We start from the raw sequence: 72,089 nt of genomic DNA, 5'->3' as shown, positions 1-72,089 counted from the left end.
GTGTAAAATAAAGAATTAAAATAAAAAATATTGCTATACTCACCTCTCCGACGCAGCCTGCACCTTACCGAGGGAAGCGGCAGCGTTCTTTGTTTAAAATTCGCGCTTTTCTTTCCTTTACGTGAAGTCCCGGCTTGTGATTGGTCGCGTGCCGCCCATGTGGCCGGGACGCAACCAATCACAGCAAGCCGTGACGTAATTTCAGGTCCTTCAGGATTTTAAAATTACATCACGGCTTGTGATTGGTTGCGTCGCGGTCAACCAATCACAAGCCGGGAGGCTGGACACGCGCGCATTTTAAAATGCGCGCTTGTCCAACCTCCCGTGACGTCATGGCTTGTGATTGGTTGCGTCGCCCATGTGACTGCGATGCAACCAATCACAAAGCCGGGAAGTAATTTTAAAATCCTTAAGGACCTGAAATTACGTCACGGCTTGCTGTGATTGGTTGCGTCGCCCATGTGACTGCGACACAACCAATCACAAAGCCGGGACTTCACGTAAGGAAACAAAAGCGCGAATTTTAAACAAAGAACGCTGCCGCTTCCCTCGGTAAGGTGCAGGCTGCGTCGGAGAGGTGAGTATAGCAATATTTTTTATTTTAATTCTCTCTTTTACACATTTTTACATTAATGTTGTTTCGATACCGATACCCGATACCACAAAAGTATCGGATCTCGGTATCGGAATTCCGATACAGCAAATATCGGCCGATACCCGATACTTGCGGTATCGGAATGCTCAACACTACTTACATCCTCTAAGTTTTGATTACATATATTTTCATGGTCAATCCATGGATATATATGGTAAATGTTGGTGCTGATTGGTGGGAATATATCCCACATAGAGAATTAACCTCGGCACTATTAGTACATTTACAATTTATTCATCAACAACAGGATAAGTCCACAATATATCAGAACACTCAAAATAAAGTTTCTGTCCTCATGAACCTTGTTCACATTATTATTATTCTGGAACAATAATACAGTAAATGTCACAAAAGATGAACATAAAACTAAAAATGATCAACACCATATACAGAGAGAGCCGGGATGTAACGATACAAAGAAAATCATTTCCTAACTGAAATGATACATCAGGAGGCAAATAGAGAAAACAACTATATAGAAACAATGAATCATTCACAGGAATGAAAAGAAGCTGTAATAAATGGTGAATGATCAATGATCATTATATATTATATATATATGTAAAAGCTCCAGGTACACATCGAAGTGCGGCAAGAGGTATTGATAGGAAGGTAAGACAAGAGTAAGATGTAACGGAGGAGCAAGGAAAGATCATGGGATTAAGAAATGAAATAATGTGTAATAGAGTATAATAATGATAAAAAAAATAAATAAAAAGGGAAATGAAGAAGTATAGATACAAAATTATAAATAATAGCAATGAAATAATAAATATAGCTGAAAATGACGGCAGTCTCAGGATAAAAAAGGAGAATTAACACGATTCATTAGATGAATAGAGGAAAAAAATGTGATCACATAATATATATAAAAACGATAATTTACCACTTAATTCTGCTTCTTTGGTTCCCGGGATGATTCATTTTTTATAGATCTTTGTTTTTGCTCTTTTCTCTGATGTATACATGTTAGATCGTATTGTTTCTTTGTATCACTAGATCCCGGCTCTCTGTATACAGCGAGGATCATTTTTAGTTTTATGTTCATCTTTTGTGACATTGACGTTATTATTGTTCCAGAATAGAAATGTGAACAAGGTCCGGAGGACAGAAACGTTGTTTCCAGTATTCTGATATATTTTGCACTTATCCTGTTGTGGATTTAGAAATTGTAGATGAAATAATAGCGGCGAGGTTCATTCCCTTTTACCCCCTGTGAGATCACGACTTGTGCAACTTCCTATTATAAACATTTCACAATTCAATGTTCAGTAAAATGAAGCAGAAAAGGAAGAGAGTGATTCTTATAAAACCTCAGAGCAACGGGAAAAACAGGAAAAACACAAGAAAGGAAGCTTCATCTGCAGCGTCACCAATATGTCCGGTCGGGGGGAACCAGTCAGTGAGCTCTGACACCGCGCTCATCTGATCATCATCAATGTGGTCCCTTTATAAATCATGGCGACCATCTTTGTGAAGAGATTATAGGACCCCAAAACACGAATGAGCCCCTTCCCAAAAAATAAGACGGACTCTAACAGCTCAAGCACCATGATGGCCGTTGGTGTGAATGAGCAGCGTGTGATGCTTCACTTTCCCTGCGGAGGCGCTGCAGATTAGCTGAACTCACTGGGGGGACATAATACAAGACGCACACATCAGATACATGGTGCATCCGATCTGCTGCATCCATCCTGCAGTAACACATCCCCCCGCTCTCCGCCTCGACTCGACTAACATGGTCTTGTTTGGGGATCCTATGTAGACTTGCACCGCCACATGCGTCCAATACAAAGTGGTTCCAGATACTTCTATGTAAACGTGGTTCATCCCTTCTTGCTCATGTAAAGGGTTTTTTTATCGTCTTAAGTAAATATTATCAGATAGTGCTCGACAATACCAGCAATTTTGCACTTTACTATTTATTAGAATTTTTAGCCGTTCTTAAAATGTTACCACTTTTCTTTAGATTGAAGCTCGTTGCCTTGGAGGCCGACCACTGCTGCTTGACAGCAGAATATGCGCACTGTGCTTATAACAGGCTGTTAAAAAACAAAAGTGTAAATATCTTAAGAACAGATGCAAGTGTTCTTGTTTTTCCTGAGCACTATTTGCTAATAACCCTTTAAGTATAAAGAGAAGAGCCCCATACTTGTAACTAGAACTCTAGTGCCACCTATTGGAAGGTAGCAATCCTACAAGTCAATGTCGACCCTTTAACGAGCCTTGTCACATGACTTAGGCTCGTTAAAGGGTCCACATTGACTTGTAGGATTGCTACCTTCCAATAGGTGGCCCTAGACTTCTAGTTCTCTTCCTCTCTGAAGAGACAATTTGCACAATTACCATATTTCCCAGAGGCTTTAAGTCTCCTCATCTTGACATGCTTAGCATGTCAAATCTCCGCAAGGAGAAATGATACTTTTTGGATACTTGTAACTATCACACTACAAGGCCGTGAACACATGGCTGCATAAAGCTGTCATCATCAGCAGATACTTAAGTCTAGACACACCACCACCCCACAAGATCGTCACCAATGGTAAAAATCCTGCAAGAAAGTCCAATGGTGGAGAAAAATCAGTGAACCCTTGGTAAGATGAAAAAACATATGAAAACGGTGAATGTATCACATAACTGTGGATGTAAGGAGACTTAGGAGAGGCGACCTTCACCAATCCTGATCCCCTCAGAGAGGACTAAGAAGGAATGGACCGAGGTTTGGGGTCTCCTCCTCCCAAAGCTTCTCACCCATCTGACAAGTAGTCAAAGATTTCCATGATACTAGAGGAGGAACGCGAAATAAACACAAAGGAGGAATTCTTCTCACCAGGAACCTCCTGGACACTTTCGTGTCTGAAAACGGCTCTTAGGGAACTGAAACACGAGATTCAATGTCTTAGAAAACCAAGAAAACAAGGACAGTGCAAGAACCTCAGATGTGCCAGGAATCTCCTGATATTGATCCCTTCTGAATCAGTCCCACGACCAGATATCTCTCATCTCACTGACACATTAACAAGAAGAGACTTGTGGGAAGAGTCCACCCTGCACTGCGGAATCATCTAACCCAACTGAACCACCAGAAGTCATCAGCGTCCACATGTTCCAGGGTCAAGGATGACGTCCTATGGGAAATCAGCAACTCTGGCCAGTGATATAAGGCTTCTACGTTCCATAAACCCTGACGCGGGTGATTGAGGGTGACACTGGATTATTAATGACGCGTTTGATGTTTCAAATTGAGTTCCTTTTTTCATGCAGGTTTTGTCATCCGGTGATCTTATGTTGCTACTTGTCTGATGACTCTTTCTTGGTCATGCTCCATTAAACTTTATTGATAAAAACTATGACAATGAAGAAGACATTGTCCAAGTCATAAACGGCCATATTGGCCATCACCTAATGACCCCTGGAAATATGCTCAAACTCCAGACTTAGATTTGATTAGAGATTTTGCAGAAGCTTTGAATGTTGAGATCATTCTCAGATCTTCTCTGACCACTACCAGATGGACATCCTTCATACCATCCCCTCTACTCTTAAAAAGAACATGTCTGAAAAACTAGATAATTGATATTGAAGATCATCCTCTGTTCCTTTCACACTTCTCTGCCCTCCTCCTCCAGACTCCTCTGTCTGCTCCAGACTCCTCTGTCACTTCCAGACTGCTCTGTCCCTTCCAGACTCCTCTGTCCCTTCCACACTTCTCAGTCCTCCTCCTCCAGACTCCTCTGTCCATTCCACACTTCTCTGTCCTCCTCCTCCAGACTCCTCTGTCCATTCCACATTTCTCCGTTCTCCTCCTCCAGACTCCTCTGTCTCTTCCACTCTTCTCTGCCTTCCTCCTCCAGACTCCCTTGTCTACTCCAGTCTCCACTGTCCCTTCTACACTTCTCTGTACTCCTCCTCCAGACTCCTCTGTCTCTTCCACACTTCTCCGTTCTCCTCCTCCAGACTCCTCTGTCTCTTCCACTCTTCTCTGTCTTCCTCCTCCAGACTCCTTAGTCTACTCCCATCTCTTCTGTCCCTTCCACACTTCTACATCCTCCTCCTCCAGACTCCTTCGTCTACTGCAGACTCTTCTGTCCCTTCCACACTTCTGTTTTCCTCCTCCAGACTCCTTTGTCTACTCCAGACTCCTCCATTCCTTCCACACTTCTCCATCCTCCTCCTCCAGACTCCTCTGTCCCCTCCACACGTCTCCATTTTCCTCCTCCAGACTTCCCTGTCCCCTCTGCAAGACACAATGGAGCTGGAGAGTATAGATGAGTCTAAAAGATTGAAAGATGAACACGAAAGAGAAGGTTCTAGGAAGACAGAGATGTCTGGAGGATGGCATCAGGGAAAGGGGTCTGAAAGGCGTACCCCGCCATCCCTGAGCTGGGTGGTCATGTATGGGGCAGCCAGATTTTGGCCCAATGAGCGTTTCACTGGCTATAAAGACTTACACCAGAAGTCAGCGACATAAATCGAGAAACAATCTTTATTGTCGCCGTTTCCCAGATGTAAAGAGCAGATAATGGGGATCAGACAGCCAAAAAAGGCTCCTGGCGCACAGTCTCTCCGCACGGTCTGTTCTCAGTCCTGGCGCACAGTCTCTCCGCACGGTCTGTTCCCAGCTGCTGGTGCACAGTCTCTCCGCACGGTCTGTTCTCAGCTCCTGGTGCACAGTCTCTCCGCACGGTCTGTTCTCAGCTCCTGGCGCACAGTCTCTCCGCACGGTCTGTTCCCAGCTCCTGGTGCACAGTCTCTCCGCACGGTCTGTTCTCAGCTCCTGGCGCACAGTCTCTCCGCACGGTCTGTTCCCAGCTCCTGGTGCACAGTCTCTCCGCACGGTCTGTTCTCAGCTCCTGGCGCACAGTCTCCCCGCACGGTCTGTTCTCAGCTCCTGGCGCACAGTCTCTCCGCACGGTCTGTTCTCAGCTCCTGGTGCACAGTCTCTCCGCACGGTCTGTTCCCAGCTCCTGGCACACAGTCTCCCCGCATGGTCTGTTCTCAGCTCCTGGCACACAGTCTCCCCGCACGGTTTGTTCTCTGTCATGATCTCAATGGCAAGAGAACATAGCATAAGCATATATAGGAACTAGCTCTTGGAAGATGGGAACTGAGCTGACCATGAACTAAACCTAACGCACAACTAGCAGTGGCCGGGTAGCATGCCTACGTTGATTCTAGATGCCCAGCACCAGCCGGAGGACTAAATAAAGCTAGCAGAGGAAAATATTAGTCCTAGCTCACCTCTAGAGAAATACCCCGAAAGGAGACAGAGGCCCCCCACATGTATTGGCGGTGAGTTGAGATGAAATAACAAACGTAGTATGAAAATAGGTTTAGCAAATTTGAGGTCCACTTACTACATAGCAGAAGACAGAAAGGACACTTTCATGGTCAGCTAAAAACCCTATCAAAAACACCATCCAGAAATTACTTTAAAACTCTGGCATTAACTCATAACACCAGAGTGGCAATTCCTGTTCACAAGAGCTTTCCAGACACAGTAACGAAACTACAGCTGTGAACTGGAACAAAAATGCAAAAACAAACATGGACAAGAGTCCAACTTATCTAGTAGTTGTCTAGGAGCAGGAACAAGCACAGAGAGGCTTCTGATAACATTGTTGACCGGCAAGCAACTAACAGAGCAGCAAGGTTATATAGCGACTCCCACATCTTGATGGGAACAGGTGAACAGAGAAGATGAAGACACAGTTCAATTCCACCAGTAGCCACCGGGGGAGCCCAGAATCCAAATTCACAACAGTACCCCCCCCCTCAAGGAGGGGGCACCGAACCCTCACCAGAACCACCAGGGCGATCAGGATGGGCCCTATGAAAGGCACGAACCAGATCAGAGGCATGAACATCAGATGCATTCACCCAAGAATTATCCTCCTGGCCGTATCCCTTCCACTTGACCAGATACTGGAGTCTCCGTCTGGAAACACGAGAGTCTAAGATTTTCTCCACAACGTACTCCAACTCACCCTCAACCAACACCGGAGCAGGAGGCCCAACGGAAGGCACAACCGGTACCTCATACCTGCGCAATAATGACCGATGAAAAACGTTATGAATAGAAAAGGATGCAGGGAGGTCCAAACGGAAGGAAACAGGGTTAAGAATCTCCAATATCTTATACGGGCCGATGAACCGAGGCTTAAACTTAGGAGAAGAGACCCTCATAGGGACAAAACGAGAAGACAACCACACCAAATCCCCAACACAAAGCCGAGGACCAACACGACGGTGGCGGTTGGCAAAAAGCTGAGTCTTCTCCTGGGACAACCCCAAATTGTCCACCACCTGCCCCCAGATCTGATGCAATCTCTCCACCACAGCATCCACTCCAGGACAATCCGAAGACTCCACCTGACCAGAGGAAAATCGAGGATGAAACCCCGAATTACAGAAAAACGGGGACACCAAAGTGGCAGAGCTGGCCCGATTATTGAGAGCGAACTCCGCCAATGGCAAAAAAGCAACCCAATCATCCTGGTCAGCAGACACAAAACACCTCAGATATGTCTCCAGGGTCTGATTAATCCGCTCGGTCTGGCCATTAGTCTGAGGATGGAAAGCGGACGAAAAAGATAAATCTATGCCCATCCTAGCACAGAATGCCCGCCAAAATCTAGACACGAATTGGGTCCCTCTGTCAGAAACGATATTCTCAGGAATACCATGCAAACGAACAACATTTTGAAAAAACAGAGGAACCAACTCGGAAGAAGAAGGCAACTTGGGCAGAGGAACCAAATGGACCATCTTAGAAAAACGGTCACACACCACCCAGATGACAGACATCTTCTGAGAAACAGGCAGATCTGAAATAAAATCCATCGAGATGTGCGTCCAAGGCCTCTTAGGAATAGGCAAGGGCAACAATAATCCACTAGCCCGAGAACAACAAGGCTTGGCCCGAGCACAAACGTCACAAGACTGCACAAAGCCTCGCACATCTCGTGACAGGGAAGGCCACCAGAAGGACCTTGCCACCAAATCCCTGGTACCAAAAATGCCAGGATGACCTGCCAACGCAGAAGAATGAACCTCAGAGATGACTCTACTGGTCCAATCATCAGGAACAAACAGTTTATCAGGTGGGCAACGATCAGGTCTATCCGCCTGAAACTCCTGCAAGGCCCGCCGCAGGTCTGGAGAAACGGCTGACAATACCACTCCATCCTTAAGGATACCTGTGGGCTCAGAGTTACCAGGCGAGTCAGGCTCAAAACTCCTAGAAAGGGCATCCGCCTTAACATTCTTAGAACCCGGTAGGTATGACACTACAAAATTAAACCGAGAGAAAAATAATGACCAGCGCGCCTGTCTAGGATTCAGGCGCCTGGCGGTCTCAAGATAAATCAAATTTTTGTGGTCAGTCAATACCACCACCTGATGTCTGGCCCCCTCAAGCCAATGGCGCCACTCCTCAAAAGCCCACTTCATGGCCAAAAGCTCCCGATTCCCAACATCATAATTCCGCTCAGCGGGCGAAAATTTACGGGAAAAGAAGGCACAAGGCCTCATCACGGAGCAGTCAGAACTTTTCTGCGACAACACTGCCCCAGCTCCGATCTCAGAAGCGTCGACCTCAACCTGAAAAGGTAGAGCAACATCAGGCTGACGCAACACAGGGGCAGAGGAAAAACGGCGCTTAAGCTCCCAAAAGGCCTCCACAGCATCAGGGGACCAATCAGCAACATCAGCACCCTTCTTAGTCAAATCGGTCAATGGCTTAGCAATATCCGAAAAACCAGCAATAAATCGACGATAAAAGTTAGCAAAGCCCAAAAATTTCTGAAGACTCTTAAGAGAAGAGGGCTGCGTCCAATCACAAATAGCTTGAACCTTGACAGGATCCATTTCAATGGAAGAGGGGGAAAAAATATATCCCAAAAAGGAAATCCTCTGTACCCCAAAAACACACTTAGAACCCTTCACACACAAAGAATTAGACCGCAAAACCTGAAAAACCCTCCTGACTTGCTGGACATGAGAGTCCCAGTCATCCGAAAAAATCAGAATATCATCCAGATACACAATCATAAATTTATCCAAATAATCGCGAAAAATATCATGCATAAAGGACTGGAAAACTGACGGAGCATTTGAAAGACCAAAAGGCATCACTAAATACTCAAAGTGGCCCTCGGGCGTATTAAATGCGGTTTTCCACTCATCCCCCTGCCTGATTCGCACCAAATTATACGCCCCACGAAGGTCAATCTTAGAGAACCACTTGGCCCCCTTTATGCGAGCAAACAAATCAGTCAGCAACGGCAATGGGTATTGATATTTAACAGTGATCTTATTCAAAAGCCGATAATCAATACATGGTCTCAAAGAGCCGTCTTTTTTTGACACAAAGAAAAAAACGGCTCCTAAGGGAGATGACGATGGACGAATATGTCCCTTTTCCAAGGACTCCTTTATATATTCTCGCATAGCAGCATGTTCAGGCACAGACAGATTAAATAAACGACCCTTTGGGTATTTACTACCCGGGATTAAATCTATGGCACAATCGCACTCTCGGTGCGGAGGTAATGAACCAAGCTTGGATTCTTCAAAGACGTCACGATAGTCAGACAGGAACTCAGGAATTTCAGAGGGAATAGATGATGAAATGGAAACCACAGGTACATCCCCATGAGCCCCCTTACATCCCCAGCTCAACACAGACATAGCTCTCCAGTCGAGGACTGGGTTGTGAGATTGCAGCCAAGGCAATCCTAGCACCAAATCATCATGTAGATTATACAACACCAGAAAGCGAATAATCTCCTGGTGATCCGGATTAATACGCATAGTTACTTGTGTCCAGTATTGTGGTTTATTATTAGCCAATGGGGTGGAGTCAATCCCCTTCAGAGGAATAGAAGTCTCCAAAGGCTCCAAATCATACCCACAGCGTTTGGCAAAGGACCAATCCATAAGACTCAAAGCGGCGCCAGAGTCGACATAGGCGTCCGTGGTAATAGATGACAAAGAGCAAATCAGGGTCACAGATAGAATAAACTTAGACGGTAAGGTGCAAATGGAAACAGATTTATCAAGCTTTTTAGTGCGCTTAGAGCATGCTGATATAACATGAGTAGAATCACCACAATAGAAACACAACCCATTTTTCCGTCTAAAATTCTGCCGCTCGCTTCGGGACAGAATTCTATCACACTGCATACTCTCTGGCGACTTCTCAGTGGCCACCGCCAGATGGTGCACTGGTTTGCGCTCCCGCAAACGCCTATCGATCTGAATAGCCATTGTCATGGACTCATTCAGACCCGCAGGCACAGGGAACCCCACCATAACATCCTTAATGGCATCAGAGAGACCCTCTCTGAAAGTCGCCGCCAGGGCGCACTCATTCCACTGAGTAAGCACAGACCATTTACGGAATCTTTGGCAGTAAATTTCCGCTTCATCTTGCCCCTGAGATAGGGACATCAAAGTTTTTTCTGCCTGAAGCTCCAAATGAGGTTCGTCATAAAGCAACCCCAAGGCCAGAAAAAACGCATCCACATTGAGCAACGCAGGATCCCCTGGTGTCAATGAAAAAGCCCAGTCTTGAGGGTCGCCCCGGAGCAAGGAAATCACAATCCTGACCTGCTGTGCAGGATCTCCGGCAGAGCGAAATTTCAAGGACAAAAATAATTTGCAATTATTTCGAAAATTCTGAAACCCAGATCTATTCCCCGAGAAAAATTCCGGCAAAGGAATTCTCGGCTCAGATACAGGTGCATGACAAACAAAATCTTGCAAATTTTGTACCTTCGTGGCGAGATTATTCAAACCTGCAGTTACACTCTGAAGATCCATTACAAACAGGTGGACACAGAGCCATTCAAGGGTTAAGAGGAGGTAAGAAGCAGCTAGACAGCAATTAAGGGCTAGGCAGCAAAACTCTGAGGGGAAAAAAAAAAAAAAATTTCCCTTCAACACTTCTTTTTCTCCTGCTTCAGCCCAAACAATTAACACTTTGAGGGCCGGTCAAACTGTCATGATCTCAATGGCAAGAGAACATAGCATAAGCATATATAGGAACTAGCTCTTGGAAGATGGGAACTGAGCTGACCATGAACTAAACCTAACGCACAACTAGCAGTGGCCGGGTAGCATGCCTACGTTGATTCTAGATGCCCAGCACCAGCCGGAGGACTAAATAAAGCTAGCAGAGGAAAATATTAGTCCTAGCTCACCTCTAGAGAAATACCCCGAAAGGAGACAGAGGCCCCCCACATGTATTGGCGGTGAGTTGAGATGAAATAACAAACGTAGTATGAAAATAGGTTTAGCAAATTTGAGGTCCACTTACTACATAGCAGAAGACAGAAAGGACACTTTCATGGTCAGCTGAAAACCCTATCAAAAAACACCATCCAGAAATTACTTTAAAACTCTGGCATTAACTCATAACACCAGAGTGGCAATTCCTGTTCACAAGAGCTTTCCAGACACAGTAACGAAACTACAGCTGTGAACTGGAACAAAAATGCAAAAACAAACATGGACAAGAGTCCAACTTATCTAGTAGTTGTCTAGGAGCAGGAACAAGCACAGAGAGGCTTCTGATAACATTGTTGACCGGCAAGCAACTAACAGAGCAGCAAGGTTATATAGCGACTCCCACATCTTGATGGGAACAGGTGAATAGAGAAGATGAAGACACAGTTCAATTCCACCAGTAGCCACCGGGGGAGCCCAGAATCCAAATTCACAACAGTTCTCAGTTCCTGGCGCAGTCTCCCCGCACGGTCTGTTCTCAGCTCCTGGCGCACAGTCTCCCCGCACGGTCTGTTCTCAGCTCCTGGCCCACAGTCTCCCCGCAGTTTGTTCTCAGTTCCTGGCGCACAGTCTCCCTGCACGGTCTGTTCTCAGCTCCTGGCGCACAGTCTCCCCGCACGGTTTATTCTCAGTTCCTGGCGCACAGTCTCCCCGCACGGTCTGTTCTCAGCTCCTGGCACACAGTCTCCCCGCACGGTTTATTCTCAGTTCCTGGCGCAGTCTCCCCGCACGGTCTGTTCTCAGCTCCTGGCACACAGTCTCCCCGCACGGTTTATTCTCAGTTCCTGGCGCAGTCTCCCCGCACGGTCTGTTCTCAGCTCCTGGCGCATAGTCTCCCCGCATGGTTTATTCTCAGTTCCTGGCGCAGTCTCCCCGCACGGTCTGTTCTCAGCTCCTGGCGCACAGTCTCCCCGCACAGTCTCTTCTCAGCTCCTGGTGCACAGTCTCCCTGCACAATCTCTTCTCAGCTCCACTCTCTCTTTGTTGTCCCTACACAGTTGATAGGACAATTACAGGACCGGAGATACATTACATCGGGGCATCACAACCTGCTGATTCTCAGATGTCGTCATTTTTCTTGATAACTGCACTCAAAAAAGTTTTTGTTATTTTAAGCGTCTGGCAGAAATGATGATTGTTGCAACTAAATGTCCAGTCAGTTATTATTGTTGTAGAAAAATAGATGATGGTGGCGAGGAAAATATCTGATGGTGGTGAGAGAGAACGTGCGCAGTCAGCAGGAGAGCGGCAGCAGCGGTTCTTACCAGTGCAGGATGCTCAGCGGGATAAGTCAGATACAGAAGATCTAAGTGGGAGAGAAGGAGAATGCTGCAGCGCTGACAGCATGAAAAGAAAGTCACAACATACCAAGTGACGAGAGAAAGGCTTGGGGGAAGATTGATGCCACATTTGTGCTTAGTTTCTACAGAAGTTTTTATTGCTGATTTTTTTCTCCATTCCATGCGAAAAAACTAATTAAAAATATATCTATGGTAAAAAACATTTTGCTGAAATTCATCAATGCTAATGTGTTTCGTTTTCAAAACACCAATAAAAAGATTTGCAAAACAAGGTGCTATCTCCGTACCCATGGCGGTACCTGTGTGCCAGTGATAGTTGGCATCATTGTAGGTAAAGTTGTTGTTTCACAATATCAGGTTTAATCCACTAATGAAGTTTCTTTGCAGTACTGGGGTTTTATGGTCTTGTTGATGACTTCTACACATTTTAGACCTATATCATGTTGTATGTTTGTGTATAGAGCAGTTACTTCCGTAGTTCTGTCGGTGACCTGTCCCCTCATACCTGCCTGCGGCCCCCTGACTGTGTCCCGTATTCTCACCAGCTAGCTTCACTGACGCCTATGGCCCACGGTCTGCACACCTGGACTCTGGGCTTCGAGGGTCCACCTCACCCTGGGAGCCCCTTGACCTTCTCATAACAATTTCAATCAATAACAAGAAGAGACATCCTCTGGATGTAAAAGTCAGAAGTCATCTGTCCACTTGGTGTAAGTGAAGCGACGGACGCCATCCTCTGCTAATAGAAATACTGCGACCTCTGCTGGAAAGAAGATGAATTGCAGCAAATGTCAGAAGTAGGACACAAATTCTTAGGCTATGTTCCCACGTTGCAGAATCTAAGCAGAATTTTCCTCATCAAAACCAGACACTCTTGCCCGGAAATCCAATTGCGTTTTTGTTGCTTTTTTTTGTGTTTTTTCACGAATTTGTCACGTTTTTCACGCGTTTTCATGCTTTTTTTTACATGCGTCCCAATACAATTCTATAGCGGCAAAATCACCAAGATTCCGCAAAATTAATGAACATGGTGCGTTTTTTTCCGCGATGAATTTCCGCTGCGGAAAAAAACGCAGCATGGGCACAACAATTGTGGAATGCCATTAAAAATAATGGGATGCGTTTTGTAAGCGTTTCCGAGGTGGGAAAAGGCTTAAAAAAGCAACATGGGCACATAGCCAAACAGTTCTACATCACTGGTTTCAGGAAAGGAAAAGCAAAAGAACTGACGCTGGTTTATTTTGCTTTCATGCTTTGATATAATGCTGAGCTGATGGTAATGATTTCCATTACACACATTAATTATCCTTTTATCCTAATTGTTACAAGTTATGTAACCTGACTACATTGTAAATCTGATGAATTTACGCTTTTTATCAGTTTAACACTGTTTTGTGCACAGGTTTAACATGTATACATGACTGTTACTGATTTTACCACCTAAATAGCTATTTTCATCGGACTCTGTACACTCACCTGAGGGGGGCTCCGGTGCGGACCCCAAAACCAGTTTGTGCTTTGAATAACTTCTACTAAAGGTTTCCCTCCTCACTCGGCATGTGGTTTCCTTCCTCATGCTAACTCAGCCTATAAAACACTGGAGACCTCTATTTCTAATGATAATAAATGAATCTTTATTACACACAAGAACAATTACTTTTCATAAAAACACAAGGGTTGTAAGGAAGTACGTGATAATAAGACAATCATGGTACAGTCAGGTACAGGAGTGGAAACAATGTATTCAATAGCAAACGTTATTGTGTTACATGATAGACAGTGAATTCCCTTCATATAAAGATGATGTCATATAAAGAGGAAGGAAACGCAAAACGCGGCTTATGGGGTCTCTGCATGTGGCCCACCGGTACGGATTCAGTGGTAATTCCCTGGAGAACATAGAATCCTGTTAGAGTTGGGAGGGACCTCCAGGGCCGTCACGTCCAGCCCCCCGCGGTCCCGCCTGCAGGATCCGATAACACGGAGGTTTGTAGGTTCCGTCCCTCCTTTATCTGAATGATGAAGCACAATGTCCGGTCTAGAAGGGGTTTCTGTTCACAACAAGTCAAATTGGATGTAAAATTGGGAATATTTGGTCTAATTTATGTTGTACTGTAAATGCTGAACCGGCGTCACCTCCTCCACCCTCAGACGGGCGCAGTGGTCAGGAACGCACCACATTGGCGGAGCGACACGGGTTCTCTGTACAGCTGCAGCGATTGCTAGTCAGTCCTGTGCAAAGTGCCATGATCCATTTATATAATGTATTTAGGCTAGGTCCACATTGCGTTAGGGCAATCCGATAACGGATCCGTTTGTAAACAGCACTAACACAATGTAACGGACACATTATCGAGCCCATAGACTTACATTAGTGTAACGGATCCTAACTAGTGAAGATCCGGCAGCTGGAGGATTTACAGCTATTAGTCAGCCTGATATGTGAGGATTCTCTAGCAACCAGGCAACCCCCACATATACTCAGGCTGGCAAATAGCTGTAAATCATTCAGCTGCGGTGATGAAAACTAAATCTCAGAACACTAAAAAATACTCGGAGGTCACCCGAGCGTGCGCTGGAAAACCCGAGGAACGAGTATACTCGATCATCAGTAATCCTAACACATGTCAGAATCAGCATGCATTTGTAACGGTCCGTTAGTTTGTGAGGCACCATCCAAAGCAGACTACCGTGATTTCAGGTCCGGTACGGCGAACGCACAGTGAACAGAAGCGGTCGTTCTGCATCGACCTCTATTGCAAACACGGGCAGACGCGCAGTACAGGCGTTAACGCGATGGCAAAAATACAAGACAATGTGGGCTAGTTTTTAGCGCATCCATTTAACGGATCCATTAAACGGATTGCCCTAACGCAATGTGGACCTAGCCTTACTTATAAAGCGCCAACACATTCCGCGGCGCTGCACACACATCATCATCCCTGTCCCCACAATTTACACTCCCTGTCACTTGTGAAGAAGTCCACACAAACGCGGGGAGAACATACAAACACCTTATCCTTGGTGGGAATTGAACCCAGGACTCCAGCGCTGCTGTGCACATGTAACATACACAAATGTATACACACAGATACATATGTATACACAGAGCACATACACAAACCTGTATACACATAACAAACACATGTATACACACAGATATATATATATATATATACAAAGAGCACATACACACATATATATACACAGATACATATGTATACACAGAGCACATACACACATGTACACAGAGCACATACACACATGTGTACCCATAACAAACACATGTATACACACAGATATATATATATATATATATACAAAGAGCACATACACACATATATATACACAGATACATATGTATACACAGAGCACATACACACATGTGTACACATAACAAACACATGTATACACACAGATATATATATATATATATATATATACAAAGAGCACATACACACATATATATACACAGATACATATGTATACACAGAGCACATACACACATGTACACAGAGCACATACACACATGTGTACACATAACAAACACATGTATACACACAGATACATATGTATACACAGAGCACATACACAAACCTGTATACACATAACAAACACATGTATACACACAGATATATATATATATATATATATATATATACAAAGAGCACATACACACATATATATACACAGATACATATGTATACACAGAACACATACACACATATGTATGTAGAGCACATACACAAACCTGTATACACATAACAAACACATGTATACACAGATATATACAAATTACACAGAGCACATACACACATGTATACACACAGATACATACACACATATATATACACAGATACATATGTATACACAGAGCAGATACACACATATGTATGTAGAGCACATACACACATGTATACACACAGATACATACAGCATGTATACATAGAGCACATACACACATTTGCACACAGACACACATGTATAGACAGACCACTCTCGTATGTATGTACACATCCATACACAGACGTATACACATCACACATGTTTGTGAAGCTGAAGGAGTAGTGGGAATGGTGTCGGCGGAGTTACAGGTCTGTGCTCACTGCTGGTTTGCAGCCCAGTACAAAGGATGATGGGAGTTGTAGTAAGAAGGGAGCAGAGGAATCTGGACATGATGCGATTGCTATGATCACAGAGTTGATGCCGGACACAGGAAGCGAAGCAAAAAGGCATAAAACAGCATGAACCTTGGCAGAAAAGGTATATGGGGATAGTTCTGGGCGTTTATGGCAGAACTAGTAATTGAGTCAAGGTAATAGAAGACCTCCTTATTCAGATGTTAGGTTTTCGCGTACAAGTGCTATCAGTGTACTTCATAGACCGAACGCCGTGCAGTCTATGGGACTGTTCACATAAACCATTTTTTGTTGGACTGAGTGGTCCACGGATAATTCTGGAGACATGACCGATACTGAACCGAGTGTAGGATCAGAATTACCAATGCATGTCTATGGGTCCTTGAAAAAATTGGACAACACTCTGACGCCATCTGCGATCTGTCTGTTTTTCATGGACTGGTTGATACGAGAAGCTGAGAAAACTCCAGCAGTTTTTTTCATCCAAGAAAAACTAATGAAACTTGACCAAAATCTGATGGTAAAAGCTGAGACACGGCCCAAACTCTGATCAAAAACACTGAGGGAACCTGGAACGTTATTCTTGTGCGAGAAAGTCATTGATGTCCGAATGAGCTCTATGGTCTCTGTCTGTAAGGAGGCCAGCTGCAGCAGGAGCCTCTCCCCACTGTCCCATGGACCGGATTCACTGGGGTCAGTGCACTGTCCAGACCCCGCTGCATTGTGAAAAGCTTCACCAGTGGTGGACATTGACCTCTGTAATTGTGCACAGTATCAGCCTCTGACCACCACTGAGAACATTGTAAATCAAGAGGACGAAAACCCATGTGAGTGTAGACTGATAATGTGCACAGGTAAGTACAGCCATCATCCTCATCACATCATCATCAATATTCCTACTACATCATATCCTCACGATCCATCACACATCACCTTCACTAGATCAAAGTTCTCATTATTATTCCTCATTCTCCATCGTCTCATAATCATCACTACCACCATCCTCTTCACCATCATTATTCTCATCATCACCCCGACATGTACCATCACCGTGCACTCTCCTCCTCTTCATCATTGTCCTTATTTATCTCATCATCACCCTCCTCATTACCAGCACCATCGTTCTTCTTACCATCATCCATCTTTTTTCTCTTCCTTCTCTCGATCATCATCATCTCGTCATGTACTACAATCACACCACCCATCATCATGGCCTTCATCATCCTTCTCTGTACCATCATCATGTCTCCTCACCCTCCTAAGTGTCATTAATCATGGTCCTCCCATTATAATAATTATCCTTATCATCTTTAATGTCATCGCTCCTCCCCTCATTATGGCATGTAACCATCTTCCTCCTTCTCACCATCACCATCACCATCATCATCACCCCCATATTTACCATCATCACTCATCCTTTTCTTCACTTCCTGATCATCATTTTCTATCAAGGAAACAAGACATATTTTCTGCTTCTAAGTTTATTTGTAACTTTGTATCTCTTGTCCTTTAGGAATAATTCACTGTTACATTGTATCACGTGATAAGTAAGGTTATTCCGGAGATCTCAGCCGCAGTGTCTGATTCCACCAGTGGACATCTTCACTCCTCGTCGATCTCAGTTCCATTTTGGGTCTTGGCCTTTCTCCCGATTACAGAATAACCCCCCGGAGGACAGGGCTTCTTCCTGCACGGTTTTCTACTAGACCTCTTCACACGGACGTCCTGGAAGGGAACAGAACAATGAAGCACAGAAGACCCGGAGAGGTCGAGTAGAGCAGAGTCCACCTGTCCTTCCTCACCTTTTACTCGTCAGTTTTACTATGGTGGTCGTAGAAGAGCTTTGTTTGCCATGTTATTCCCCCAACTCCTATGGATTCTACTCATGTTCCATCCTGTGTCCCCATCTATAGATTTCCTCGCTCCCTCGCCCTTTCTCCTTGGTCACTTGTGTTGTATCAGCAATTCCTGATCTATAAAGTGCAGTTATTGGGGGTCCGGCAGACCCTGGATGCTCTTCTAGCAGAGGCGCACTCTTCCATTAGGGTCTTCGTTCTCCAGCCTGCACTATTCTCCAGGAACGGCGGTCACATATGTGATTTGTGTACTCCCGGCCACAACCTGACTAGATGTGCACGGCTGCGCTCAGCGCGAGTGCGGTGATCAATCCTGGAAACAGTGTAGTGGTATTGTAGCCGGGTGTTTGCACTTGAGGTGACGTGACCGCCATGCCCGGCGCTGACACCGGAGAATCTGTGTGATGTGAGGACTCACAAGTCTGCAGTCACACAACTGTAAACTTATCGTTTTAGACAAAAGGAGAAACTTTGCCCTTAGACCTGCAGAAGTAGGAATCCTGACGTTCCTGCCAGAAACCAATAATTACTGCTTGTGTTACCTCTGCAAGCGACACAGATGGTGAGGGATGGGGGAGACTGACAAGAAAGAGCAGCAACGTGCAGAAGATCACAGGGTCTTCTACTAGGTCCTAGAGCGCTGGGACCATCAGGAAAACGAGCACAGAATGCAGGAGACATTGAGGGGCTGTTCACTGTAAGCGCTGCCTTACCTGGGTCTGACTTATACACATGATGTCCCCAGGATTCTCATCACTCACATCCAGAGAACAAATCTTCACATCCTGCAAAAAAGATCCAGGAAATATCAGCTGCCAATCATAGCGCAATGTCACTTCTCAGTCCTGACAGTAATACAAGTTCATACTGTTCACGTAGCAGGGCTTCCTGATAAACCCCCCAAAAATGGGAATCAGATGGGTCCCCCAATAGACCCCCAGAAGAGCCATTCTGGGGCGGAGAATGGATCCGGCTTGGCTCTGGGAGAGATGGGAGGACACGGGATCACGGCCCAATGGTGGAGACTTTACTGCATTCCGGATTTGCAGGGTGCGGTCACAGTGTGCAGGAGCGCCGCTATCATGAGGCAAATTGAGCCCTTTGCTTCAGGTGGCAGTCCTCACTGATAGACAGGGGGCAGCAGAGCGGCAGCCCGAACACGTGGTGCCGACTCTCCATAATCCCTGACATTTGCTGAGTGTCACTAGTGCGGTGCGCGTGCCCTTGATTACAACCTAACCGTTAGGTTAGTCACAACCCCGGTGTGCAATATCAGCCGGTCATCCCTGCACCCGCAGAGCAGCACACTGTGCTCACAGGACCTGTGATGAGGTCACAGGAGGGGAGGAGTCAGGGGTCACATCAGGGTGCATTACATGCTATAGGAAATCTGGCCGTGGCCGACATTTTTCTGCAGGGTGCATTGGGTGTCTGCCCCTTTAACAGTTTCACATACTACTCCCAAATTGTTGTGTTTTTACTGCGTTTTTGGAAAATCACGACTAAAAAGGAAAAAAAACATTGGGAACGCAGAGAGTAATTACAGCCTAAGGGGGTTTTGGGAGCTCGTCTGAAAGAAAAAAACTGAAAAATTGCTGAAAACTAAAGACTTTTCCTGCTTATTTCTATGGTGATAACACTTTGCTGTTCATAGGAAAAAAAAAACTAAACAAGAGCGTGAGGTGACTTCTGTGATGATAAAAACTGACCAATGAACACGGCGGCGAAAACGCTTTGGAAAAAATACTCTGACACAAAGTTTCCAAAGTTCTTCAGGAAAAGAGAACGTCTTTTCTTACAGTTTTCTGCTTTTTCTCACTATTTCCGTTACTCACTCCGTCCGGCTTGAAATCACACTGAGATAAATCCGGATCCTCAGATTTCAGGCACACCGTCTCTTTAAGGACGAAGGATCTTCTATCTGACTTTTCACCTTCCTGTTGAAAGAAAAAAAGAAAAGAAAAAAAAGTGAAAGAATCAAAAACTCAATAATTACAGATATATAGAAAAGTCTACTCCAGTCGCACACAAAGCTGCAGGGACAGATCCTCCGGATTCCTTGTGCATTGTGGGTGCTCAGGTGAGAGTTACACATCCAGAGCTCGGCTGTCACATGACCACAGGCAGGATCCAGCAGAGGATCAGCTTTGGGTGTGAATGGAGCTTTATATGCAAATATCTAATTTACATAGCAAGCTGTAAAAGAAATGCATTCTGGGTAAATCCCCATAATCAGTGCTTTACCTCTAGGGGAGCAATGTGGATCTGCTGCAGGGATTTGTATAAGTATGTGACCCCCTCCTTCTGGTTGTAGAGGTCGGTGATGTCTCCTATAGATCTTCCATCATTGATCCCCGGATCTGCAGTGTCGGAGAGACAGCCGTGTAATGTGACAGCAGAGAGCAGCAGCAGAGACAGCCGAGACAGCCGAGACAGCCTCCAGCTCCTCATCGTGGCCTCTGTCAGTGGTAATGGCCGCTCTCTGATATGGAGCCTCTAGTTCCTCCCTCATATTCCTGCCTCCTCAGATATGACTAATAACAATGTAACGAATAATAACAATGTAACGAATAATAACAATGTTACTAATGTATCCGCAGAGCTGCTCATTGTGGGGACCACACTAATGTATCTACAGGGTCCGGATTTTATCAATGGGTCTTATTTGGGGTCTGACATTGTTTTAGGGTCTGATCTGAAGTCTCAATATATTTCAGGGGTCTGACTTTATTAAAGGGTCTAATTTGGGCTTGAATTATTTATGCTTCTGCTGTGTTCTTTCCTTCATCCACCCAGATTGCGTATCTATGTCGTCCACTAGGGGCCGGGTCAGACCAGGGGTGTCTGGGGCCCACAGGAGAATAGACTCTAGGGGCCACACTACATCTATATACCTGTTATACCCTCTATAGTGGAGCGTCAGCTGTAAGGTACAGGTGGCTCCTGCACATCTACTGTGCGCCCCCATAATTTGGATGTACGATTACGGGACTTTGCATTAAAGAGGTTCTTTGGTGAAAAAAGTTGTCACTGACCCACAGGATCCACAGGATCAGTGACACCTTCATGATTGGTGGAATCTGAGCATTGCTAATCACACTGATCAGAATAAATGGGAACTTCTATCCCCATTTCGTAATTCAGCGACAGGTGGGATGTCTGACCGCCGCTCCAATCATCATCTTTGGGGCTTCAAGAAAAAGCCAAGTGCAGAACTCGGCAGTCACTTGGGAAATGACTGGATCAGTGATCGAGACACACATGCCGCTACATACTAATGGGGATAAAAGCTCCACATTCTGCCAATCGGCTGAGCCCCAGGAGTCGGACCCCCACCAACCAATAAGATATCACTTATCCTTTGGAGAGGTGATTACTTGTTTTCATCGGAGATCCCCTGTAAATGCATCTCTGCCGCTGTGTAATAGTCACAGGACAAGGTTTAAAAAAAAAAAAAAAAACTGAGATAGCTGAATGCCTGCAGCTGCCCAGAACCTTCCACCGGCCGCAGGCATTCAGCATTGTGACAGCTCGGGTGCAGGCTCAGATGAGCGCTGTCACGATAATGTGAAAATGACATATTGTGAGTTTAGTTCTAGAAGGTTCCATGGCAGACACGCTGTGGGCCATCCGACCCCCCCCTCACTCTGCTTGCTGCCTGTGTGTGTAATTCAAAACCCCTCAGTTTCCCTCCTCCCACATTTAGAAGAATCTTCAGAATTTCTTTCAGTCTATGCCTGATGAAGAGACCTGTGTAGTCTCGAACGCTGCAATTTGTTACCATCTTTTCAGTTAGCCATTAAAAGGTATCAACCACTGAGGACTCTCAATTCTAAATATCTTTCAAATTCTATCTACTGGTTAACACAGTACCAAGATATATATCTTTCCTCCTCCCACAAGAATTTATATAGTTATACGCTGCAAATACCAGACTCTGTGAACACTACTCATTCCCCATCCCACCTGTTACTGGCCAAAACTAATACAGAAAACCTGAGATTCTTTGTTCTATTAAAGTGATATACACTCACTGGCCACTTTATTAGGTACACCTGTCCAACTTCTTGTTAACACTTAATTTCTAATCAGCCAATCACATGGCGGCAACTCAGTGCATTTAGGCATGTAGACATGGTCAAGACAATCTCCTGCAGTTCAAACCGAGCATCAGTATGGGGAAGAAAGGTGATTTGAGTGCCTTTGAACGTGGCATGGTTGTTGGTGCCAGAAGGGCTGGTCTGAGTATTTCAGAAACTGCTGATCTACTGGGATTTTCACGCACAACCATCTCTAGGGTTTACAGAGAATGGTCCGAAAAAGAAAAAAAATCCAGTGAGCGGCAGTTCTGTGGGCGGAAATGCCTTGTTGATGCCAGAGGTCAGAGGAGAATGGGCAGACTGGTTCGAGCTGATAGAAAGGCAACAGTGACTCAAATCGCCACCCGTTACAACCAAGGTAGGCCTAAGAGCATCTCTGAACGCACAGTGCGTCGAACTTTGAGGCAGATGGGCTACAGCAGCAGAAGACCACACCGGGTACCACTCCTTTCAGCTAAGAACAGGAAACTGAGGCTACAATTTGTACAAGCTCATCGAAATTGGACAGTAGAAGATTGGAAAAACGTTGCTTGGTCTGATGAGTCTCGATTTCTGCTGCGACATTCGGATGGTAGGGTCAGAATTTGGCGTAAACAACATGAAAGCATGGATCCATCCTGCCTTGTATGGAGCATCTTTGGGATGTGCAGCCGACAAATCTGCGGCAACTGTGTGATGCCATCATGTCAATATGGACCAAAATCTCTGAGGAATGCTTCCAGCACCTTGTTGAATCTATGCCACGAAGAATTGAGGCAGTTCTGAAGGCAAAAGGGGGTCCAACCCGTTACTAGCATGGTGTACCTAATAAAGTGGCCGGTGAGTGTATAGGGTCATTGATCCAGGCTAGATATATAAGAATTATATATTCCGGATGTCCATCTATAGATCTATAACTCACTGAAACCGCTAGCAGCTAACGAGTGCAAAGAGTGGATTTCTCCATAAGCTGGTCATGTATTTACACTTAAAACAATCCCCACCATGTGGGGCACATCCTGATCATTGTGTATTTAGTATACGAGATCCATACAGCAAGCTAGGCATAAAAATAGTTGCCATAGCTTCAAGTAAAGGGGAGGTTTCAGCCTCTAAGTGAGGTCACCACAGGGGGAGTGCCTGGGTTTTGGGCTGTGAGGTAACTTAGTGAGACAGCAGTCTTGCAGTGTCTTTTTGTCCGGGGTCTAGCTGTTGTACAGATGTGTGATGCATCTAGATGTAGCCCCTCCTCCTCAGCACACGGCCAGCCATGATGATGCAATGACATAACGACCTGTAAGTGTTCTTTTATTTTCAATTTTATTCCTTGTTTTCATTTGTAATTGTATTGTACATATGATTTGTCTCCTTTATATTATCTTTTGTACCTCTGTAAACACTGCCTACCTTTTTTTGGAGTAAAATATAAAATTACTATTTTGTCTCTCCTTGTTCTATAACAAACTGTCGCGTCCTCTGAAGTGAATTGTGCTACTGATTTGTGTTGGCTCCGGACCCGTTAATAATTACGAAATCAGAGCTGGTGGAAGTGGATTTGTCCTGGGAGGCTTTGTAGTGACGGCGGCATTGATAATTATTGTTCCTGCCTGTTTGGGAGTAGTTATATCGCCTTCGCTGCAGCGTGCCCAATCGCCAGTACATAGAAGGCAGCCTTTCTGGCGACTAATTACTCTAGGTGCAGTACCCGACTGACCTGAGGGTAAGGGGGGCGCCAGAGAGCTGCAGGTTCCAAACCGGAACTGGGAAGTGGGATATAGATAAATCCCCTTCAGAAAGGAACCAGGCGCAACCAAACCACCCCGGTTCATGGCAAATTGGTGTGAGTGGTGGGAATGATAAAGGTACCTTCCCCGTGAACTGTGACATATTGGGGGGATCCCTGACATATCTGGTGGGATTTCTGACAAGCGCTGTCTGTCACTTACATCGCTCACCATCTCTCTGCCTGCACCTCGACCATCGTACTCATCCCGTATTCAATTATATCCACGTCTGTAAGACCCATATGCAATTGATGAGAGCGCCACCCATAAAGGGGGAAGGAGGGGTGTGTTAGGGGTCCTATTATTAAATTCTCCGATCCATTCCTCTGCTTTGGGGTGGAGAGGTGGGTGAGGGGCACCATTGGCTTCATTTGATCAGGAAACCAAAATTCCTTGTTCCAGCCGCAGTAGAAGGGAATAAATCAACATTTTCAGATCTGTAACAAATGATTGGGATCTGTGAATTTGTGATTGGGATCTGTAAAGTTAAGGGACATCACATTTGCTTCTGATTGAGAGTATCATTAAGGCTAACTGTATGAACCCTATATTCTGTCAGAAGAGTGTGGCCCCTCTGTTATCTGGGCCCCTGCATTGCATTGTACAGGCACAAGAACCGGTGGTAAGATTCAGGCAAAAATGTATCAATTTTACAGCATGAATGATACAAATATTACAAATCTATTTTATTTAAGGCTTTCAGCAGGATAAATATATGTTGATTTCTAGGGTCCCATCCATGTCCAGTATGAAAGGGCCACAGGTACTAGCACCAATCCCGTTCAGCCCAGGAGAAAGACCATTGTTTTCCGATCTCCAGTTCTCCGGTTCCCACAGATCAGGTTTTCAGCATCTCCTTAATATTACACAGGTGATGAATTATTATTAAGGCGTGAGACATTGCCACAGGTTCCCCCACCGCTGCATTACTGTGGAAATCCTAAAAACGTAATGTGTGCAGGGTCGGAAAAACTGGAGTTAGGGAAACATTGAAGAAGAATACAGAAATCCTGATGAATCTCAGAAGAATCTCAGGATATAAAAAGCACAAGATATAAAAATGAAATAAATGGGCACTTTCCCTTTAAATATAGGTTGTTTACTGTAACGTTATTTCTGTGTTGTAATAAACATCTTGATGTTCACCGCAGCGCACATGTAACTCCGGAGAATTTCATGCGATTTCCTCATCGCTTTCTGTGCTCTCGACATGAAGAAATACCGACATGAAGCTGAGCCTTAATATTAATATTGTGTTAGAAGTATTACACCCAAGATAAAAACAAAATAAGCAAATACCCTGCACTAAATAAAAATACAGCAGTAGTGCATGAAAATAATATAAGATACTTAGTTAACATAATTTTGAACAAACAAATGTAAAGCCATCCCACCACGTCACGGTGACCCTGTTCGGCACGTCCCTACCCTCTAGTAATAAAACCTTACTATATGTCAAAAGAAAAAAAAGAGCATGAACCGCACATCCCAAAATCATACGTTGATCTAAATCCGCTGGGCAAAAATTTATATACTGAACATGAGGTTTTCAGTTTAACATTCTGATCAGACTGTATGAAGCCCACTGCCCCTTCACGGCAAACCTCGTAGTGGGTCCTAACGCCCTAACGGAGTGGAGCCGTGCGGCGACCACCGCCGCAGCGGCCATGCACCAGCAGGGCGGACGGCCTGTTGCCCCACAGCACCCATGCTGCGAGACTGAGCTCCCATGACTTTTAATCAGCAGGAGACTGCAAAGTAAGGGGTCTAGCCCATCTTTGCTCTCACTGAAGAGCTGGAGGAAGGTGAGTTTAAAGGGAACCTGTCACCATGTTTTTGGAAGATGGGATAAAAATAGCGTTAAATAGGGGCAGAGGTGGGCGTTACATTAGTGTGTTTGTTATGCGTTTATTACCCACCTAAGTTGCCGAAATACCTTTGCAAAGTCTCCGTTTTCGCCTGTCAATCAGGCTAGTCTGGTCAGATGGGCGTTGTCTTCCCCCAGATTTTGCGTAGTTTTCCGTTGGTGGCGTAGTGGTGTGCGCATGCCCAAGGTCCCGAATCCTCTGCCAGGGGATTTCAAAGAGCGCGGTGTCCGTTATTGCATTGGTGATCGGTGGGCGCGGCCATCTTCCTTTGGCCGCGCGTGCGCAGAAGCGGCGCTCTGCTGGCCGCGGCATCAGGAAAATGGCCGCGGGATGCCGCGCGTGCGCAGATGGATATCGCGGCGGCCATTTTCCTGAAGCCGCGGCCAGCAGAGCGCCGCGGCAAGCAGAGCGCCGCTTCTGCGCACGCGCGGCCAAAGGAAGATGGCCGCGCCCACCGATCACCAATGCAATAACGGACACCGCGCTCTTTGAAATCCCCTGGCAGAGGATTCGGGACCTTGGGCATGCGCACACCACTACGCCACCAACGGAAAACTAAACAAGATCTGGGGGAAGACAACGCCCATCTGACCAGACTAGCCTGATTGACAGGCGAAAACGGAGACTTTGCAAAGGTATTTCGGCAACTTAGGTGGGTAATAAACGCATAACAAACACTCTAATGTAACGCCCACCTCTGCCCCTATTTAACGCTATTTTTATCCCATCTTCCAAAAACGTGGTGACAGGTTCCCTTTAAATGCTCCTTTCATTTTGGTGCTGGTGCTGTGTGGCGGCCATTGTTGCTGTGGCTTTGTGCTGGTGGGGCGGCGCAGTCTGGAGTCATGGGGGCTCAGTCTCGCAGCATGGGTGCTGTGGGGCAACAGGCCGTCCGCCCTGCTGGTGCATGGCCGCTGCGGCGGTGGTCGCCGCATGGCTCCGCTCCGTTAGGGCGGTAGGACCCACTACGAGGTTTGCCGTGAAGTGGCAGTGGGCTTCATACAGTCTGATCAGAATGTTAAACTGAAAACCTCATGTTCAGTATATAAATTTTTGCCTAGCGGCTTTAGATCAACGTATGATTTTGGGATGTGCGGTTCATGCTCTTCTTTTTGCACAAAGTTCTTACTATATGTCAAGTGACATCATGTGAATAAGGGCTGAGAAAGGACTGAGATCCTGACTAATGAACACCCAGCCATGGGGAACTATATGAATGTAATATCCAACGGAAAGAAAAGAAAGGCCACAGCCTTATCAATGCAGAGTGTAAAAATCTCAAGCAAAAACCTAAAGAGATGAACTGGAATCTCCGGGTCTCAGTCCTGCTCGGCCATTATTCACATGTACGTCATCTGACATATGGTAAGGTTTTAATACTAGAGGTTAGGACTGTCCCAAATAGGGTCACCGTGACGTGGTGGGATGGCTTTTACATTTTTGTTATCAAAATTATGTTAACTAAGGATCCTACATTATTTTCATGCAGTACTGCTATTTATTTATTTATCTATTACAGGGTATTTGCTTATTTTGTTTTTATCTTGGGTTTTGTCTGTTTATTCTTCAGTGTGAATGTGCGCCTACAGGCTGCATGCAAACCAACTTATATTCCAGTTCATCGCTTTAGATTTTGTATTAGAAGTATTAGCAGCGGTGGAGGAACTAGAGTCTGATGGGCCCCAACAAATCCTGATATATATATATATATTTCACCCATCCTGGTATGTATATCCCCCATTCTGATATATATATCCATTATGCTGGGTCCCTTCCTGGTACAGGCACAGATCTGACCAAGGTTACAAAAGATGTTCTGCAGTACTCAAGGTTCCTAAGGGCACAGTGGCCTCCATAATCCTTAACTGGAAGAAGTTTGGGACCACCAGAAGTCCGAGCAATCGTGGGAGAAGAGCCTTGGTGAGAGAGGTAAAGAAGAACCCCAAGATCACTGTGTCTGAGGTCCAGAGATGCAGTAGGCAGATGGGAGAAAGTTCCACAAGTCAACTATCACTGCAGCCTCCACCAGTCAGGCCTTTATGGCAGAGTGGCCCGATGGAAGCCTCTCCTCAGTGCAATTAGTGAAGTATATCGTGGCACTACTGTGTTGGTGCACAAGGTAGGTTCCCCAAACCAGTGAATATAGAATACAGAAACTTGGCACTCAACTTGGTAACGTGGAATATGCTTTTTTATTTCAGATAGCAGTCCCAGTATATAAACGTTTCGGTCTGTTATGGACCTTCTTCAGTACAACCGACTGCTCAAGAGTAAAATATAGAAGATGTCTCCGGACATAACGTTGATCCTCGTATGTAGGACTACTTGTGGATCGTACAGAGGACTAAACTGGTCGCTCCGGTATATAAGAGAGAATAGTGTTGTTCACAGGTGGCAGTTTCTAATTGGATAGCTAGATGCTGAACGTAATGGCGCCAAGCAACGCGGTGTCCGCGTTGCTGGTTGCGGCGGACACCGCGTTGCTTGGCGCCATTACGTTCAGCATCTAGCTATCCAATTAGAAACTGCCACCTGTGAACAACACTATTCTCTCTTATATACCGGAGCGACCAGTTTAGTCCTCTGTACGATCCACAAGTAGTCCTACATACGAGGATCAACGTTATGTCCGGAGACATCTTCTATATTTTACTCTTGAGCAGTCGGTTGTACTGAAGAAGGTCCATAACAGACCGAAACGTTTATATACTGGGACTGCTATCTGAAATAAAAAAGCATATTCCACGTTACCAAGTTGAGTGCCAAGTTTCTGTATTCTATCTCCTCAGTGCAAGACATATGAAAGCCGCATAGAGTTTACTAAAAACACATGAAGGACTCCCAGACTATGAGAAATAAGATTCTCTGGTCTGATGAGATGAAGATAGAACTTTTTGGTGATAACTCTAAGCGGTATGTGTGGAGAAAACCAGGCACTGCTCATCACCTGCCCAATACAATCCCAACAGTAAAACATGGTGGAGTCAGCATCATGCTATGGGGGTGTTTTTCAGCTGCAGGGACAGGACAACTGGTTGTCATTGAAGGAAACATGAATGCGGCCAAGTACAGAGATATCCTGGATGAAAACCTCTTCCAGAGTGCTCTGGACCTCAGACTTGGCCGAAGGTTCATCTTCCAACAAGACAATGACCCTAAGCACACAGCTAAAATAACAAAGGAGCGGCTTCAGAACAATTCTGTGACCATTCCTGACCGGCCCAGCCATTGCTGACCTAAACCCAATGGAGCATCTCTGGAGAGACCTGAAAATGGCGTCCACCAACGTTCACCATCCAACCTGACGGAACTGGAGAGGATCTGCAAGGAAGAATGGCCGAGGATCCCCAAATCCAGGGGGAAAAACTTGGCATAATTTCCAAGAAGACTCATGGCTGCACTAGACCAAAGGGGCTTCTCCTCAATACTGAGCGAAGGGGCTGAAGACTTATGGCCATGGGACATTTCAGGTTTTCTTTTTTAATAAATTTGCAAAAATTTCTACATTTCTGTTTTTTTTTCAGCCAAGATGGGGTGCAGAGTGTACATTAATGAGAAAAAATGAACTTTATTGAATTTACCAAATGGCTGCAATGAAACAGAGTGAAAAATTTAAAGGGGTCTGAATACTTTCCGTACCCCACTGTATATTTTGTTTGATTCACTTATTCAGACATACTCCTGTGTTGTTTTTACCAATATTTGTGTATGTGAGTGCAGCGCCCCAGAGTCCTGTTCGTTGCAGTAACGTCGCTCTGCCACTAAGGGGAGCGATGTTACGTCTGATGGCACCAAAGGAGTTCACCTGACCAGATATCACAGTCACACATTACACTTCACACTCCGGCCACCAGGGGGAGCTAAGGGTTCTATGTATTAGGCCACTCCTCACAATCTAGTAAAACTGGGGGCTAGATAGGAAGTTAGGGAGAAGCTGACTGGGTTTTGCCCGGGTAACACCTAGTGAGAGGAGAGCGTTGCTTGGGAAGATTCAGGGGTGTCCCTGTCAGGGGTGGGATCCTGACAGAGGCCTAGCGAAAGGACAGATCGTTACGGAGCCGCGCCTGCACTTCATCGCGGCGGTATCTTAAGAAAGGACAAGAAGCGAAGTATATTGTGGAGAAGTGAGAAACGAGATCACAGCACAAAGGAGATAGAACCAGTAGGAGTCGTGCCCCGAGATCGGCAACATCCTACTGAGGCGCGTAGCCGGTGGCCGGAACGCCGAGGAAGTATTGGGCTCCAAGCATTACTTCAAACCAACGGCAGGACAGTTAACTCTAGGTTGGCTGTCTCACCTTTACACCTAATGAAGACAACGGAGGCAATTGTGGGAGAGGGGCGTCTCTAGGGTCCCTATAAAATAACTCCAGGCCTACCCGTCATACGGGTGCGTCCTATCCATATCATCTGAGGGACGGAGAAGAACATCAGAAACATACACGACAGTTGTGAGGACTATCCCGTGGTGCTCAGCAGGGAAGTACTACAACACCCAGGCGCTAGTAGGTAGGCTACTGATTTCCACCTGCAAAGGGAACTCTGGATGTGCCTTCGGACCGGCCGGTCTCAGCCAGCCCTGTTAGCAGTACTCTGGATTGTGGATCCTGAAGCCTTCAGTAAAGAGGTAAAGAGACTGCAACCCTGTGTCCTCGTCATTTACTGCGACCTACACCATCACCTACACCTTTTATTGGGCGCCCCTTAGCAGGACCACGGACCGGGTCAGGCCACTGTGACATCCTCAGAACCGATAGACCCGGTACCGAGTACCCCGCTGTCCTGCATCTGGGGACCGCTCCACATACCCTTAGGGAGGAAGTTCAGGCTAGTGTCAGATCATGCACTCTGGAGGTGGACGAGAGAAAAGGGGAAGGATGTCGTGTTGACTAGGTGGTTTCTAGCACTTCAGGACTTTAATTTTCGTGTGGAGCACAGGGAAGTTACATGGCAGCACAGATGCCCTGGCCTGTTTAGCGAGTGAAGGTGCCAAAACCCCCAGCTTTAGGCAGAGGGGGATATGTGACGTAGTCACTGGCAAAGTGCTGGAGGGGAGATATGTTTCGCTGAGGTTAATGACTTCAGTGATTTAAAACCCAGAAGTTTTCCTCCAGTACATTAAGTGTTGTGACGGGTTAACTAGCCAATTTGTTTAAGTGCTGGGTTTTTGTGGACAACCATAGCATGGGTGGGAGGTTGTCCACCTTATATCCACCCCATGGTGTGGTCTGGGAGTAAAATAGGCAGCCTCTTGAGGCATTCAGTGTTCAGTAGGGCTGGAGAGAGAAACTCCAGTGCTTTGTTTCTGAGGAGGAAAACCTGAACAAGTATGTGGTTATTATCCGGAGCAAGTGGATCCGGCAAATACAGGAACTGTATGCCATTAAGTTTCATTTTTACTGTTTTGCCCGAAGGACTGTGTTTATTTCCACTTAACGTTGGTTTATGCAACCTGTATAATAAACCAACAGAAGATTTATAGAAACAGTGTTCCCATGTCTATCTCCGTGTCCTGCTGAGTGGCTTCATCTACCACACTGCTTAGAGGCCACCCAGATGTTTCGACCCCCTGAGTTGAACCTCGAGCTACGCCTCTGGCCAAGATGTCTTGTTTGTCTCTGTGGAGGAATAGATTGTAGATGTAAGGAAAAGTTTGAGAAAAGTTCCAGTACTTCCCTGTATGACAACTTCCTGGGATGATTGAGGATCCTGCAATTTCTTTCCTCTATGTATGGATACTATACGCATAGCTCGTGTGACGTCTGATGTTTTCCTTGCACATATAGACTTCCATTGAGGAGTCTCTGACAATTTATGCATCACTCACACCATTCTGCGATTTTTTTTCCACACCTCGAATACAGGGGAGATGAAATCCACAGATCTGCACAGCCTCACATTGGACTGAGTGCAATCCAATTTTTTATTGCATTGATCTTGTCCAATTTATAAGCTCATCTGAACGAACCCTCAGTCTGATGAGAGGAGATCGTCCAGATATGGAGGCCATCACCACCTCCAATAGTGTACTGCAAATCTATTGGACTTACGCCTTCTTCACTTTCGTTTTTTTTGTCCAAATGCAGACTGTTTTTTAAAGACTGCAAATATGGACACACACACAGACCCATTGTATTCAATGGTGGTGTGCGTGTGAGGTTTTCACATGGACCATGTCTTTTTTTTGCGCAGCACAGGCAAAATACATGATGCATATGTGCACAGGGATGATACACGGATAACATCCATGTGTCACCTGTGGTGTGACATGCACCAGCACATGGGAAAAAGTTGAACAGTTCGCGCTGATCCCAGGTGCTGGGTGCTGAAGGCAGCTGTCATCATTGTTGCTTGGTCTCCCTGAGATCAGTGCGACCAGGAGACAATGATGGGAGTTGTATTCAGCACCCGCTGTGTACATCGTGTGTAAAATTAAGAATTAAATAAAAAAATGGCGTGGGCTTCCTCTTAATTTTTATAACCAGCAGAGGGACAGCCCACAGTTAGGGGCTGATGTTACTAATATGGGACAAGAGGACAATATCTCAAAAGGTTCACAGGCTATTAATAACATCCCACAGTTGTTTGTTTAGCCTTTACTAGATAGTTTACAGGGGAACCCAGAAAAAAATGACATATTGTACACCTATAAATTCAAACCAGCAAAGGATAAACAGACAGCTGTGGGTTGATATTAATAGCTTTGGAAGGGGCCAGGGATATTGACCCCCCTCCCAGGCTACCAACATCAGCCCACAGCTGCCCCAGAAATGGCGCATGCATAAGATGCACCAAATCTGGCGCTTAGCCTCGCTCTTCCTACTTGCCCTGTGGAAGTGGCAAGTGGGGTAATCTGGTGGGGGTTGATGTCAGCTTTGTGTTGTTCGCTGTCAGAGTGCAGCTTCAGTGGTGAGCGGTGACAGTCACTGAAGGTGCAGTTCCTAAACTCAGTTGACTGTGAGCTGGGACAATGAACTGTGGTGACCTTTATTTAATTTCTCACAGTGCTAGCAGTGATCTCATTGAGGCCACTACAGTTCATGTCAGCTGACAATACAAAGTTATGAAAAGGAGACTGTTGGTTGGCACTCTGCTCCAGACTGCGGTACTCATGGAAATGAAATGCAATAGAAGGATTTAGGAATTGAAGAATCCACCATTAATTTGTAATAAAAAATTATCCAATATTAGAAATAAATTAGTTTGAGTTGATATGGGAAGTGAGATTAAATTACCTAGACAATCCTTTATTTCTACCAAGAAATAAGGGATGTATGCAGGAGGGCAGCATCGCAAGAAGATGGGAGGCACCGGACCAGAACCTGCGACACCCATCGGACCAGACCGCCCCCAGGTGAGTATAATTTTTTTTTCTCTTGCAGGTTGGATCGGGGCTTATCTGCAGCATTAAAGATTGGTGTATATCAGCCCTGAAAGGTGGTGGCCGTAACTCGTATCGGCCAAACCTGGTGACAGGTTCCCTTTAAATCAACAATTAGATGTGGGGATACCATGCTACCACTTCCATCCCAATTTAAAGATAAAACCGTACTGTTGCACAATTAAAATTCCAAATAAAAGAACAAGTCACAATCCCGAGAAGAGGCAGCACATTTTAAAGAATCCTCTTCTGTAGAGAGGCATTTTGGATACAATTCATTATCACCAAAGAGTCTGAATAGAGACAATAGGATCAGTCGCATAATGCGACATCGGTTATTTTGTTGTATAGATTTATACATTTCAAATGAATAATGATGAATGTATTTACTTACTGATCCACCAGATATCTGATTCATTTCCATTGGGTGAATTGATGTATTCTCTTATGGGACAAGTCAGATGAAATCTTTTTTTTGTTTTTCATCGTTGTATGTTTTGGATATGATGAATAATTCTTGTATTATGTTATTTTCTTTTTTGTGATTGTATATTTACATTGAATATAATGACATCTCTGCAACAAGGTTTACTTCACATTTGTAACATATGATGTAATTTCCTTACTGTGATCTTATGTAAGTATACTCCTATATCTTGACTGCACTACTGAAAAAAGCCTAGGATGGGCTGAAAAGTCTAAGTGGTTTGTGCATTTAATAACTGCAATTACTGAATACGTGAGGTCCGCGATCTTTCCTTCTATGATAAAGGTGACATCAACTCCAACCCTATTACCTCACTTGCCACCGCATCAGGGCAAGTGGGAAGAGTGAGGCTAAGTGCCAGATTTGGCGCATCTTATGGGGTAACTGTGGGCTAATGTTGGTAGCCTTGGGGGGGGGGCAATATCCCTGGCCCCTTCTCAGTCTATTAGAATCAGCCCACAGTGGTCTGTCTAGTGTTTGCTGGCTTGAATATATAGGGGCACCCTATGTTATTTTCTTTCTGGGGTCCCACTCTAAAATAACCAGTAAAGGCTAAGCAAACAGCTGTGTGCGGTTATTAATAGCCTGGGAACCTTAAGGGGTATTGTCTCTTGTCCCAAATTATTATTATCAGCCCTCAGCTTTGGGCTTTCCCTTTGCTGGTTATGAAAATTATGAGGGAGCTCACAAATTCTAAATCTTACACAGGAGTGACACAGTCACAGTCATTGTCAGCTGGTCGCGCTGATCTCAGGAAGAGCACCTTCCCCCGCACCAGGGGAAGAGCACAAACTGTACTGCTTTTCGCAGACGACGGTATGTGTACATACGGTATGTACATACGGATAGCACACGGATGTAACTCACAGCCACACAGATGGCACATGGACACAGACCACAGATCTCACCAGTACTGGCTTTTCCAGTACATAAATCACCAGGACGGGTGAAGGGGATCTTAGACTAATTCAAGATAGGCAAGATTGTTGATACATTTGCATTACCTGATTCCATGGATTTTTTCCTCTGGTGAACAGTCTCTGGAGTTCACTTTTCAGTCTTCAGGTTCAACTTGTTGCCTCTATAAGAACTTTTAGCTCAGCTATGTGCACACGTTGAGTATTTGCTTGCAGAAATTTCTGCAAGGTTTCTTCATCGCTTGGCAGGAAAAACGCTGCTGCAAAAAGTGCATTTTTGCATGTGTTTTTGTACAGCAATGAAGGCTTTTTTGAGCTAAATAAAGATATTTTAAAAAAAGTTTTCTGATGTAATTTTTTGGTTCAGCACCACCTTTTTCCCTTTTTCATGCTGATGCAGTGGCATCAGAGTAATGGGATTAGGGTTTGGTGTCAGCAGCTGTCATTGACACCAAGCCCTAGGTTTAGTAATAAAAAGATGTCAGCCCATCACCTTCATTACTAAGTTGGTAAGTAAACACTAATACACACACAAACAAACACATACATTGTCACCAACCTATGTAGGAGGGTTATCAGAACGAATGTACATAGGCTGTAACCAGACAACAGCTGTTAATTTTAAAGAAAAAAAAATGGTGTGGGCTTACGTTAATATTCTGGGAAGGAGCTAATAGCCATAAAGTTTCCAGGCTATTAATATCAGCTCACAGCTGTTTGCTTAGCCGTTACTGCCTACTTTACAGGGGGACCCCAGAAAAAAAATTGACATAGGGTCCTCTATAAAATCTAACCAGCAAAGGCTAGGCAGACAGCTGCAGGCTGTTATTAATAGCCTAGGAAGGGGCCATGGATACTGGCCCTCTCCCAGACTAAAAACTTCAGCTCTGAGCCACCCCATAAAAGGTGCATAATAATAATAATAATTTTTATTTATATAGCGCCAACATATTCCGCAGCACTTTACAATTAAGCGGGGACATGTACAGACAATAAATTCAATACAAGGTGAGACAATTTAAACAGTGACATTAGGAGTGAGGTCCCTGCTCGCAAGCTTACAATCTACAAAGAAATGGGGGGGCACAATAGGTGAAAAGTGCTTGTTATTTCAGGTCTCAAGTGCATCTCTAAGATGCATCAAATCTGGCACTTAACCTCGCTCTTCCTACTTGCCCTGTAGCAGTGGCAAGTGGGGTTCTTATTTGTAGGGTTGATGTCACCTTTGTATTGTCAGGTGACATCAAGCCCACAGGTTAGTAATGCGGAAGCGTGTATAAGGCACCTATCTATTAGTAACCCCATAGTGATATTGTGTAAAAAACACAGACACCCAGAATAAAGTCCTTTAGTTGAAATAATTACCCCGACTCCTTTAATGAATCTTAATTAAACCATACTCACCGAACACCTAATCCACCGATGCCAAGGTCTCCTGCAACAAAAATAAAAGGATAGACCACAATATACGTACCTCTCCTGTCCATAGAGAAGATAATCCATAATATGCTACGACGATCCTGATTACTGTTAGAGCAGTCACTAATGTGACTGCCCTCAAAGACAGTCGGCGATACACTGACAGGAGGTAATCGCTCCCGCAGAGTATCACTGAGCTGCCATGAGAGTTCTCATGCAGCGTTACTGTGAGTGAGAGCACCAGAGCTGATAAACTCCAGTGAACTCTAACGGCAGCTCAGTGATCCACTGCGGGAGCGATCACCTCCGTGTATCGCCGGCGGCCAGGTAGAGCGGACACATCTCCCGATGTGACTGTTATACACGTGAGATCGCCATGGGACACTCGGGATTAAGTGGACTACGGTGGACAGGGAGTATATGGTGGTTAATTATTTTACATTATTTCTAGGAGATAATAGGCATCGGAGATTTGGTGTTAGGTGAGTATATTATTTGAACATGTATGTACTTATTTTACTTTTTTTTTTTAACTGTGAGCACTGTTATCAGTGACAGCAGACGTAGCCCGATGGGAGCAGTAGTCTCATCAGCCCGCACCTGCTGACCTACAGTAAGATTTTTACTGCAGGTCACCGCTGTGGGTCACGGTCACGCTGACATCTGACAACATGACAGCATGCTCCCACAGTGCTCTGACCGACGGTCTTACCGGTGGTAGCGTTACTGCCAATAATAACCACCGCGTCGATGTTTCCCACGCTGTCACACAGATAACATAGTGGGAAACACCATAGGAAGCCGGTAAAATGCAAAACAAAAATGCAGAAAATCCGCAAAGATTTTTACTCCTGCGTTTTTGCTGTGGATTTGACTGACTCAGTTGAAGTCAATGGGTGAAAAACGCTGCAGAAACGAGCAAAGAATTGACATGTGCAGAAAAAAACGCTGCAAATACTCAAGGAAATTTACTGATCATGTGCCTATTGCCGAGTTCCGCGGGGAAAACCTCAGTGAAACCTTTCATTATCACATTATATTTGTCACCTCTGTACATTACAGGGCAGCGTGGGGAAAAGGTAAGTGACAAGTCTGAAATGTGTGCAGCCATAGACTGTGGCAGCCGGGAGAGCCGCCCCCGTGCTCCATCACTGGTAATAGTTGTAGTAATCCGGGTCAGTACCAGTGGCAGCAGTGGAGTCTCTGTGATAATAGAAATAATCTACCGTGTGACACCAGAAGTCTACAGCTCAGATAGATGTGAAATAATGAAAAAAGATGATAAAAGTCGAGTCCCCGTAAGATCTGCAGAGACCGGCACAACCCGCTGCCCCACGTCCCCGAGCAAGCCTGCGGCTACAGGTCAGATCCCTACAAGTCTGTGGCGTCGTACTACAAGGTATCGGGGGCTCCATCTCTACCTTATGTGGCCCTTACAAAGAGAAGGATAACCCTGGTGACACATTCCATTTCAGCTGTAGGACGTGCCCACCGGGACCCCCCATCTTATACCTCGACAGCCTAACGCCGGTCCTGACCGAGGATTGACGTGGAGGTACGCCCGTCTGGTCAGCCGTCTCCTCCAGCCTCTTCGTGAAGGGGGATCTTTCCATGGACTAAAGACAAGGACCTCCAATCACCATCCTCCCGTCAGTTTCTATTTCTATTATTATTTTCCTTTATTGAGCACAGAAATGTGTGATGATCCAAAGAAATGAATGGTGAAAGCCGCCCGCGTGCATCTATCAGACGTGTACCCTATTAATATGTGACCCGCGATTGTTCAGTAATGTGTATTGCCTCTCTACTGAAATGGAGGCAAGAACGGGGTCCCAGCAGTCGGACCCCCACCAATCTGTGTTATTATCACTGAGCCTGTGGACAGGTTACCACTTCTTACTAAAATCAATATCCCTTTAAGGCTAAAATTCCAGCACCAGCGGGATATTCTGTATTATCATCCATGTTCATCATTAATCAATACAATCATTATCATTCTCCATCATCATCATTACAATTATCCTTCTGATCATCACTATGATTACTCCTCACAATAGTTATCATAATCATCATGCCGCCTTCTTCTTCTTAGTCATCTTTAGCATCATCATCCTCTGTAAATAATCCTCCCATCATCATCCTCCTTCTCATTATTCTCTGTTCAATAATTCTAAAGATCACTCTTTCTCCCATCATCATCCTCATTATCATCATCCCCATATTTCTCACTGTTATTCTTCCCCTGACTCCTCGTAATGGTTGTCATTGTCATCCTTATCCTCCTGATCATCATCCTCCATATCATCATACTGCTCCTCGCTATTATTCTCCTTTTCATCATCTATCACATTGTCATTTTTCTTCTTATTTCTCATCTATTGCCGTCATCATTTTACTTCCATGTTTATCATCATCATCTTCCTCATCTTGGCTCTCATCTTTATCATTATTATTATTATTTAGTATTATAGCGCCATTTATTCCATGGCGCTTTACATGTTTATCATTTATTCTTCTTTTTCATCACCACTACCTCCTATTTGTTGTTCACAATCATCATTCATCCTCTTCTTCCCCATCATCATCACTTTTCATAAAAAACACAAGGAATATTATGTGTTCCTGAGTTTATTTGTATCTCTTGACTTTTTGGAACTATCACTGATACGTTGTGTCGCCTCGCGTCTCATAAATAAGCCAAAGTGCAGAGAGTGAAAGCCGCAATCTCAGATCCTGAATCTTAGGCGACTCCGATCGGACTATTACCGCCTGGCAGCCGGCAGGGCCTTCTCGGGCATCGTCTTCTACCAGTCCTGTTCGCAGTATCATCCTAAAATGGAACAGGAAAAGCATGAGTATGGAACCAGTCACCTGCTTCGTGTGGTCCTCACTGGTGACGAGACCAGGAGTACAATGATGAGAGTAGTAGTACTCTCTCATCAGCTGACGCCTGTGACCGGCGGTAACCTTTTTTCTGCTGGTCACAGCTGCTGGCTTACATGCTGTTATCTGTGTGACAGAGTGGGAACCATGGCGTTCTGACCGGCAGTAATGAACTTACCACTGACCAGAGCTGGTGTTACGCGCACTGTTGTACAGATGACAGCATGGGAAATGCCGGATGTTTGGCCCCTCATTCATTTGAATGGGTCAAGTTCGGGTACCGTTCTGATACCCGTACCAAACTTATTCTAAATGTTCGGCCGAACCCAATGGACCCGATCTCCACGAGTCTGCCAATCGCTAGACTTTATACATTTAACGCCAACCTATAATATGTCAGAAACTCCCCAGGGTTAATAATATGCCACTCAATCGCACGGCAGAGGTTTGATTGTGGGGGCTATGTGTGGTTAACATCAGCAAGGCCACGTTCCGGGTAGCTTGCAGAGAGCATGTAGGGTTCATGTTTCTCACCAGCAGAGGTCAAGCACATCCAGAAAGAAGACAGAGGAAGAAGAAGTCGTGCAACTAGAGATGAGTAAATACTTTGAAATTAATATTCGCCAGGTTTATTAAATCGGTCAAAAATATTCGATTTCCAGCAAATCGATTTACCACGAAATGCAATATGGCAGTCTCCAATTTCCCTGAAAAGATGCGAGTAACACTGAGATCTCCTGGGACAGTATCCGACCCGCGCCAAGCTCTTCAACACAAATACTTAGAAATGTCAAGTATCATAGTGAGCTCACCATAGAAATAGATCGTAAGCGGTGGCAACCAAGAGCCCATTTAATAACAAATTTCACTTACAGATTTTTCATGTTTTTAAAATAAAAACATTTCCATAAATTATCCCTCTTAGTCATTTGCGATCAGGGAGACCGTTCTGTGCAGAACACTGATTCAAACTGACGGTGTTGCTGTCAGAGGTAACATTATTCTGCTGCAACAGAGACAAGCAATGTGCTATATATTCCATAACTTCGTCGGCTTCCTCTCTGCTAATACTTTTGTTGGAGGTAAATGAGTCCAATTGTGACCTGTGTTTGGTAGAACTCCTGCATCGGGCACTGGTGCCAGTGATGGTGGCGCTTTTACGACTCCCTCATTCTTAGCTGTAATATATATTTTTTTCTGTCTGTTACACTACCCCAACCATTGCGATTGTCGCCACACACTTTGCACAACACAATATTTATTTTTGGCAATCCTTTCAACCTCAATTATTCTCCCCCCTTGCCAAAAAGAACATAATAAGGAAAGCTTAGTTCGGTAGATGCACAAAAAGCAAATTGTAGAAGCAGGTGACGGTAAAGATGTGACATGTAAGTTGTCAGATTTGACTAGTAAAACAATTCTGCAAAACCCAGACATGCACAGATAAAAGTCTACATTTTTAAACATTTTTTTTTAACAAATTTCAACCTTCTTGACAAACATGACAAAATAAGAAACGCTAGGTGAGTACAGAGCCAAACATCCAGCACCTGTAACAGGACACCCTAAGGCTGCAGTCACACTATCAGTATTTGGTCAGTATTTTACATCAGCGAAAACCAGGAGTGGGTGATAAATACAGAAGTGGTGCAGATGTTTCTATTATACTTTTCCTCTAATTGTTCCTCTCCTGGTTTTGGCTACAAATACTGATGTAAAATCCTGACCGAATACTGATGGTGTGATGGCAGCCTAAGGCCGGTTTCACACGTCAGTGGCTCCGGTACGTGAGGTGACAGTTTCCTCACGTACCGGAGACACTGACACACGTAGACCCATAAAAATCAATGCATCTGTTCAGATGTCATTGATTTTTTGCGGACCGTGTCTCCGTGTGCCAAACACGGAGACATGTCAGTGTTCGTGGGAGCGCACGTTTTACACGGACCCAATAGAGTCAATGAGTCCGCGTAAAACACGGACCTCACACGGACATTCTCCGTCTGGGGTCCGTGTGCGTGCAGGAGACAGCGCTACAGTAAGCGCTGTCCCCCCCACATGGTGCTGAAGCCGCGATTCATATGTTCCCTGTAGCAGCGTTTGCTATAGAGAAAATATGAAGAATAGTGTTAAAAATAAAGATCCATGTGTCCGCCGCCCCCCCACCCCCTGTGCGCCCCCCCCGCTGGTCAGAAAATACTTACCCGCTCCCTCGCTCCTTCCTGGTCTGGCCGCGGCTTACTGTATGCGGTCACGTGGGGCCGATCATTTACAATCATGAATAGTCGGCTCCGCCCCTATGGGAGGTGGAGCCACATATTCATGACTGTAAATGATCGGCCCCACGTGACCGCATGCAGGAGAAGCCGCGGCCAGACCAGGAAGGAGCGACAGCCGACGGGGGACCCGGGTAAGTATTTTCTGACCAGCGGGGGGGCGCACAGGGGGTGGGGGGGCGGCGGACACATGGATCTTTATTTTAAACACTATTCTTCATATTTTCTCTGCAGCAAACGCTACTGCAGAGAGGATATGAATCGCAGCTTCAGCACCATGCAGAGTGGGTACCACACGCTCCGTGTGGTACCCACTCGCCATACGGGCGGCACACGTGTGCCGCACGTATGGCCTCCGTGAGTTCCCAGGCACACGGACACGGATAACTCCGGTACCGATTTATTCCGGTACCGGAATTATCTGGACGTGTGGGACAGCCCTAATGGTGTGGAGTGTAATATTTGACACTTTGTGAGCTGGACAGTTAAAGGGAACCTTTCCTTACCAGAAACGCTACAATGATTGACAGCCTGCTCTGCACACCTGCTGAAAAGTGCTGGGATGTGATTACAGGACGCTCGCTACATAGTGAACGGTGACGGTCATCGCTCCCTGCACTGCCAATATGACTGCCAGGGGTATATAAACTAGAAGCAGTGTTCAAATAAGGCAGCCAGCCATGATATTTACCAGCAGATAAACCCCTTACCTGCATGTAAAAAATCCATCTCTGGACATAAGTTTACTTTAAATATCTGGATTTTGTCAATTTTTTTGCATTCAAAAAGCAATTATTTTACCTTTTACAATAAGAATAGCACAAGAAATGCAAAACCTTAGTACTGCCACTTGTGACAAGTAGCACGCCGTCTCTGACTGACACAATTTTCCGTTTTTTTTTCTGTAACTTGCTGCTGCTTTCTAGTGCAATAATAATGAAGGATAAAATTCAAATGCAACAGTACAGATGCATATTCAACATATTACTCAATCACACTGACTCTGGCACCTTTCCTCTCTCTAATCTTAACCCCATTAATTGCATCTAATCTTCATCACTAATGTATTTGTACAACACCCATTGTCTGGAGTATTTGTGCGTTCTGTGCAGCATTGCAAGGTACCATCACACTCAACAACTTACCAACGATCACGAGCAGCGATACGACCTGGCCGTGATCGTTGGTAAGTCGTTGTGTGGTCGCTGGGGAGCTGTCACACAGACAGCTCTCTCCAGCGACCAACGATCAGGGGAACGACTTCGGCATCGTTGAAACTGTCTTCAACGATGCCGAAGTCCCCCTGCAGCACCCGGGTAACCAGGGTAAACATCGGGTTACTAAGTGCAGGGCCGCGCTTAGTAACCCGATATTTACCCTGGTTACCATTGTAAAAGTTAACAAAAAAAAAACACTACATACTCACCTTCTGATGTCTGTCACGTCCCCCGGTGTCCACAGGGTTAAAACTGCTTTCGGCAGGAGCGCTGCTAATATGCATGCGCTGCTGCCGAGAGCTTCCCTGCACTGAATGTGTCAGCGCCGACAGTAACAGCGGTGACGTCACCGCTGTGCTCTGCTTTACGGCCGGCGCTGACATTCAGTGCAGGGAAGCTCTCGGCAGCAGCGCATGCATATTAGCAGCGCTCCTGCCGAAAGCAGTTTTAACCCTGTGGACACCGGGGGACGTGACAGACATCAGAATGTGAGTATGTAGTGGTTTTTTTTTGTTAACTTTTACAATGGTAACCAGGGTAAATATCGGGTTACTAAGCGCGGCCCTGCACTTATAGTAACCCGATGTTTACCCTGGTTACCAGTGAAGACATCGCTGGATCGGTGTCACACACGCCGATCCAGCGATGACAGTGGGTGATCAGCGACGAAATAAAGTTCTGGACTTCTAGCTCCGACCAACGATATCACAGCGGGATCCAGATCGCTGCTGCGTGTCAAACACAACGAGATCGCTAACCAGGACGCTGCAACGTCACGGATCGCTGTTGTTCTCGTTGTAAAGTTGCTGAGTGTGACGGTACCTTTAGATTGAGCAGAGAGATGGAGGTGCAGCTGAGGAGGTTGTCAGCAGAATATTGCAAGCAAGCACAAGTGAAGTGTCTCCTCTTGTTGTTCTCCTGAGCTTTGCTTAGAACAGTTGCATCCTATAAGATTCTATAAACTTGAAAGATTTTTACATCTCTGGGTAATTTACAAATGTATATAGTTTATATAACAGGGATACAGAAATGCTGGACCCCCAGTGGGGCAGACACCTCATTGAACAAATGATCACAAAGTACAGTCTTCTGCTCTCTGACTCATCAGTGAGAACAGGTTCACTGCTCTTCAGTAAAGGAGATATTTAAGGACTCAACTTAGGATATCAAAAAATGCAGGAGAAAAAAAATTATCTTTAAAAGTGCATTACCGTGGTCAGGCTAATACAGATTTTATCCACAGGGTCTTCATCACCAAGATGCAGAGTACAAATCTTTACATCCTGCAAAACAATTACAGTAAAATGATTAATTATAGGGAAGGAGAAACTGACAATAAATCAGTGAAATTAGACATATAAATAAACTTTTCAGTCTAAAGAAAAAGAAACAACATGTAATGGGGAATAAACCAGTTTAACAAAGTCAAAACCATGAGTATTGCTTTGCCGTACCTTATTCTAATAGCAGTTATATTCTAGTACATAGTAGCAGTATTATAGTAGTTATATTCTTGCACAAAGAGGCAGTATTATAGTAGTTATATTCTTGTACATAGGGGCAGTATTATAGTATTTATAATCTTGTACATAGGGGCAGTATTATAGTAGTTATATTCTTGTACATAGTAGCAGTATTATAGTAGTTATATTCTTGCACAAAGAGGCAGTATTATAGTAGTTATATTCTTGTACATAGGGGCAGTATTATAGTATTTATAATCTTGTACATAGTGGCAGTATTATAGTAGTTATATTCCTGTACATAAGAGCAGTATTATAGTAGTTATATTCTTGTATATAGGAGGCAGTATTATAGTAGTTATATTCTTGTACATAGGAGCAGTATTATAGTAGTTATATTCTTGTACATAGGGGGCAGTATTATAGTAGTTATATTCTTGTACATAGGGGCAGTATTATAGTAGTTATATTCTTATATATAGGTGCAGTATTATAGTAGTTATATTCCTGTACATAAGAGCAGTATTATAGTAGTTATATTCTTGTATATAGGGGCAGTATTATAGTAGTTATATTCTTGTACATAGGGGCAGTATTATAGTAGTTATATTCTTGTACATAGGAGCAGTATTATAGTAGTTATATTCTTGTACATAGGAGCAGTATTATAGTAGTTATATTCTTGTACATAGGAGCAGTATTATAGTAGTTATATTCTTATACACTCACCGGCCACTTTATTAGGTACACCATGCTAGTAACGGGTTGGACCCCTTTTGCCTTCAGAACTGCCTCAATTCTTCGTGGCATAGATTCAACAAGGTGCTGGAAGCATTCCTCAGAGATTTTGGTCCATATTGACATGATGGCATCACACAGTTGCCGCAGATTTGTCGGCTGCACATCCCAAAGATGCTCCATACAAGGCAGGATGGATCCATACTTTCATGTTGTTTACGCCAAATTCTGACCCTACCATCCGAATGTCGCAGCAGAAATCGAGACTCATCAGACCAAGCAACGTTTTTCCAATCTTCTACTGTCCAATTTCGATGAGCTTGTACAAATTGTAGCCTCAGTTTCCTGTTCTTAGCTGAAAGGAGTGGTACCCGGTGTGGTCTTCTGCTGCTGTAGCCCATCTGCCTCAAAGTTCGACGCGCTGTGCGTTCAGAGATGCTCTTAGGCCTACCTTGGTTGTAACGGGTGGCGATTTGAGTCACTGTTGCCTTTCTATCAGCTCGAACCAGTCTGCCCATTCTCCTCTGACCTCTGGCATCAACAAGGCATTTCCGCCCACAGAACTGCCGCTCACTGGATTTTTTTTCTTTTTCGGACCATTCTCTGTAAACCCTAGAGATGGTTGTGCGTGAAAATCTTAGTAGATCAGCAGTTTCTGAAATACTCAGACCAGCCCTTCTGGCACCAACAACCATGCCACGTTCAAAGGCACTCAAATCACCTTTCTTCCCCATACTGATGCTCGGTTTGAACTGCAGGAGATTGTCTTGACCATGTCTACATGCCTAAATGCACTGAGTTGCCGCCATGTGATTGGCTGATTAGAAATTAAGTGTTAACAAGAAGTTGGACAGGTGTACCTAATAAAGTGGCCAGTGAGTGTATATAGGCGCAGTATTATAGTAGTTATATTCTTGTACATAGGAGCAGTATTATAGTAGTTATATTCTTGTACATAGGGGCAGTATTATAGTAGTTATATTCTTGTACATAGGAGCAGTATTATAGTAGTTATATTCTTGTACATAGGGGCAGTATTATAGTAGTTATATTCTTGTACATAGGAGCAGTATTATAGTAGTTATATTCTTGTACATAGGAGCAGTATTATAGTAGTTATATTCCTGTACATAGGGGCAGTATTATAGTAGTTATATTCTTGTACATAGTGGCAGTATTATAGTAGTTATATTCTTATATATAGGCGCAGTATTATAGTAGTTATATTCTTGTACATAGGGGCAGTATTATAGTAGTTATATTCTTGTACATAGGGGGCAGTATTATAGTAGTTATATTCTTGTACATAGGAGCAGTATTATAGTAGTTATATTCTTGTACATAGGGGCAGTATTATAGTAGTTATATTCTTGTACATAGGAGCAGTATTATAGTAGTTATATTCTTGTACATAGGAGCAGTATTATAGTAGTTATATTCCTGTACATAGGGGCAGTATTATAGTAGTTATATTCTTGTACATAGTGGCAGTATTATAGTAGTTATATTCTTATATATAGGCGAAGTATTATAGTAGTTATATTCTTGTACATAGGGGCAGTATTATAGTAGTTATATTCTTGTACATAGGAGCAGTATTATAGTAGTTATATTCCTGTACATAGGGGCAGTATTATAGTAGTTATATTCTTGTACATAGGAGCAGTATTATAGTAGTTATATTCTTCTACACAGGGCAGTATTATAGCAGTTATATTCTTGTATATAGGAGCAGTATTATAGTAGTTATATTCTTGTACATAGGGGCAGTATTATAGTAGTTATATTCTTGTACATAGGAGCAGTATTATAGCAGTTATATTCTTGTATATAGGAGCAGTATTATAGTAGTTATATTCTTGTACATAGGGGCAGTATTATAGTAGTTATATTCTTGTACATAGGGGCAGTATTATAGTAGTTATATTCTTGTACATAGGGGCAGTATTATAGTAGTTATATTCTTGTACATAGGGGCAGTATTATAGTAGTTATATTCTTGTACATAGGGGGCAGTATTATAGTAGTTATATTCTTGTACATAGGAGCAGTATTATAGTAGTTATATTCTTGTACATAGGAGCAGTATTATAGTAGTTATATTCTTGTACATAGGAGCAGTATTATAGTAGTTATATTCCTGTACATAGGGGCAGTATTATAGTAGTTATATTCTTGTACATAGTGGCAGTATTATAGTAGTTATATTCTTATATATAGGCGCAGTATTATAGTAGTTATATTCTTGTACATAGGGGCAGTATTATAGTAGTTATATTCTTGTACATAGGAGCAGTATTATAGTAGTTATATTCCTGTACATAGGGGCAGTATTATAGTAGTTATATTCTTGTACATAGGAGCAGTATTATAGTAGTTATATTCTTCTACACAGGGCAGTATTATAGCAGTTATATTCTTGTATATAGGAGCAGTATTATAGTAGTTATATTCTTGCACATATGGGCAGTATTATAGTAGTTATAATCTTGTACATAGTGGCAGTATTATAGTAGTTATATTCTTGTACATAGGAGCAGTATTATAGTAGTTATATTCTTATATATAGGCGCAGTATTATAGTAGTTATATTCCTGTACATAGGGGCAGTATTATAGTAGTTATATTCTTGTACATAGGAGCAGTATTATAGTAGTTATATTCTTATATATAGGCGCAGTATTATAGTAGTTATATTCCTGTACATAGGGGCAGTATTATAGTAGTTATATTCTTGTACATAGGGGCAGTATTATAGTAGTTATATTCTTGTACATAGTAGCAGTATTATAGTAGTTATATTCTTGCACAAACAGGCAGTATTATAGTAGTTATATTCTTGTACATAGGGGCAGTATTATAGTAGTTATATTCTTGTACATAGGAGCAGTATTATAGTAGTTATATTCTTGTACATAGGGGCAGTATTATAGTAGTTATATTCTTGTACATAGGAGCAGTATTATAGTAGTTATATTCTTCTACACGGGGCAGTATTATAGCAGTTATATTCTTGTATATAGGAGCAGTATTATAGTAGTTATATTCTTGCACATATGGGCAGTATTATAGTAGTTATAATCTTGTACATAGTGGCAGTATTATAGTAGTTATATTCTTATATATAGGCGCAGTATTATAGTAGTTATATTCCTGTACATAGGGGCAGTATTATAGTAGTTATATTCTTGTATATAGGAGGCAGTATTACAGTAGTTATATTCTTGTACATAGTGGCAGTATTATAGTAGTTATATTCTTATATATAGGCGCAGTATTATAGTAGTTATATTCTTGTATATAGGAGGCAGTATTATAGTAATTATATTCTTGTACATAGGAGCAGTATTATAGTAGTGTAGGGGTTCACTCGCTCAGGTGCATAGGAGGAAACAGGAGGCACATTCTCTTCAGCGTTCATGTAGGTTTATTCACTCCATAAACCATTTAGGTCAGCAACACAAAGGTAAACAGTCCGTACATCAGGCCGACATAGCATAAAAGTCCATAGAAGAGCTCTGCTCTTCTCAGGCCTGACGGCACATAAGCTGTGCAATGTCCAGCACGCAGGCCCAGTCCTGGAGCCTTAACACACTGTGGGGGCTTTCTCCTCCACACACACAGACTCCTGTCTGTAGTGTCCAGCCTGGACACAGGGATCTCTGTCCACACTCACAGATTCCCAAACACTCACAGCCATGTGCCAAACACAGCTCCATTATGTAGCCTGAAACCACACCCAGGAACCCATCACATGATTAGACATGTGGTTGTGACATCACCACAGGTCCTGAAACAAACATAGATAGGCATGGTTATGCCCCTTACCCAGGGGTGAGGTATATGGGTAGCCAGACCCTCCCATCTCTCATAGCTACCCGTAACCCAGACCCAAATATACTAAAACACTTCCTTATTGCTTTATGTGCTTTACAGAAAACACTCCGGGTTACATCACAGCGACAAGCCTTCTCTGTGATACATACCTCCCGTTGACTATCCAACCTTTAGCCACGCTACATACCTCCTCCCTCTGCCTAAAGCCGTGGGGCTTGGCACTTGTCCTAAACCGACTAGAGACCCCTCTCAGTCGTCCCTGAGAGCCACACCGTCTGTCTAAGTCAGGGCCTGTTATTGAACCCTTTCGTCGGTATTCGTCATCCCTTTCCGTCACATCCATTGATAACGATGACCCCTTGTCATCTCGTCCGCTACAGGATCTCCCGCTTAAGTCACTGAGCCCTGAGCTAACTGAGGAGTCACTATTTCTAGCTCTTCCATCTTACCACCTTCGGTTCTCTCTCAGTCGTTGATCTCTCCTATTGTCTTTCTTCGGAGAGCAGCTCTTCTCTTTACGTCTATATCCTCTGTTAACTTCAGCTTGAGGACTTCCAGGCTTTAGAGCACCTCTTCGCCTCTCTGGCAGCTGTTTATTAACTTGCAGTCTCTCAAGTCTCAGCTGTTCTACCTCCCTTAGGTATGCCATGCGATATTCCAGGAGCATGCGGATATTCCTAAGACTCTCTCTGGATCCGACAACCAGGAACGGAACCATCCCATCTTCACCCATGACCTGGACCTCTTCATCAGCCGGTATCCTCAGTCTCTTCAGACCGGATTTATCCACCATCTCCTGCATCACTCTCCCAAGTTTCCCAATGACTTTCGCCACCAGACCTTTGGTTACTTGGACTGTGTCTTCCACTAAGCCCAGCCGACTAAGAGCTTTCCTTTCACGCTCCAAACGTCGAACGGCTTCATCAATCTTCAAAATGATCCTCTGTTTTGTACGGAGGCAGTGTAGGTGCATATCCCTCAGGATAGCCACTCGCTTCACTGTGACTTCCATAGTCGACAGTATCACCAACTGTTTAGTCTCTGGTGCCCAGTGCACACTACATGCTTCCACTGCTTTTCTGAAGGCCTCATGCACACCTTCACCGGTACAGGCTTCTTGCACCTCTTCGGGTACATCAATCATGGTCTTGAAGAGCGGGGTCTCACTCTCTTCATAGACAGACGGCTCCCTTTTTGCCTCTGACCTTTCCACCAAGACGTCTGTCACGACCAGGTGACTGTCTTGTTCCGCTTTTAGCACAAACTCTTCCTCAGTCTTGTCTTCTGCTTTAGCCTTCGCCAAGATGGGGATTGGCAACTCCTCTGCCCGGCAGCGATGTTCCTCCTCTCTCTGGAGAAGCTCCTGCTGATGCTTTTCTTGAGCCATTCTGAGCACGTCCAAATCTTTCAATATGGCCCTATTCATGGTTTGACACGCTGATAGGTGACCTCTGAGATCAGAGACTTCCTTCTCCAGCTCATCCACTCTGTGCTCAATCGCCAGTCTCAGGACCCTTTCTTGCTCGACTGTCTTTTTAAGCAGCTCTATCTCATGGTCCTGCTCTCTTTTGGCTAGCACATGTCGCGCCACCAGTTCTTTAATTAAACTTTCAGACGGGGTCTCTTGCCCAGCCACACTCTGCCTCTTCAGAGTTCTACCTGTTTCTGCATCCACCTCCATGGTCTCTCCTGGGCTCTTGGTAACTTCAGAGTTCTCCATCTCTTCAGCATCAGGTACTCTGGAGCCTTCATACTGAGCCACTTTAGTCTTTCTAGGTATTGCAGATATGGGACTACCACAGGTCTGTTTTAATTCCAGCCCTACCTCTGTGCTGGGATTTGTCAGAGGTAAAGTGACCTCCTTATCAAGGACAATAACGTTATCTGCACCTGACCCTGTCTCTTCCTCATCATCTCTCTTCTCAGAGGGTGTAACCTGTCCCGCCTTTCTGCGGCCCCCGCGACGAGATGAAGATCGGTGATTTTTACTCGGCTCCTCCTTACTGCACTCTTTTCCCTTTGCGCTCAAGTCACAGTCTGGATAGGAGTCACCCCCTCTCACCCTGTCATCCTGGAACAGCAAGTCCCCATTTACACAAGTGTCAGACCCACACTTTCTTCCAGTCACCCGGAACTCTGGACTGTCGACCTTAGGTGTCGCTATCTCCTTTTCATACATCACACCACTCGGAATCACTACAGCCGCCTGTTGTGATGGGGCTCCCTTAGGGTCATTCCGAGTCCGCTCTGAGCAACCAGACACTCCCCTTTCCTCCCACAAGTCCCAAAACCTTTCAAAGTCCTGGCCTATTACAACAGGGAATGGTAAGTCTGGGACTACAGGTACATCATGGCTGGCAATAATAGTGGGCGTCTCAATGATTACCCTGGACACCGGATAATCCCTAGTGACCCCATGAACGCAGTGGACTTCCATCTTCCTTCCGGGAATCAAATAGACAGGGAGTGTGGCGCTCACCAGCGTCACGAAGCTCCCTGAGTCCAGAAGTCCAGTCACGCACAGTCCATTGACTTCTACAGAACAGCTCTGTGTCATCTTGTCAGATGAAAAGTCAGTACAACATTCTGAACATGCGCTGTTCGAACACTGAACCCAGCAACAGTCCATCAGCGCATTCACCGCCACCCCTTTTTGGGCCACCACCCCTATTTGGGTCGCCGCCCCCTTTTTGGACTCCACCCCCTTTTGGGTTATCGCCCCCTTGTGGACCATTTTCTCCTTTAGGGCCACCACCCCTTTTAGGGACTCCACCCCCTTTTGGGCAACTACCCCCTTTTGAGACGCAGCCCCTTTTTGGCCAACCATAATTATTTGGGCACCGCTTCGTTTTTTGGGACTCCATCCACTTTTAGGGACACCACCCCACTCTGGGGAACACCCTGTAGACTTCCCACAGTACTCTCAGGCCCCAGTTCGCCCAGCACACCAATGTGACTCTGGCCCTTTAAGAGTCTGCACACTAAACCAGCAATGTCTTTTTTTTTTTTTTCTTTCTTTGCTGCAACCGCGCTGCACAGCTCAACCGCAGACTTCGTGGACCCGCCGATCCACGGCAAGCCGCATGTCACCTTCGTTGACCCGCCGATCCACAGCAAGCCGCTTGTCACCTTCGTGACCCCACCGAGCTATAGCAAGCCGCTTGTCACCTTCGTGACCCCACCGAGCTACAGCAAGCTGACTCTCAGGAAAAAAAAAACTCAGTCTCTCACTGACCCCGGTCAGAACACCACAGACTCCGGTCTGTTACGCACCCGGCTTTACACACAGCCCAAAAACAGTTTTTCACTGACCCCGGTCAGTACAATACACGGTTTTCAGACCGTTACCCGTTGGCAACTTCACGGGTTTCTGTAGACCCCTCAGCCTCAAAGATGCCCAGACGCACTGTCTCTGTTTTCTTCCACTCTGACCCCGGTCAGTACACACGGACACCTGTCCGTTACCTGTTGGTGCCGGCCACACAGGTTCCCGGATCCCTCTTCTCCTCAGAGGTATCCCAAAACAGCAGTTCTCACTGACCCCGGTCAGAACTGTATTACTCACGGTTGTCAAGACCGTCCACTCTTCTGGCTCAGACCAGCCAGCGCTGCAACATGTGTTCCTTGGATCGTTGCCCACATTCGAAACACCAATTGTAGGGGTTGTACTCGCTCAGGTGCATAGGAGGAAACAGGAGGCACATTCTCTTCAGCGTTCATGTAGGTTTATTCACTCCATAAACCATTTAGGTCAGCAACACAAAGGTAAACAGTCCGTACATCAGGCCGACATAGCATAAAAGTCCATAGAAGAGCTCTGCTCTTCTCAGGCCTGACGGCACACAAGCTGTGCAATGTCCAGCTCGCAGGCCCAGACCTGGAGCCTTAACACACTGTGGAGGCTTTCTCCTCCACACACACAGACTCCTGTCTGTAGTGTCCAGCCTGGACACAGGGATCTCTGTCCACACTCACAGATTCCCAAACACTCACAGCCATGTGCCAAACACAGCTCCATTATGTAGCCTGAAACCACACCCAGGAACCCATCACATGATTAGACATGTGGTTGTGACATCACCACAGGTCCTGAAACAAACATAGATAGGCATGGTTATGCCCCTTACCCAGGGGTGAGGTATATGGGTAGCCAGACCCTCCCATCTCTCATAGCTACCCGTAACCCGGACCCAAATATACTAAAACACTTCCTTATTGCTTTATGTGCTCTACAGAAAACACTCCGGGTCACATCACAGCGACAAGCCTTCTCTGTGATACATACCTCCCGTCGACTATACAACCTTTAGCCACGCTACAGTAGTTATATTCTTGTACATAGGAGCAGTATTATAGTAGTTATATTCTTGTACATAGGGGCAGTATTATAGTAGTTATATTCTTGTACATAGGGGCAGTATTATAGTAGTTATATTCTTATACATAGGAGCAGTATTATAGTAGTTATATTCTTGTACATAGGGGGCAGTATTATAGTAGTTATATTCTTGTACATAGGGGCAGTATTATAGTAGTTATATTCTTGTACATAGGAGCAGTATTATAGTAGTTATATTCTTGTACATAGGGGCAGTATTATAGCAGTTATATTCTTGTATATATAGGGCAGTATTATAGTAGTTATATTCTTGTATGTAGGGGCAGTATTATAGTAGTTATATTCTTGTACATAGGGGCAGTATTATAGTAGTTATATTCTTGTACATAGGGGGCAGTATTATAGTAGTTATATTCTTGTACATAGGAGCAGTATTATAGTAGTTATATTCTTGTACATAGGCGCAGTATTATAGTAGTTATGTTCTTGTACATAGGGGCAGTATTATAGTAGTTATATTCTTGTACATAGGAGCAGTATTATAGTAGTTATATTCCTGTACATAGGGGCAGTATTATAGTAGTTATATTCTTGTACATAGGAGCAGTATTATAGTAGTTATATTCTTGTACATAGGCGCAGTATTATAGTAGTTATGTTCTTGTACATAGGGGCAGTATTATAGTAGTTATATTCTTGTACATAGGGGGCAGTATTATAGTAGTTATATTCTTGTACATAGGAGCAGTATTATAGTAGTTATATTCTTGTACATAGGAGCAGTATTATAGTAGTTATATTCTTGTACATAGGGGCAGTATTATAGTAGTTATATTCTTGTACATAGGAGCAGTATTATAGTAGTTATATTCTTGTATATAGGAGCAGTATTATAGTAGTTATATTCTTGTACATAGAGGCAGTATTATAGTAGTTATATTCTTGTACATAGGAGCAGTATTATAGTAATTATATTCTTGTATATAGGAGCAGTATTATAGTAGTTATAATCTTGTATATAGGGGCAGTATTATAGTAGTTATATTATTGTACATAGGGGCAGTATTATAGTAGTTATATTCTTGTACATAGGAGCAGTATTATAGTAGTTATATTCTTGTACATAGGAGCAGTATTATAGTAGTTATATTCTTGTACATAGGAGCAGTATTATAGTAGTTATATTCTTGTACATAGGGACAGTATTATAGTAGTTATATTCTTGTACATAGGGGCAGTATTATAGTAGTTATATTCTTGTATATAGGGGCAGTATTATAGTAGTTATATTATTGTACATAGGGGCAGTATTATAGTAGTTATATTCTTGTACATAGGAGCAGTATTATAGTAGTTATATTCTTGTACATAGGAGCAGTATTATAGTAGTTATATTCTTGTACATAGGAGCAGTATTATAGTAGTTATATTCTTGTACATAGGGACAGTATTATAGTAGTTATATTCTTGTATGTAGGGGTATTATTATTGCTGCTTTTTCTCCTGTTATATATGGAGTTCCCGCTAGGGCCTAGGGATACTCGTTACCGGGTCCGGTGGTCATTAAAGTGGAGGTTACGTTGGCAGTGACCTGGTCTGTGGCCCTGGGCGTCCAAACAAAAGGGACGGTCTTTAAAGAGATTTTTAGAATAAGAAATGTTTGTGACGCCACCTGTGGTATTCGGTCAGGGATGACCGACGCTGCTTAAAGGGGTCCTCTGGGGGTGATGGCACTGCAGCAAAGATGGTATGGCTTCCCACAGATGAAGCTGGGGTCCTCAGGGCTCCCGGTGTAGTAGGGACAGGTGGTAGGTGGTGGAGAAAGAAACAGAGGACACAAGTTGCAGTCGTCTTTACCTCTTTACTGTTGCAAGGCAGTCCAGGGTCCAGATCACGGGTGCTGGTATGGTCCGGCCGGCCTGGAAGCAACTCAGGAATCCCCCTAACCAGGTTGGAAGCATTCCACTATGGGCTGTGTTGTAGACCCTTGCTGCCTTAGGCCTCACAACAGGTCCTCACATTCTCTCTGTCCCCCTGGTTGGTAGGACACTCCTCTTCAGCAGTGCCTCTCTCTCCTGCTCTGCTGGGACTGTGAACACTGGTGGCGAGGTCTGGTACTTTACGGTCATCACTCTCTTTAGTAGGGACTTCTTCCATGCAGTCACCGCTACCAGCTGGGTCTGCAGGAGTTGTCGGGCCAGCTCTTCCATCTCTGCACTGAGGAGCTCCAGATCCAAGGTTGTCATCTGGTCCGGAGTTTCTTCTGGCTGACTGGGGACATCCACTCCTTTGTCTGCAGGTCCCGGCGGCTCTCCACTGCTGTCCGCCATCGCTTTCACCGGGTAGCGTGCAGCCATGCTGCGGCCACGCTTTCCCACGCCATCCTGCTTCTCTCGTAGGCTGTCTCTACTCCACTCTCCCTCCGGCCATCTCAAGGGGCGGATCCGTCCTCCTGACGGACATGTTCTTTTGGCACTAAAGTCTCTGTAGTTGGCGGGTCCAGCTTTCACGCCCATCCACGGGCTCCACCCGTGACAGCACATCTTCTCCGTTCCTCACCTGTCTCGCGGTGTAACAATGGCGGCCATTAAACAATTCAATACAGTCCATGGCACACAGGACACGATTTTTCGTGCCGATCCATCCTGTTTGTGATGCCAAGTTGGAACACCCGCCAGGGTCTAGGGGTACTCGGTCCCGGGTCCGGTGGTTATTAAAGGGGAGGTCAGTGTGGCAGCGACCCAGTCCGTGGCCCTGGGCATCCAAATAAAAGGGATGGTCTTTAAAGGGGTTTTTAGAATAAGAAATGTTTGTGACGCCATTTGTGGTATTCGGTCAGGGATGACCGACGCTGCTTAAAGAGGTCCTCTGGGGGTGATGGCACTGCAGCAAAGAAGGTATGACTTCCCAGAGTGAAGCTGGGGTCCCCAGGGCTCCCGCTGTAGTAGGGACAGGTGGTAGGTGGTGGAGAAAGAAATAGAGGACACAAGTTGCAGTCTCTTTACCTCCTTACTGGTGTTATGACCCCAATGGCGAGGGTCTCAGAGGAACGTGGAAGTCTGCAGAATACAAAAATCCAGCTCATAGGGCAGTGGTAACTGGGTTGACCATATATCTACTCCTAACGCCAACACTAGAAGTAGCCGGGGATCATTCCTACGTTGATTCTAGATGACACGCGCCAGCCGGAGAATCTAGCTACCCCTAGTAGAGGAAACCAAAGACCTTTCTTGCCTCCAGAGAAGGGGACCCCAAAGCTGGATAGAAGCCCCCCACAAATAATGACGGTGAGGTAAGAGGAAATGACAAACACAGAAATGAACCAGGTTTAGCACAGAGAGGCCCGCTTACTGATAGCAGAATAAAGAAAGGTAACTTATATGGTCAACAAAAACCCTATCAAAATCCACACTGGAAATTCAAGAACCCCCGAACCGTCTAACGGTCCGGGGGGAGAACACCAGCCCCCTAGAGCTTCCAGCAAAGGTCAGGATATAGATTTGGAACAAGCTGGACAAAAATACAAAACCAAAACAAATAGCAAAAAGCAAAAGGCAGACTTAGCTGATATAACTGGAACCAGGATCAGTAGACAAGAGCACAGCAGACTAGCTCTGATAACTACGTTGCCAGGCATAGAACTGAAGGTCCAGGGAGCTTATATAGCAACACCCCTAACTAACGACCCAGGTGCGGATAAAAGGAATGACAGAAAAACCAGAGTCAAAAAACTAGTAACCACTAGAGGGAGCAAAAAGCAAATTCACAACAGTACCCCCCCCCTAGTGAGGGGTCACCGAACCCTCACCACGACCACCAGGGCGATCAGGATGAGCGGCATGAAAGGCACGAACTAAATCGGCCGCATGAACATCAGAGGCGACCACCCAGGAATTATCCTCCTGACCATAGCCCTTCCACTTGACCAGGTACTGAAGCCTCCGCCTGGAGAGGCGAGAATCCAAGATCTTCTCCACCACGTACTCCAACTCGCCCTCAACCAACACCGGAGCAGGAGGCTCAGCAGAAGGAACTACAGGCACAATGTACCGCCGCAACAAGGACCTATGAAATACATTGTGAATAGCAAACGACACAGGAAGATCCAGACGAAAAGACACAGGATTAAGGATTTCCAATATCTTGTAAGGCCCAATAAAACGAGGTTTAAATTTGGGAGAGGAGACCTTCATAGGAACAAAGCGGGAAGAAAGCCATACCAAATCCCCAACGCGTAGTCGGGGACCCACACCGCGGCGGCGGTTGGCAAAGCGCTGAGCCTTCTCCTGTGACAACTTCAAGTTGTCCACCACATGATTCCAGATCTGCTGCAACCTATCCACCACAGAATCCACCCCAGGACAGTCAGAAGGCTCCACATGACCCGAAGAAAAGCGAGGATGGAAACCAGAGTTGCAGAAAAAAGGCGAAACCAAGGTGGCGGAACTAGCCCGATTATTAAGGGCAAACTCAGCCAACGGCAAGAATGTCACCCAATCGTCCTGATCAGCAGAGACAAAACACCTCAAATAAGCCTCCAAAGTCTGATTGGTTCGCTCCGTCTGTCCATTAGTCTGAGGATGGAAAGCAGACGAAAACGACAAATCAATGCCCATCCTACTACAAAAGGATCGCCAGAACCTGGAAATGAACTGGGATCCTCTGTCTGACACAATATTCTCAGGGATGCCGTGCAAACGAACCACGTTCTGGAAAAACACAGGAACCAGATCGGAAGAGGAAATGACAAACACAGAAATGAACCAGGTTTAGCACAGAGAGGCCCGCTTACTGATAGCAGAATAAAGAAAGGTAACTTATATGGTCAACAAAAACCCTATCAAAATCCACACTGGAAATTCAAGAACCCCCGAACCGTCTAACGGTCCGGGGGGAGAACACCAGCCCCCTAGAGCTTCCAGCAAAGGTCAGGATATAGATTTGGAACAAGCTGGACAAAAATACAAAACCAAAACAAATAGCAAAAAGCAAAAGGCAGACTTAGCTGATATAACTGGAACCAGGATCAGTAGACAAGAGCACAGCAGACTAGCTCTGATAACTACGTTGCCAGGCATAGAACTGAAGGTCCAGGGAGCTTATATAGCAACACCCCTAACTAACGACCCAGGTGCGGATAAAAGGAATGACAGAAAAACCAGAGTCAAAAAACTAGTAACCACTAGAGGGAGCAAAAAGCAAATTCACAACATACTGGTGTCAGGCAGCCACAGTCCAGGGTCCAGATCACGGGTGCTGGTGTGGTCCGGCCGGCCTGGAATCGACTCAGGAATCCCCATATCCAGGTGGGGTTGGAAGCCTTCCTTCTAGCGCTGTGGTGTTGTAGTCCCTTGCTGCCTTAGGCCTCACACAAGGTCCTCACGTTCTCTCTGTCCCCCTGGTTGGTAGGACACTGCCCGCATGACAGGTAACTTGAGCCTTTTTACAGGGTCTCTCAGAAGACTCCAGGCTCTATCTGCTACTGTGTCTTCGGGTGTTAATGGTGGACAGGTGACTTGAAATCCAGCTGTCCGCCGGTTTCTGCAGTGGGGCATGAACTTACCCCCACAACCTCGGTCTTCCGGCTACCGGTATTCTGCGCTTCAGCTTAGAAAGGAGCCCAGTCACAACTCCCTTCCAGCTCCTCAGTTCTCCTGCGCTTCTCTTTCCCTTCCAGTCTCTACAGACTGTTCTGCTGCTCTTTCCTTCCAGGAGCTGCAGTACCACACGTGGCTGCACAGCCCCAGCTTTCTTTTCTCTCCGCTCTCCTTTACTGTCTGCTACCAACTCATTCTCCTCTGGTCTCCCTGGAACAACTGCCTAACTCCTCCCCAGGCCAGAATATATATTTATATCTAGGGAAGCTCCCCTGAAACCTGGTGCAGAGCTCCCCTTTCTGGCCTGGAGTCAGAACAGTGTTGTATGTGCTGATTTGATAAAGGGATCCTTCCTCGCTTCCAAGCATGAAATTACTCTTCCCGTGAGGAAAGCAGTGCCACTGTAACAACCGGTTACCTGGGGTGTTACATATACATAATTTATCCCTGAGCTTGGAGTTGTATCATTATTACATAGTGTATGTGTATATATTTTTGAGCTTTTTTTAGGTTTCTTTTACTCACTCCGTCCGGCTTGAAATCACATTGAGATAATTCGAGGTTCTCAGATTTCAGGCACACCGTCTCTTTAATGAGGAAGGATTTTGTATCCTGTGAGAAGGAAAGTGATGAACAGGTAAATATTTGTCTTTACACTGATACATTTTATCTCCTCATTCTCTTTGTCTAGTAGAGATTAGAGATCCCTGGAGCTGCTGAGGTTACAGTCACAATCTCTGCTAGTATTATGTATTTTTCTTTTAGCAGCGGCTTGTATATGATAAGGCTTCTATGTGATTCCTTCCTTCTACTTTTGGTTTTGTGTCTTACTCTGCATTCCTTGTGCATTGTGGGTGCTCAGGTGAGAGTTACACATCCAGAGCTCAGCTGTCACATAACTACCTGTCAGGATCAGCTTTGGATGCGAATGGAGCTTTATATGCAGATATCTAATATACATAATAAGCTGTCAATGAAATGCATTCTGGGTAAGTCTCCATAATCAGTGCTTTACCTTTGATGGAGAAATGTGGATCTGGTCCAGGGATTTGTATAAGTATGTGACCCCCTCCTTCTGGTTGTAGAGGTCGGTGATGTCTCCTATAGATCTTCCATCTTTGATCTCCGGATCTGCAGCGTCAGAGAGACAGCCGTGTAATGTGACAGCAGAGAGCAGCAGCAGAGACAGCCTCCAGCTCCTCATCCTGGCCTCTGTCAGGGGTAATGGCCGCTCTGTGCTCTGCTCCTCTCTGATATTTTTTCTTTATTTCCTCATATTCCTGGATGATGGTGAAATCCTGATTGTCACCAGTCTGCAGATGAGACGCTGTAATCTGGGCATTATCAACCTCTGAGCTGCTAAATGAAACGTGTTGTGGGGCAAAACTCATTTATAAGGGATTAATGATTGCACGCCCCTTTAATGAGTGATTGCTTCTTTATGGGGAGGCGAGCGAGGACGGTCAGGGTCAGTTGTAGCGTTGCCTAAGCTGGATATCTTTGCTTAGCTCTGTATCTCTTTCCTCTGACCTGGTTGCCGGACCTTGGATTTGCCGTGACATCTTTTGTGGATTCCCCCTTCTGCTTTTGATGCTCTCTGGCTTTAGGTATCTGACCCTGGAATTGGCCTCTGACTATCCGTTTGTTGTCCTCCCTGGTTTTGATGCACCCTCCTTGGATTTGACCCCATATTGTTTCCTGACCCTGCCTTTTACTTACCCCTCTGAACTTTGAGCCCTCCTAGCAGAGATGTATCTAGGTTTTCTAGCACCCAAGACAAGAATTTTGTTTGGCGCTCCCCCTCCAGCACATATGTGATTTGCACTCTTAGTGATGTGTAATTTTGTATGGCACTCCCCCTCCAGCACATATGTGATTTGCACTCTTAGTGATGTGTAATTTTGTATGGCGCTCCCCCTCCAGCACATATGTGATTTGCACTCTTAGTGATGTGTAATTTTGTATGGTGCTCCCCCTCCAGCACATATGTGATTTGCACTCTTAGTGATGTGTAATTTTGTATGGTGCTCCCCCTCCAGCACATATGTGATTTGCACTCTTAGTGATGTGTAATTTTGTATGGTGCTCCCCCTCCAGCACATATGTGATTTGCACTCTTAGTGATGTGTAATTTTGTATGGCGCTCCCCCTCCAGCACATATGTGATTTGCACTCTTAGTGATGTGTAATTTTGTATGGCACTCCCCCTCCAGCACATATCTGATTTGCACTCTTAGTGATGTGTAATTTTGTATGGCGCTCCCCCTCCAGCACATAGGTGATTTGCACTCTTAGTGATGTGTAATTTTGTATGGCACTCCCCCTCCAGCACATATGTGATTTGCACTCTTAGTGATGTGTAATTTTGTTTGGCGCTCCCCCTCCAGCACATATGTGATTTGCACTCTTAGTGATGTGTAATTTTGTATGGCGCTCCCCCTCCAGCACATAGGTGATTTGCACTCTTAGTGATGTGTAATTTTGTATGGCGCTCCCCCTCCAGCAAATATGTGATTTGCACTCTTAGTGATGTGTAATTTTGTTTGGCGCTCCCCCTCCAGCACATATGTGATTTGCACTCTTAGTGATGTGTAATTTTGTATGGCGCTCCCCCTCCAGCACATATGTGATTTGCACTCTTAGTGACGTGTAATTTTGTATGGCGCTCCCCCTCCAGCACGTATGTGATTTGCACTCTTAGTGATGTGTAATTTTGTATGGCGCTCCCCCTCCAGCACATATGTGATTTGCACTCTTAGTGATGTGTAATTTTGTATGGCGCTCCCCCTCCAGCACATATGTGATTTGCACTCTTAGTGATGTGTAATTTTGTATGGCGCTCCCCCTCCAGCACATATGTGATTTGCACTCTTAGTGATGTGTAATTTTGTATGGCACTCCCCCTCCAGCACATATGTGATTTGCACTCTTAGTGATGTGTAATTTTGTATGGCACTCCCCCTCCAGCACACAGGTGATTTGCACTCTTAGTGATGTGTAATTTTGTTTGGCGCTCCCCCTCCAGCACATATGTGATTTGCACTCTTAGTGATGTGTAATTTTGTATGACGCTCCCTCTCCAGCACATAGGTGATTTGCACTCTTAGTGATGTGTAATTTTGTATGACGCTCCCTCTCCAGCACATAGGTGATTTGCACTCTTAGTGATGTGTAATTTTGTATGGCGCTCCCCCTCCAGCACATATGTGATTTGCACTCTTAGTGATGTGTAATTTTGTTTGGCGCTCCCCCTCCAGCACATAGGTGATTTGCACTCTTAGTGATGTGTAATTTTGTATGGCGCTCCCCCTCCAGCACATATGTGATTTGCACTCTTAGTGACGTGTAATTTTGTATGGCGCTCCCCCTCCAGCACGTATGTGATTTGCACTCTTAGTGATGTGTAATTTTGTATGACGCTCCCTCTCCAGCACATAGGTGATTTGCACTCTTAGTGATGTGTAATTTTGTATGGCGCTCCCCCTCCAGCACATATGTGATTTGCACTCTTAGTGATGTGTAATTTTGTATGGCACTCCCCCTCCAGCACATATGTGATTTGCACTCTTAGTGATGTGTAATTTTGTATGGCGCTCCCCCTCCAGCACATATGTGATTTGCACTCTTAGTGATGTGTAATTTTGTTTGGCGCTCCCCCTCCAGCACATATGTGATTTGCACTCTTAGTGATGTGTAATTTTGTATGGCGCTCCCCCTCCAGCACATATGTGATTTGCACTCTTAGTGATGTGTAATTTTGTTTGGCGCTCTGTCATGAATCCCCAATGGCTAGGGATAGCACAGGATAAGCAAAGATAATAAATATCGGACGAGCTCTAGGGTGATGGAACCTGGGCTGACCGCTGCCCTACGCCTGACAAACGCAACTAGAGATAGCCAGGGAGCGTGCCTACGTTGGTTCTAGACGCCACGCACCAGCCTAAGAGCTAACTAGTACTGCAGAGAAAACAAAGACCTCACTTGCCTCCAGAGGAATTAACCCCAAAGATATAGTTGCCCCCCACATGTATTGACGGTGAAATGAGAGGAAGGCACACACATAGAGATGATGTATATAGCTTTAGCAAATAGAGGCCCGCTGAAAACTAGAAAGCAGAATGACACAAAAGGGGACTGAGCGGTCAGCAAAAAACCCTAATCAAAAAAACCATCCTGAGATTACAAGAACCCATGTGCCAACTCATGGCACATGGGGAGAACCTCAGTATACTAGAGCAACCAGCTAACAAAGAGACATTCTAAGCAAGCTGGACCAAAAACCAAACAACTGAAAATCAGCACTTAGCTTATCCTGAAAGATCTGGGAGCAGGTAGGCAGGAACCAAACAGAGCACATCTGAACACATTGATAGCCGGCAAGGGAAATGACAGAAAGGCCAGGTAAAATAGGAAACACCCAGCCTCTGATGGACAGATGGAAACCAAAGGCCGCAACCCACCAAAGTCACCCAGTACCAGCAGTAACCATCAGAGGGAGCCCGCAAACAGAATCCACAACAGTACCCCCCCTTGAGGAGGGGTCACCGAACCCTCACGAGAACCCCCAGGGCGATCAGGGTGAGCTCTATGGAAGGCGGGGACCAAATCAGTCGCATGAACACCGGAGGCGACCACCCAGGAATTGTCCTCCTGACCATAACCCTTCCACTTAACCAAATACTGGAGTTTGCGTCTGGAAACACGAGAATCCAAGATCTTTTCAACAACATACTCCAATTCTCCCTCCACCAGCACCGGAGCAGGAGGCTCGACCGAGGGAACAACAGGCACCTCATACCTCCGCAACAACGACCGATGGAACACATTATGAATAGCGAACGATGCTGGGAGATCCAAACGGAAGGATACAGGGTTAAGAATCTCCGAGATCCTATAAGGACCGATGAACCGAGGCTTGAACTTAGGAGAAGAGACCTTCATAGGGACAAAACGAGAAGACAACCACACCAAGTCCCCAACAAGAAGTCGGGGACCCACGCGGCGACGGCGATTAGCAAACTGCTGAGTCTTCTCCTGAGATAACTTCAAATTGTCCACCACCTGATTCCAAATGTGATGTAGCCTGTCCACCACCACGTCCACTCCAGGACAATCCGAAGACTCCACCTGACCAGAGGAAAAACGAGGATGAAACCCCGAATTACAAAAAAAAGGAGAGACCAACGTGGCCGAACTAGCCCGATTATTAAGAGCAAATTCGGCCAGTGGCAAAAAAGCAACCCAGTCATCCTGATCAGCAGAAACAAAACACCTCAAATAAGTTTCCAAGGTCTGATTAGTTCGCTCCGTCTGGCCATTCGTCTGAGGATGGAATGCAGACGAGAAAGACAAATCAATGCCCATCTTGGCACAAAACGTCCGCCAAAATCTAGACACAAACTGGGATCCCCTGTCAGAAACGATATTCTCCGGAATCCCATGCAAACGAACCACGTTCTGAAAAAACAAAGGAACCAACTCAGAGGAGGAGGGCAACTTAGGCAAGGGCACCAAATGAACCATCTTAGAAAAGCGGTCACACACAACCCAGATAACGGACATTTTCTGTGAAACCGGGAGATCAGAAATAAAATCCATGGAAATGTGCGTCCAAGGCCTCTTCGGGATGGGCAAGGATAACAACAACCCACTAGCCCGTGAACAGCAAGGCTTAGCTCGAGCACACACTTCACAAGACTGCACAAAAGTACGCACATCCCTAGACAAGGAAGGCCACCAAAAAGACCTGGCCACCAAGTCTCTTGTACCAAATATTCCAGGATGACCAGCCAACACAGAAGAATGGACCTCGGAGATGACTCTACTGGTCCAATCATCCGGAACAAACAGTCTTTCTGGTGGACATCGATCCGGTTTATCCACCTGAAACTGCTGCAATGCGCGTCGCAAGTCTGGGGATACGGCGGACAATATTACCCCATCCCTAAGGATACCAGCAGGCCCAGTGTCTCCAGGAGAGTCAGGCACAAAACTCCTGGAAAGAGCATCTGCCTTCACATTCTTTGAACCTGGCAGGTATGAAACCACGAAATTGAAACGAGAAAAAAATAACGACCAACGAGCCTGTCTAGGATTCAAACGCCTGGCAGACTCAAGGTAAATGAGATTCTTGTGATCAGTCAAGACCACCACGCGATGTTTAGCACCCTCAAGCCAATGACGCCACTCCTCAAATGCCCACTTCATGGCCAAAAGCTCCCGATTACCCACATCATAATTGCGCTCGGCGGGCGAGAATTTTCTAGAGAAGAAAGCACATGGCTTCATCACCGAGCCATTAGAACTTCTCTGTGACAAAACCGCCCCCGCTCCAATCTCGGAAGCATCAACCTCCACCTGGAAAGGAAGTGAAACATCTGGTTGACACAACACAGGAGCAGAAGAAAACCGGCGCTTAAGTTCCCGAAAAGCCTCCACGGCCGCAGGAGACCAATCAGCAACATCAGCACCCTTTTTAGTCAAATCAGTCAAAGGTTTAACAATACTGGAAAAATTAGCAATGAACCGACGATAAAAATTAGCAAACCCCAAGAACTTCTGAAGGCTCTTAACAGATGTAGGTTGTGTCCAGTCACAAATAGCCTGAACCTTAACGGGATCCATCTCAATAGTAGAAGGAGAAAAAATGTACCCCAAAAAAGAAATCTTCTGGACTCCGAAGAGACACTTTGAGCCCTTCACAAACAGAGAATTGGCCCGCAAAACCTGAAACACCTTCCTGACCTGTAGAACATGAGACTCCCAGTCATCAGAAAACACCAAAATATCATCCAAATACACAATCATAAACTTATCCAGATATTCACGGAAAATATTGTGCATAAAGGACTGAAAGACTGACGGAGCATTGGAGAGTCCAAAAGGCATTACCAAATACTCAAAATGGCCCTCAGGCGTATTAAATGCGGTTTTCCACTCATCACCCTGTTTTATCCGCACCAGATTATACGCACCACGAAGATCTATTTTAGTGAACCACCTAGCCCCCTTAATGCGAGCAAACAAATCAGTAAATAATGGCAATGGATACTGATATTTGACTGTAATCTTATTCAGAAGGCGATAATCTATACAAGGCCTCAGGGAACCATCTTTTTTTGCCACGAAAAAAAAACCTGCTCCCAGAGGGGACGAAGATGGACGAATATGTCCCTTTTCCAAGGACTCCTTAATATAATTCCGCATAGCAGTATGCTCTGGCAGTGACAGATTAAATAAACGACCCTTAGGGAACTTACTGCCAGGAATCAATTCTATAGCACAGTCACACTCTCTATGAGGAGGGAGCGAATTGAGCTTAGGCTCCTCAAAAACATCCCTATAGTCAGACAAAAACGCAGGGATCTCAGAAGGAGTAGATGAAGCGATAGAAATCGGAGGTGCATAATCATGAACCCCCTGACATCCCCAGCTTAGCACAGACATTGTTTTCCAGTCCAGGACAGGATTATGAGTTTGTAACCATGGCAGACCAAGCACTAGTACATCATGTAAATTATACAGTACAAGGAAGCGAATCACCTCCTGATGAACGGGAGTCATGCGCATGGTCACTTGTGTCCAGTACTGCGGTTTATTCATAGCCAATGGTGTAGAGTCAATTCCCTTCAGAGGAATAGGAACTTCCAGAGGCTCCAGACTAAAACCGCAGCGTTTAGCAAATGACCAATCCATAAGACTCAGGGCAGCGCCCGATTCCACATAGGCATCAACGGAAATGGAAGACAGTGAAAAAATCAGAGTCACAGACAAAATGAACTTAGACTGCAGAGTATCAATGGCAAAAGATTTATCAACCCTTTTTGTGCGTTTAGAGCATGCTGATATAACATGAGCTGAATCACCACAATAAAAACACAATCCATTTTTCCGCCTATAATTTTGCCGTTCACTTCTGGACTGAATTCTATCACATTGCATAGTCTCAGGTGCCTGTTCAGAAGACACCGCCAACTGGTGCACAGGTTTGCGCTCCCGTAAACGCCGATCAATCTGAATGGCCATAGCCATAGACTCATTCAGACCTGTAGGCGCAGGGAACCCCACCATAATATCCTTAATGGCCTCAGAAAGACCATTTCTGAAGTTTGCAGCCAGGGCGCACTCATTCCACTGAGTAAGCACCGACCATTTCCGAAATTTCTGACAATATATTTCCGCTTCATCATGCCCCTGAGAGAGGGCTAATAAAGCCTTTTCAGCCTGAATCTCTAGGTTAGGTTCCTCATAGAGCAATCCCAATGCCAGAAAAAACGCATCCACACTGAGCAATGCAGGATCCCCTGGTGCCAATGCAAATGCCCAATTCTGAGGGTCGCCCCGTAGGAACGATATAACAATCTTGACCTGTTGAGCAGGGTCTCCAGAGGAGCGAGATTTCAAAGAGAGAAACAATTTACAATTGTTCCTGAAATTCAGGAAGGTAGATCTATCTCCAGAAAAAAACTCTGGAATAGGAATTCTAGGTTCAGACATGGGAGTGTGAACTGTTATGACCCCAATGGCGAGGGTCTCAGAGGAACGTGGAAGTCTGCAGAATACAAAAAACCATCTCATAGGGCAGTGGTAACTGGGTTGACCATATATCTACTCCTAACGCCAACACTAGAAGTAGCCGGGGATCATTCCTACGATGATTCTAGATGACACGCTCCAGCCGGAGAATCTAACTACCCCTAGTAGAGGAAAAACAAAGACCTTTCTTGCCTCCAGAGAAGGGGACCCCAAAGCTGGATAGAAGCCCCCCACAAATAATAACGGTGAGGTAAGAGGAAATGACAAACACAGAAATGAACCAGGTTTAGCACAGAGAGGCCCGCTTACTGATAGCAGAATAAAGAAAGGTAACTTATATGGTCAACAAAAACCCTATCAAAATCCACACTGGAAATTCAAGAACCCCCGAACCGTCTAACGGTCCGGGGGGAGAACACCAGCCCCCCTAGAGCTTCCAGCAAAGATCAGGATATAGATTTGGAACAAGCTGGACAAAAATACAAAACCAAAACAAATAGCAAAAAGCAAAAAGGCAGACTTAGCTGATATAACTGGAACCAGGATCAGTAGACAAGAGCACAGAAGACTAGCTCTGATAACTACGTTGCCAGGCATTGAACTGAAGGTCCAGGGAGCTTATATAGCTACACCCCTAACTAACGACCCAGGTGCGGATAACAGGAATGACAGAAAAACCAGAGTCAAAAAACTAGTAACCACTAGAGGGAGCAAAAAGCGAATTCACAACAGTACCCCCCCCTTAGTGAGGGGTCACCGAACCCTCACCACGACCACCAGGGCGATCAGGATGAGCGGCATGAAAGGCACGAACTAAATCGGCCGCATGAACATCAGAGGCGACCACCCAGGAATTATCCTCCTGACCATAGCCCTTCCACTTGACCAGGTACTGAAGCCTCCGCCTGGAGAGGCGAGAATCCAAGATCTTCTCCACCACGTACTCCAACTCGCCCTCAACCAACACAGGAGCAGGAGGCTCAGCAGAAGGAACTACAGGCACAATGTACCGCCGCAACAAGGACCTATGAAATACATTGTGAATAGCAAACGACACAGGAAGATCCAGACGAAAAGATACAGGATTAAGGATTTCCAATATCTTGTAAGGCCCAATAAAACGAGGTTTAAATTTGGGAGAGGAGACCTTCATAGGAACAAAGCGGGAAGAAAGCCATACCAAATCCCCAACGCGTAGTCGGGGACCCACACCGCGGCGGCGGTTGGCAAAGCGCTGAGCCCTCTCCTGTGACAACTTCAAGTTGTCCACCACATGATTCCAGATCCGCTGCAACCTATCCACCACAGAATCCACCCCAGGACAGTCAGAAGGCTCCACATGACCTGAAGAAAAGCGAGGATGGAAACCAGAGTTGCAGAAAAAAGGCGAAACCAAGGTGGCGGAACTAGCCCGATTATTAAGGGCAAACTCAGCCAACGGCAAGAATGTCACCCAATCGTCCTGATCAGCAGAGACAAAACACCTCAAATAAGCCTCCAAGGTCTGATTGGTTCGCTCCGTCTGTCCATTAGTCTGAGGATGGAAAGCAGACGAAAACGACAAATCAATGCCCATCCTACTACAAAAGGATCGCCAGAACCTGGAAACGAACTGGGATCCTCTGTCTGACACAATATTCTCAGGGATGCCGTGCAAACGAACCACGTTCTGGAAAAACACAGGAACCAGATCGGAAGAGGAAGGCAGCTTAGGCAAAGGAACCAAATGGACCATCTTGGAGAAGCGATCACATATCACCCAGATAACAGACATGCCCTGAGACACCGGAAGATCAGAAATGATATCCATGGAGATATGTGTCCAAGGTCTCTTCGGGACAGGCAAGGGCAAGAGCAAACCGCTGGCACGAGAACAGCAAGGCTTAGCTCGAGCACAAGTCCCACAGGACTGCACAAATGACCGCACATCCCTTGACAAAGAAGGCCACCAAAAGGACCTGGCCACCAGATCTCTGGTGCCAAAAATTCCCGGGTGACCTGCCAACACCGAGGAATGAACCTCGGAAATGACTCTGCTGGTCCACTTATCCGGGACAAACAGTCTGTCAGGTGGACAAGACTCAGGCCTATCCGCCTGAAATCTCTGCAACACACGTCGCAGATCCGGAGAAATAGCTGACAAGATAACTCCATCTTTAAGAATACCAACAGGATCAGCGACTTCAGGAGCATCAGGCACAAAGCTCCTAGAAAGAGCATCGGCCTTCACATTCTTTGAACCTGGTAAATACGAGACAACAAAATCAAAGCGGGAGAAAAACAATGACCAGCGGGCCTGTCTCGGATTAAGGCGTTTAGCAGACTCGAGATACATCAGATTTTTGTGATCAGTCAAGACCACCACACGATGCTTAGCACCCTCGAGCCAATGACGCCACTCCTCAAATGCCCATTTCATGGCCAACAACTCCCGATTGCCCACATCATAATTTCGCTCGGCAGGCGAAAACTTCCTAGAGAAAAAGGCACAAGGTTTCATAACAGAGCAACCAGGGCCTCTCTGCGACAAAACGGCCCCCGCTCCAATCTCTGAAGCATCCACCTCAACCTGAAAGGGAAGTGAGACATCGGGCTGGCACAAAACAGGCGCCGAAGTAAACCGGCGTTTCAACTCCTGGAAAGCCTCCACGGCAGCAGGAGCCCAGTTGGCTACATCGGAGCCCTTCTTGGTCATATCCGTCAAAGGTTTCACAATGCTAGAAAAATTAGCGATAAAACGACGGTAGAAGTTAGCGAAACCCAAGAATTTCTGAAGACTCTTAACTGACGAGGGCTGAGTCCAATCAAGAATAGCTCGGACCTTGACTGGGTCCATCTCCACAGCAGAAGGGGAAAAAATGAACCCCAAAAAGGGAACCCTCTGTACACCAAAGAGACACTTTGAGCCCTTGACAAACAAAGAATTTTCACGCAAAATTTTAAAGACCAACCTGACCTGCTCCACATGTGAATCCCAATTATCAGAAAAAACCAAAATATCATCCAGATAAACAATCAAAAATTTATCCAGATACTTCCGGAAGATGTCATGCATAAAGGACTGAAAAACTGAAGGCGCATTGGAGAGCCCAAAAGGCATCACCAAGTACTCAAAATGACCTTCGGGCGTATTGAATGCGGTTTTCCATTCATCACCTTGCTTAATGCGCACAAGGTTGTACGCACCACGAAGGTCTATCTTGGTGAACCACTTGGCACCCTTAATCCGGGCAAACAAGTCAGACAACAGCGGTAAAGGATACTGAAATTTGACAGTGATCTTATTTAAAAGCCGATAATCAATACAAGGCCTCAAAGATCCGTCCTTTTTTGCCACAAAAAAGAATCCCGCACCAAGAGGGGAAGAAGACGGACGAATATGTCCTTTCTCCAGAGACTCCTTGATATATGAACGCATAGCGGTATGTTCGGGTACCGACAGATTAAACAGTCTTCCCTTAGGAAATTTACTGCCAGGGATCAAATCTATAGCACAGTCACAGTCCCTATGAGGAGGCAGAGCACTGGACTCAGACTCACTGAAGACATCCTGATAATCAGACAAATACTCCGGAACTTCCGAAGGCGTAGAAGAAGCAATAGACACAGGCAGGGAATCCCCATGAATACCACGACAGCCCCAACTTGAGACTGACATAGCCTTCCAGTCCAGGACTGGATTATGGGTCTGTAACCATGGCAGCCCTAAAACAACTAAATCATGCATTTTATGTAAAACCAGGAAACGTATCACCTCGCGGTGTTCAGGAGTCATGCACATGGTAACTTGTGTCCAATACTGCGGTTTATTTGCTGCCAATGGCGTAGCATCAATACCCCTAAGAGGAATAGGATTTTCCAATGGTTCAAGAGTAAAACCACAGCGCTTAGCAAATGACAGATCCATAAGACTCAGGGCAGCACCTGAATCTACAAACGCCATGACAGGATAAGACGACAGTGAGCAAATCAAAGTTACAGACAGAATAAATTTAGGTTGCAAATTACCAACGGTGACAGGACTAACAACCTTAGATATACGTTTAGAGCATGCTGAGATAACATGTGTAGAATCACCACAGTAGTAGCACAAGCCATTCTGGCGTCTATGAATTTTCCGCTCATTTCTAGTCAGGATTCTATCACATTGCATTAAATCAGGTGTCTGTTCAGACAACACCATGAGGGAATTTGCGGTTTTTCTATCACATTGCACCGAATTAGGTGTCTGTTCAGACAACACCATGAGGGAATTTGCGGTTTTGCGCTCCCGCAACCGCCGGTCAATTTGAATAGCCAGTGCCATAGTATCATTCAGACCTGTGGGAATGGGAAAACCCACCATAACATTCTTAATGGCTTCAGAAAGGCCATTTCTAAAATTAGCGGCCAGTGCACACTCGTTCCAATGTGTCAGCACGGACCATTTCCGAAATTTTTGGCAATACACTTCAGCCTCGTCCTGCCCCTGAGACATAGCCAGCAAGGCCTTTTCTGCCTGAATCTCAAGATTGGGTTCCTCATAAAGTAAACCGAGCGCCAGAAAAAACGCATCAAGATCAGCCAATGCCGGATCTCCTGGCGCCAGCGAAAAAGCCCAATCCTGAGGGTCGCCCCGTAAGAACGAAATAACAATTTTTACTTGCTGAGCAGAATCTCCAGATGAACAGGGTCTCAGGGACAAAAACAATTTACAATTATTCACGAAATTCCTAAACTTAAACCTGTCTCCGGAAAACAGTTCAGGAATCGGTATTTTAGGTTCTGACCTAGGATTTCTGATAACATAGTCTTGTATGCCCTGCACACGAGTAGCCAGCTGGTCCACACTTGTAATCAAGGTCTGGACATTCATGTCTGCAGCAAGCATAGCCACTCTGAGGTAAAGGGGAAGAAGAAAAAGAAAACTCAGAATCTTCTTTCTTATAATCCCTCTTCTGCAATGCATTAAACACTTAATACTGGCCTGGCAAACTGTTATGACCCCAATGGCGAGGGTCTCAGAGGAACGTGGAAGTCTGCAGAATA

The 72,089-nt window shown here is 45.2% G+C and overlaps 1 protein-coding gene across 1 annotated transcript; it reads right to left on the bottom strand.

Annotated features, from left to right (window-relative positions):
- Positions 1-17,833: 17,833 nt before the first annotated feature.
- LOC143783356 (cathelicidin-related antimicrobial peptide Bf-CRAMP-like) lies at positions 17,834-59,780 on the bottom strand. The gene is made up of 6 exons (XM_077271760.1): positions 59,542-59,780; positions 59,052-59,138; positions 43,764-43,835; positions 20,077-20,178; positions 18,955-19,026; positions 17,834-18,110 (listed from the first exon to the last, which is right to left on the bottom strand). Exons 1-6 carry the CDS (start codon positions 59,728-59,730, stop codon positions 17,988-17,990), a joined length of 645 nt encoding a protein of 214 aa, XP_077127875.1. The 5' UTR covers positions 59,731-59,780; the 3' UTR covers positions 17,834-17,987.
- Positions 59,781-72,089: the final 12,309 nt, after the last annotated feature.

This window comes from Ranitomeya variabilis, chromosome 6 (assembly GCF_051348905.1).
Source record: "Ranitomeya variabilis isolate aRanVar5 chromosome 6, aRanVar5.hap1, whole genome shotgun sequence".
Taxonomy (NCBI): domain Eukaryota; kingdom Metazoa; phylum Chordata; class Amphibia; order Anura; family Dendrobatidae; genus Ranitomeya; species Ranitomeya variabilis.
Note: the sequence above shows the minus strand (reverse complement) of the source record. Positions and strands in the feature narration are given on the sequence as shown.

Coding starts and splice junctions, on each gene's coding strand:
- LOC143783356 (XM_077271760.1), bottom strand. CDS start 59,730: ATGAGGAGCTGGAGGCTGTCTCTGCTGCTGCTCTCTGCTGTCACATTA. Junction 59,139..59,541: donor TCCACATTTCTCCATCAAAG/GTAAAGCACTGA, acceptor TCCTTCTCACAG/GATACAAAATCCTTCCTCAT. Junction 20,179..43,763: donor TCTGTATTAGCCTGACCACG/GTAATGCACTTT, acceptor TTCTTTCAACAG/GAAGGTGAAAAGTCAGATAG.